The sequence below is a fragment of the Echiichthys vipera genome (assembly GCF_963691815.1).
Source record: "Echiichthys vipera genome assembly, chromosome: 1".
Taxonomy (NCBI): domain Eukaryota; kingdom Metazoa; phylum Chordata; class Actinopteri; order Perciformes; family Trachinidae; genus Echiichthys; species Echiichthys vipera.
This window is the reverse complement of record NC_139826.1, coordinates 38,670,728-38,742,816: the sequence shown is the minus strand read 5'-3', so window position 1 is coordinate 38,742,816 and position 72,089 is coordinate 38,670,728. Positions and strand designations below refer to the sequence as shown.

Below are 72,089 nucleotides of genomic sequence, written 5' to 3'. Positions count from 1 at the left end.
TTCCACGTCTCGGCTGCACACAGATCAGCTGTCACTCACACGTTGTGGGCGGGACTTTGACGTCTTGTCATTAAGTTGTGGTGTAAATGTTTGAGTGTCTTTAGGTGGCGCTCCTTCCTGCGTGTGTTCAGCCACGGAGCCTATCACTGCTCATGGGGATGGAAAAGGAAACGTGTGTGTGCTCTAAATGTCTGATGAATATCTGATTCTATGGATGCATTTGTATGTTGTTGTTTCTTTGTTTGTCACACGTACGAATGAGGCTCTGGGATTGATGCTAAAGTGTAATAATCCAGATTATAATGAGGGAGGAAATCCTGATTCTTCTCTGTTCCACAGCTGAGATTCTGCTCAAACATGTTGATTGTGTGGATGAAGTGTTCCTGAAATCATTGAGTCATTTCACTTTACTGATGGGACGTGTGAACAAACTGAAGCTTTATCAAGAAATAAACGCCAACACACTCTTTTCTCCTCTTTGTTGTTTCAATAACTTATAATCAGATAATGTTGGAATATAAACAGCTGCAAAAGAAACTAATGAAACATACTGTACAGTAATTATGCTCTTTCATTAGATATTTAATAAATAAATATAGACATCATTTAAAAATATGCCTATGAAATAAATAAATATGACTGCAAAATTAATCTTTAATTAAATAAATTAAATCCTGTTTAATTTCCCCTTTTATTCACTGATTATTTATTTTAATTATATTTTAAATTATTTATTAATTCATTTATTTTAATAATGTAGTAGCAGATTAAATTAGATGTTATTGTGCTAATTAATAAACATAATTGTTAAAGCTCATTAAACCAGATGTTCATGAATAAAGTGCTGAAATAAAAACATAAAAATAAAAAAACAACGCCCAGGTTTAATGTTTTGCTATTTCATTAAATATTCATTAAATAAATACAGATATACATAATTTAAAAATATGCCTATGAAATAAATAAAAATAAAAAGATGCAAAACCACCACAAAAAGATGCAAAATGACTAAAAATAGATGCAAAACCACCACAAAAAGATGCAAAATGACTAAAAATAGATGCAAAACCACCACAAAAAGATGCAAAATGACTAAAAATAGATGCAAAATTACCACAAAAAGATGCAAAATGTCTAAAAATAGATGCAAAACCACCACAAAAAGATGCAAAATGACTAAAAATAGATGCAAAACCACCACAAAAGATGCAAAATGTCTAAAAATAGATGCAAAACCATCACAAAAAGATGCAAAATGACTAAAAATAGATGCAAAATCACCACAAAAGATGCAAAATGACTCAAAATAGATGCAAAATTACCACAAAAAGATGCAAAATGTCTAAAAATAGATGCAAAACCACCACAAAAAGATGCAAAATGACTAAAAATAGATGCAAAACCACCACAAAAAGATGCAAAATGACTAAAAATAAATGCAAAACCACAAAAAGATGCAAAATGACTACAAATAGATGCAAAACCACCACAAAAATATGCAAAATGACTAAAAATAGATGCAAAACCACCACAAAAAGATGCAAAATGACTAAAAATAGATGCAAAACCACCACAAAAAGATGCAAAATTACTAAAAATAGATGCAAAACCACCACAAAAAGATGCAAAATGACTAAAAAAAGATGCAAAACCACAACAAGAAGATGCAAAATGACTAAAAATAGATGCAAAACCACCACAAAAAGATGCAAAATGACTAAAAACAAATGCAAAACCACAAAAAGATGCAAAATGACTACAAATAGATGCAAAACCACCACAAAAAGATGCAAAATGACTAAAAATAGATGCAAAACCACCACAAAAAGATGCAAAATGACTAAAAATAGATGCAAAACCACCACAAAAAGATGCAAAATTACTAAAAATAGATGCAAAACCACCACAAAAATATGCAAAATGACTAAAAACAGATGCAAAACCACCACAAAAAGATCCAAAATGACTAAAAATAGATGCAAAACCACCATAAAAAGATGCAAATTGACTAAAAATAGATGCAAATCCACCACAAAAAGATGCAAAATGACTAAAAATAGATGCAAAACCACCACAAAAAGATGTAAAATGACTAAAAATAGATGCAAAACCACCACAAAAAGATGCAAAATGACTGAAAACAGATGTCCAGACCACACAGAGTGCTGCACTTCATTCACTTCCCCAGTGAAGTGTTTGTCATAAACTCACTCTTAGTGACTCATTACAAACTCATGCTGCCTTCAGGTGCTCTGGAAAAGACGGTTCTTTCCTCTTGTGAGCTGGAAATGACCAGTGCGTTGTGTTCAAGTGCGTTTGTTGTGGTAGTGAAATGAAAGATGGCGGAGCCTCAGATCCTGACCTGTTACTTTGGGAAAAGCATTTGAAACTAATTCATCAGCTGCAGCAAAAAGAGGATTGATCCAAACCAAAGCAGTAAATAATGTGCTGTATTTTTATAGATCATGAAGAGTCGACTTCTGAAAGGACCAGAGAGAAAGCTCATGTTCCTGTTTTAGCTGCAGGACCTTGTTCTACACTAATCTGAAGCACATCATCTTCCCTTCCAGCTCCAAAACAGCGCTGTTGTAAAAAAGTAGACTCTTGCGTTGTGCTCCGCCATGTTGAAAAGGTCAAAGGTCATCTCTGCAACTGGTGTATCAAAGTCTTCTACGAGCGTCCCAGTGGAAATGACCACATGAGGGGGTGTTCATGTGCAATTTTCCCTTCAGCTTTTGGTATTTCACATGTTCCCATAGGACGTGAAGGCTCCAGTAGAGTCCAGCTTAAGGAAAAGATCTGGGTACGTCTTCTGTAGGAATGACGTCGCCTCACTTGGCCTGACGCTTGACGCACGCGGTTACATAAGGACCTGTGGGCTGATCGTCTGGAGCGTTTCTCTTCACGCAGGTAATCTGAGCGCGTCACTCAGGAGATGTGCAGAGGACGAGAAGTGTTCAGGAAACATTCCTGTCATATTCCAGCCTGTCGAGCCTGAAACGCAGCATGCTTCAGGCGTGTCTGAAGGAAGGCTGAGAGCACGCCAGCTGCTGTTTGAACACATGGTTTCATTTGCTCTTCTTAGTGACAGGAAGTAGATATGAGTTGGTCCTGGGAAGCTGTGACATTACCTGTGACTTCAACCAATGAAACACACACATGCTGTACGTTCACAACCTTAAAACCACTTTTCTCCCTGAGGTCAGAAAGCCTGAAACACAAAACATGACGGGAGAAAAGAGACTTCTAGATGAAAAATAGATGCAAAACCACCTCAAAAAGATGCAAAATGACTTAAAATAGATGCAAAACCACCACAAAAAGATGCAAAATTACTTAAAATAGATGCAAAACCATCACAAAAAGATGCAAAATTACTTAAAATAGATGCAAAACCATCACAAAAAGATGCAAAATTACTTAAAATAGATGCAAAACCACCTCAAGAAGATGCAAAATGACTAAAAATAGATGCAAAACCAACACAAAAAGATGCAAAATAGCTAAAAATAGATGCAAAACCACCACAAAAAGATGCAAAATTACTAAAAATAGATGCAAAACCATCAGAAAAAGATGCAAAATGAATAAAAATAGATGCATTAACCAGCTCTAACTGGGGGATCCTGAGGCGTTCCCAGGCCAGTGTGGCGATCTAATCTCTCCACCTGGTCCTGGGTCTTCCCCGAGGCCTCCTCCCAGCTGGACGTGCCTGGAACACCTCCCTAGGGAGGCGCCCAGGGTTCATCCTTACCAGATGATCCTGAACCACCTCAACTGGCTCCTTTCAACGCAAAGGAGCAGCGGCTCTACTCCGAGTTCCTCACGGATGCTGAACTTCTCCCCCTCTCTCTAAGGGAGACTCCAGACCCCCTCCTGAGGAAACACATTTCAGACGCTTGGACCTGGACCTGGTTCTTTGGGTCCTGACCCAGCTTTCATGACCACAGCTCTCTGTGTCAATCAGAACTGGTGTAGAGACGTGATGGTCAGGGAGAGTCTTTGTGCCCCGGACCTTGACCTTCTCTCTGTTTAGCTTAGGCCCTTTTGTTTACCAAGGGAATTCACTCAGTTGTTTGCCTGTGAATGTTCTCATTCGTCCAGGTCGTCGTTATCCTCAAAGCAATTTCAGTCAAAAACAACTGGACTGGTTGTTTGTCTAGGAAGACGTTTCACCTCCCATCCAAGAGGCTTCATCAGTTCATGTACGCATCTGACCAGGCTGGGACTGGTCCAACTAACTGGTGTGGAGATCCAGGTATTTAACCTCTCACAAGGCCGATGATGTCACTGAAACCCAAAACCGTTGGGTTAAGAATTTGTCGGACAGAGATCTTTCCCACCCAGAGAAGGAGGTCTTAGCCAAGGGCTTGAACTTTGCCATGACACCAAAAGAGGTACCCGTTGTGGAGTTGATTACGGCCACGGAATCAGCTATAAAGAAAAACAACCTTAATGGAACTGAGGCTGAACAGCTAAGGTTGAAAGTGTCAGCAGCGTTGTCCCAGGCTAAGGTCCCCCCATCCAACCTCACCATTGAGGAGAGAAAAGCAGTAACGGCACTGAGCAAAGACCACAGCATCACTATCCTTCCAGCAGACAAGGGTAGATGCACAGTTGTTCTCAATACAACTGATTATCAGGCAAAGATCTCTGCATTACTCAGTGACTCTAACACTTATGAAACTCTGAAACGAGACCCTACCAGCGGTTACAAAAAGAAGGTGATAGAATGTCTACAGCAACTACAAAAAGAAGGAGTCATTAGCAAACCACAGTATTACAGGCTTTACCCCCAGGACTCAACCCCCTGTTTATATGGACTCCCAAAAATCCATAAAGAAGGGGCCCCGCTCAGGCCCATTGTCAGCAGCATAAACTCGGTCACTTATAACATTGCCAAGCATGTTGCCAATATTCTGGCACCACTGGTGGGAAACACCCCACGCCACATCCAAAACTCCATGGACTTTGTGAACAAAGTCCGAGACCTAAAAATGGATCCAGATGAAACCATGGTGTCCTACGATGTGACTTCCTTGTTCACCTGTATTCCAACCATGGAGGCCTTGGCCACGGTAAGAGAGCGGCTCACACAGGACATTTCCTTACAAAACCGAACAAATCTCAAACCAGACCACATTTGCCAACTTCTGGATTTGTGCCTGAATACCACATATTTCCAGTTTAATGGCATTTTTTACAGACAGAAACACGGCTGTGCCATGGGTTCACCAGTGTCCCCGATTGTGGCAAATCTGTACATGGAGGAGGTAGAGGGCAAGGCATTGAACTCCTTTAAAGGAGTAACCCCAAGCCATTGGTTCAGATATGTGGACGACACATGGGTTAAGATCAAATCCAAAGAGGTGCAAACTTTTACTGAACATATCAACTCAGTGGACAGAAACATCAAGTTCACCAGAGAGGAAGTTAAAGACAACAGCTTGCCCTTCTTGGACTGTGACGTCCATATGGAGAATGACAGGAGCCTCCACATAGGGGTATACAGAAAACCCACTCACACGGATCAATATCTACTTTTCGACTCTCACCACCCTTTGGAACACAAGCTTGGCGTTATCAGAACACTGCAGCACAGAGCTGATAACGTACCCACTAGCTCACAGGCTCAAGGGGAAGAACGCAAGCACCTGAGAGGCGCCCTCACAACTTGTGGCTACCCCAGCTGGACCTTTGTTAAAACGGCAGCTGCCTCCAGAAAGAAAACCAAAGTGGTTGAGAAAGAAAAAGATAACAGGAGAAACAACATAGTCGTCCCGTATGTGGCTGGGGTATCGGAGAAACTCAGGAGGATTTTCAACAAACACTGCATCCCTGTGTATTTCAAACCCAGTAACACACTCAGACAGAGACTAGTACATCCGAAGGACAGAACACCACACCACCACAAAAGCAATCTGGTTTATGCTGTTAATGCAACGAGGAATGCAAAGATCTTTACATTGGAGAAACAAAACAACCACTGCATAAACGCATGGCCCAACACAGGAGAGCTAACTCCTCAGGCCTGGACTCGGCTGTCCACTTACACCTCAAGGAGAAAGCCCACTCCTTTGATGACAGCAATGTCCAAATCTTGGACAGAGAGGACAGATGGTTTGAAAGAGGAGTAAAAGAAGCCATCTATGTTAAAGTGGAGAAACCATCGCTAAACAGAGGAGGGGGTCTGAGACACCACTTATCTCCAATTTACAATGCCGCCCTTTCGTCCCTTCCCAGGAGATTCAACAATCTAACCTCAAAGGACAACTGTTCACACATGGCCCGGGTGACCCCAACGACTGTCGTTCAGACTCAATAGAGCACTAACGACGTCGAAACCAACTGCCCACCACCGACTGTCACTCTAACGACGGGCGTGGGCACTTGGAGCACAAAGGGTGTCAGTGACATCATCGGCCTTGTGAGAGGTTAAATACCTGGATCTCCACACCAGTTAGTTGGACCAGTCCCAGCCTGATCAGATGCGTACATGAACTGATGAAGCCTCTTGGATGAGAGGTGAAACATCTTCCTAGACAAACAACCAAGTCCAGTTGTTTTTGACTGAAATTGCTTTGAGGACACTCATATGTTTGTCACACTGGTAAATATTCACCCCAAAGCTAATATGGATAATGCTGTTGGGGCTATCACTCGCACAGGGCTACAGCTACAAGCTCTATCGCCAGACGCTCCTAGCTTCATTATGGGTGACTTTAATAACTGTAAACCAGGGAAACACCTGGGGAACTTTTACCAGTATGTGACATGTGCCACTAGACTTACTAAGTGCCTGGATCTGTGTTATGGTTCCAGAAAAGGGGCTTATAAGTCCCTCCGGAGAGCTTCACTGGGTGCGTCAGACCACAACACTGTTTATTTGGTCCCGTCCTACAAACCGGTCCTGAAGAGACACAAACCGGAATGAAGATTAGTTCAGTTCAGTTCAGTTCAGTTTATTTTCAGACATTTCAGACAAAGACATTTCAGACAAACACAAAAAATAAATGTATAAGGTCTGAAAAAAGGGAACAGGCAGGAGCTAAAGCTGATAACGCCGACCCTTTAAAACACATAAACGTAGGTCGCTGCTACACACAGGTCAGAAAGAAAATGTCTAATAATGAATTTATTGCTGCTGTCAGCGAAACACAATCAACATATGTTTGAATTATGTTCCTCTTGAGCACAGTTTTAAAGTAAATTAATGTTCTGCAGTCTTTTAAATCTACGGCCAAATCATCCAAACATTCACTCCAACAACAGAAACACATGTTTGCGTTTGTTCTAACACTGGGCTTTTTTAGCACGTCTCGCCCTCTCAGCAGATCGGTACTTTCCCTTTCCTGGAACAGGTTCTGGGTCAAAATGGGGAATTGATTATTCTTTATTTTAAACATAAATTGTGCCGTTCGAAAGTAAACTAAGTCCTTAAATTTCAAGGCTTTTTTTCGGATGAAAGGTGTATTTGTGTGTTCCCTATATCCAGCTTTATTTATCAGTGGCATTGCCCTTTTTCTGATCAAACTGACTGGTTTGGTGCTAGTTTGGTACGTGTGTCCCCACACCTCCAGACCATAGGTCATGTAGATTAGTTCCGGTCTGGACGGAGGAGTGTGAAAGAACTTCTCTGGAGTCCTCAGTGTTTCTCAAATCATGTCTTTACTAAATACTGCATGCATACAGGAGAGACATCATACCAACAGCCGGGTCTCCAACCATCTCTGCCTGTCTTCAAGTCACTTCAACATTTATACAGTTACATCAAAGCTCCTTACAGACACAAGGACATCAAAGTAACCAAAAACACCCTACCCACTGTTTATGACCCCAGTGGATGTTATCAGTGTTTTACGACCACTGAATGTCACCATTTGCAAACCCCCTGTGACTCCTATCCACAACCCCCCCAGCAGTCATTCACAGCTTGACTATTATGGGATTTACATCATAGATAAATAAAGAGTTACAAAAAAAAGTTAGGTCAATCTTTGGTTATTTCTCACAGGAGTCTATCGGACGTCTCCAGGATTGTTACGATTGCACGGACTGGGACTTGTTCAAAAAGTCGTGGATGAAATGACTGAGACGGTCTCTGATTATGTTACATTTTGTGAGGAGCTATGTATCCATAAAAAATCAATCTCCATTTTCCCTAACAATCAGCCATGGGTCTCAAAATCAGTCAAAAACGCTATCAATAAGAGGAACATCAGTGTTAATACAGGTGATATGGATTCATGTGAGGAGCTACAGAAGCACGTCAGGAAATCAATAAAACTTGCCAAGCAGCAAAATAAGGACAGGGTGGAGAACCTGTTCAGCACTGGCAGCGCACGCCCTGCATGGGAGGGGTTGAATTCCTCGCTGGGGACGCAGCCTCATAAGACAAACATCTCCTTAGATATGAAGTCTGATTACCACCTGGCAAATGAACTAAATATGTATTCAAACCGTTTCAGTGACCATGATTTTAACCATGAACATTTTGAGTCAAGAAGATGTTTTAGTGCGATTAAAGAGCTTTAAAGTAAAAGTGCGTCGTTTCAAACATCAGTGCAAATGCAGTCAAAGCAGTCAAAGTGAAGCTTGAATCATTCTGGTCTGATTCATTCACGTCCTTCTGGATTCACAGTCGCAACAAATCACTGATGAAATGATGTTTGTTTAAATGAGGCTTGAAACGCTCGTTTGGCTCCAGATGATGTTGTGAAATTGAATCGTCTTCTCACAAACGCTTCAAAGAAGACGATTGAATTATTATAGAAGAGGTGAAATCATTCAGAGCCGCTGTCAGTCGGCAAGAGTCAGAGAAATACGGAGCCGCCCCCACAGACTGAGCTGCCAACAAGTGTTTTATAACTAAACACCGGCGTGTTTTCAGACGTGGAGCGGGTTTGAACCGAGGCTTTGTTGTCAACGAGGAAACAAAGTGGCGCTCCTCTTCCTGGAGTGAACACAGCTTGATAACCCCTCCCTCCTCCTCCTGCTCTGAAACACAGCCAGCTCCACCCTGAACTCCACTTATTTCCTTGTTCCCTCCCCTTCAGATCTACACTTTGAAAATGGGTGGAACCAACATGGTGGTGACGTGCAGAAGCGGACAGGCCCCGCTCACTGCACACACACATGTTGTTGAGATCAGAGCTCAGACTAGTTTCACTGCTGAGGAAGAGAAACTCACACAGGCGTTGGCACTGAGAGGTGAAATGGCGCAGAAAGGAGTTCAGCTGGACCGGGAAACCTTCTCTTGTTCCATCTGTCTGGATCTACTGAAGGACCCGGTGACTATTCCCTGTGGACACAGCTACTGCATGAACTGTATTAAAAGCTACTGGGATGAAGAGGAGGGGAAGAAAACACACAGCTGCCCTCAGTGCAGGCAGAGCTTCACACCGAGGCCTGCCCTGCTGAAAAGCACCATGTTAGCAGTTTTAGTGGAGGAACTGAAGAAGACTGGACTCCAAGCTGCTCCTGATGATCACTGCTATGCTGGACCTGAGGATGTGGGATGTGATGTCTGCACTGGGAGGAAACTGAAGGCCCACAAGTCCTGTCTCTTCTGTGTGGCCTCTTATTGTGAGAAACACCTGCAGCCTCATTTTGACTCAGCCACTTTCAAGAAACACAAGCTGGTGGAGCCCTCCAAGAAGCTGCAGGAGAACATCTGCTCTCGTCACGATGAGGTGCTGAAGATGTTCTGCCGTACTGATCAGAAGTGTATCTGCCACCTCTGCCTTGATGACGAACACAAAGGCCACAACACAGTCTCAGCTGCAGCAGAAAGGAGCCAGAGGCAGAGAGCGCTGGAGGGGAGTCGACTAAACATCCAGCAGAGGATCCAGGACAGAGAGAAAGATGTGAAGCTGCTTCAGCAGGAGGTGGAGGCCATCAACCGCTCTGCTGATAAAGCAGCGGAGGACAGCGAGAAGAGCTTCAGCCAGCTGATCCGTCTCATGGAGAAAAGACGCTCCGATGTGAAGCAGCAGGTCAGATCCCAGCAGGAAACTGAAGTGAGTCGAGTCAAAGAGCTTCAGCAGGAGCTGGAGCAGGAGATCACTGAGCTGAAGAGGAAAGACGCTGCGCTGGAGCAACTCTCACACACAGAGGATCACAACCAGTTTCTCCACAGCTACACCTCACTGTCTCCACTCACTGAATCTACATCCAGCTTCAAGATCCGTCCTCTGAGACACTTTGAGGACGTGACGGCGGCTGTGTCAGAAGTCACAGAGAAACTACAGGACGTCCTGAGAGAGAAATGGACAAACGTCTCACTGACTGTGACTGAAGTGGATGTTTTACTGTCAGATCCACGAGCAGAGCCCAAGACCAGAGCTGACTTCTTAAGATACTCACGTGAAATCACACTGGACCCAAACACGGCACAGAAACATCTGTTATTATCTGAGGGGAACAGAAAAGCAACATGGATGAGTGAAGTACAGTCTTGTTCTGATCACACAGACAGATTCACTGGATATCCTCAGGTCCTGAGTAGAGAGAGTCTGACTGGACGTTGGTACTGGGAGGTGGAGTGGAGAGGAGATGTTGAAGTAGCAGTCGCATACAAGAATATGAGCAGAGCAGAGAGATTTGGCTTCAATGACAAATCTTGGATGTTATTTTGGTACAAAAACAGTTATTACTTTGATCACAACAAAGTCCACACTCTTGTCTCAGGTCCTCGGTCCTCCAGAGTCGGAGTGTACCTGGATCACAGTGCAGGTGTTCTGTCCTTCTACAGCGTCTCTGAAACCATGACTCTCCTCCACAGAGTCCAGACCACATTCACTCAGCCTCTCTATGCTGGACTTGGTCCTTATGGTGTAAACTCTGCTGCTGAGTTGTGTAAAGTCAAATAGTCAGAAGTCATTTAATGGTTAAATCCTCAAACTTATTTCGTCTCCACGTTTGTCGCTGAGAGCTGATTTTTCTTTCCACGTCTCGGCTGGACACAGATCAGCTGTCACTCACACGTTGTGGGCGGGACTTTGACGTCTTGTCATTAAGTTGTGGTGTAAATGTTTGAGTGTCTTTAGGTGGCGCTCCTTCCTGCGTGTGTTTAGCCACGGAGCCTATCACTGCTCATGGGGATGGAAAAGGAAACGTGTGTGTGCTCTAAATGTCTGATGAATATCTGATTCTATGGATGCATTTGTATGTTGTTGTTTCTTTGTTTGTCACACGTACGAATGAGGCTCTGGGATTGATGCTAAAGTGTAATAATCCAGATTATAATGAGGGAGGAAATCCTGATTCTTCTCTGTTCCACAGCTGAGATTCTGCTCAAACATGTTGATTGTGTGGATGAAGTGTTCCTGAAATCATTGAGTCATTTCACTTTACTGATGGGACGTGTGAACAAACTGAAGCTTTATCAAGAAATAAACGTCAACACACTCTTTTCTCCTCTTTGTTGTTTCAATAACATATAATCAGATAATGTTGGAATATAAACAGCTGCAAAAGAAACTAATGAAACATACTGTACAGTAATTATGCTCTTTCATTAGATATTTAATAAATAAATATAGACATCATTTAAAAATATGCCTATGAAATAAATAAATATGACTGCAAAATTAATATTTAATTAAATAAATAAAATCCTGTTTAATTTCCCCTTTTATTCACTAATTATTAATTTTAATTATATTTTTAAATTATTTATTAATTCATTTATTTTAATAATGTAGTAGCAGATTAAATTAGATGTTATTGTGATAATTAATAAACATAATTGTTAAAGCTCATTAAACCAGATGTTCATGAATAAAGTGCTGAAATAAAAACATAAAAAAACAGGTTTGATTTTTTTCTATTTCATTAAATATTCGATAATTAAATATAGATATAAAAAATTTAAAAATATGCCTATGAAATAAATAAAGATAGTAAAAAGATGCAAAACCACCACAAAAAGATGCAAAATGACATAAAATAGATGCAAAACCACCACAAAAAGATGCAAAATGACTAAAAATAGATGCAAAACCACCACAAAAAGATGCAAAATGACTAAAAATAGATGCAAAACCACCACAAAAAGATGCAAAATGACTAAAAATAGATGCAAAACCACCACAAAAAGATGCAAAATGACTAAAAATAGATGCAAAACCACCACAAAAAGATGCAAAATGACTAAAAATAGGTGCAAAACCACCACAAAAAGATGCAAAACGACTAAAAATAGATGCAAAACCACCATAAAAAGATACAAAATGACAAAAAATAGATGCAAAACCACCATAAAAAGATGCAAAATGAATAAAAATAGATGCAAAACCACCACAAAAGATGCAAAATGATTAAAAATAGATACAAAACCACCACAAAAAGATGTAAAATGACTAAAAAAAGATGCAAAACCACCACAAAAAGATGCAAAATGACTAAAAATAAATGCAAAACCACCACAAAAAGATGCAAAATGACTAAAAATAGATGCAAAACCATCACAAAAAGATGCAAAATGACTAAAAATAGATGCAAAACAACCACAAAAAGATGCAGAATGACTAAAAATAGATGCAAAACCACCACAAAAGATGCAAAATGACTCAAAATAGATGCAAAATTACCACAAAAAGATGCAAAATGACTAAAAATAGATGCAAAACCACCACAAAAAGATGCAAAATGACTAAAAATAGATGCAAAACCATCACAAAAAGATGCAAAATGACTAAAAATAGATGCAAAACAACCACAAAAAGATGCAGAATGACTAAAAATAGATGCAAAATTACCACAAAAGATGCAAAATGACTCAAAATAGATGCAAAATTACCACAAAAAGATGCAAAATGACTAAAAATAGATGCAAAACCACCACAAAAAGATGCAAAATGACTAAAAATAGATGCAAAACCACCACAAGAAGATGTAAAATGACTAAAAATTGATGCAAAACCACCACAAAAAGATGCAAAATGACTAAAAATAGATGCAAAACCACCACAAAAAGATGCAAAATGACTAAAAATAGATGCAAAACCACCACAGAAAGATGCAAAATGACGGAAAATAGATGCAAAACCACCACAAAAAGATGCAAAATGACTGAAAATAGATGCAAAACCACCACAAAAAGATGCAGAATGACTTAAAATAGATGTCCAGACCCCACAGAGTGCTGCACTGCATTCACTTCCCCAGTGAAGTGTTTGTCATAAACTCACTCTTAGTGACTCATTACAAACTCATGCTGCCTTCAGGTGCTCTGGAAAAGACGGTTCTTTCCTCTTGTGAGCTGGAAATGACCAGTGCGTTGTGTTCAAGTGCGTTTGTTGTGGTAGTGAAATGAAAGATGGCGGAGCCTCAGATCCTGACCTGTTACTTGGGGAAAAGCATTTGAAACTAATTCATCAGCTGCAGCAAAAAGAGGATTGATCCAAACCAAAGCAGTAAATAATGTGCTGTATTTTTATAGATCATGAAGAGTCGACTTCTGAAAGGACCAGAGAGAAAGCTCATGTTTCTGTTTTAGCTGCAGGACCTTGTTCTACACTAATCTGAAGCACATCATCTTCCCTTCCAGCTCCAAAACAGCGCTGTTGTATTAAAGTAGACTCTTGCGTTGTGCTCCGCCATGTTGAAAAGGTCAAAGGTCATCTCTGCAACTGGTGTATCAAAGTCTTCTACGAGCGTCCCAGTGGAAATGACCACATGAGGGGGTATTCATGTGCAATTTTCCCTTCAGCTTTTGGTATTTCACATGTTCCCATAGGACGTGAAGGCTCCAGTAGAGTCCAGCTTAAGGAAAAGATCTGGGTACGTCTTCTGTAGGAATGAAGTCGCCTCCCTTGGCCTGACGCTTGACGCACGCGGTTACATAAGGACCTGTGGGCTGATCGTCTGGAGCGTTTCTCTTCACGCAGGTAATCTGAGCGCGTCACTCAGGAGATGTGCAGAGGACGAGAAGTGTTCAGGAAACATTCCTGTCATATTCCAGCCTGTCGAGCCTGAAACGCAGCATGCTTCAGGCGTGTCTGAAGGAAGGCTGAGAGCACGCCAGCTGCTGTTTGAACACATGGTTTCATTTGCTCTTCTTAGTGACAGGAAGTAAATATGAGTTGGTCCTGGGAAGCTGTGACATTACCTGTGACTTCAACCAATGAAACACACACATGCTGTACGTTCACAACCTTAAACCCACTTTTCTCCCTGAGGTCAGAAAGCCTGAAACACAAAACATGACGGGGAGAAAAGAGACGACTGATAGATGAAAAATAGATGCAAAACCAACTCAAAAGATGCAAAATGACTAAAAATAGATGCAAAACCACCACAAAAAGATGCAAAATGACTAAAAATAGATGCAAAATGACTTAAAATAGATGCAAAATGACTAAAAATAGATGCAAAACCACCACACAAAGATGCAAAATGACTAAAAATAGATGCAAAACCACCACAAAAGATGCAAAATGACTAAAAATAGATGCAAAACCACCACAAAAAGATGCAAAATGACTAAAAATAGATGCAAAACCATCAGAAAAAGATGCAAAATGAATAAAAATAGATGCAAAACCAGAACAAAAAGATGCAAAATGACTAAAAATAGATGCAAAACCACTACAAAAAGATGCTAAATGACTAAAAATAGATGCAAAACCACCACAGAAGATGCAAAATGAATAAAAATAGATGCAAAACCTGAACAAAAAGATGCAAAATGACTGAAAATAGATGCAAAACCACCACAAAGATACAAAATGACTAAAAATAGATGCAAAACCATCACAAAAAGATGCAAAATGACTAAAAATAGATGCAAAACCACCACAAAAGATGCAAAATGACTCAAAATAGATGCAAAATTACCACAAAAAGATGCAAAATGTCTAAAAATAGATGCAAAACCACCACAAAAAGATGCAAAATGACTAAAAATAGATGCAAAACCACCACAAAAAGATGCAAAATGACTAAAAATAGATGCAAAACCACCACAAAAAGATGCAAAATGACTAAAAATAAATGCAAAACCACAAAAAGATGCAAAATGACTACAAATAGATGCAAAACCACCACAAAAATATGCAAAATGACTAAAAATAGATGCAAAACCACCACAAAAAGATGCAAAATGACTAAAAATAGATGCAAAACCACCACAAAAAGATGCAAAATTACTAAAAATAGATGCAAAACCACCACAAAAAGATGCAAAATGACTAAAAAAAGATGCAAAACCACAACAAGAAGATGCAAAATGACTAAAAATAGATGCAAAACCACCACAAAAAGATGCAAAATGACTAAAAACAAATGCAAAACCACAAAAAGATGCAAAATGACTACAAATAGATGCAAAACCACCACAAAAAGATGCAAAATGACTAAAAATAGATGCAAAACCACCACAAAAAGATGCAAAATTACTAAAAATAGATGCAAAACCACCACAAAAATATGCAAAATGACTAAAAACAGATGCAAAACCACCACAAAAAGATCCAAAATGACTAAAAATAGATGCAAAACCACCATAAAAAGATGCAAATTGACTAAAAATAGATGCAAATCCACCACAAAAAGATGCAAAATGAATAAAAATAGATGCAAAACCTGAACAAAAAGATGCAAAATGACTAAAAATAGATGCAAAACCACCACAAAAAGATGCATTAACCAGCTCTAACTGGGGGATCCTGAGGCGTTCCCAGGCCAGTGTGGAGTTCTAATCTCTCCACCTGGTCCTGGGTCTTCCCCGAGGCCTCCTCCCAGCTGGACGTGCCTGGAACACCTCCCTAGGGAGGCGCCCAGGGTTCATCCTTACCAGATGATCCTGAACCACCTCAACTGGCTCCTTTCAACACAAAGGAGCAGCGGCTCTACTCCGAGTTCCTCACGGATGCTGAACTTCTCCCCCTCTCTCTAAGGGAGACTCCAGACCCCCTCCTGAGGAAACACATTTCAGACGCTTGGACCTGGACCTGGTTCTTTGGGTCCTGACCCAGCTTTCATGACCACAGCTCTCTATGTCAATCAGAACTGGTGTAGAGACGTGATGGTCAGGGAGAGTCTTTGTGCCCCGGACCTTGAACTTCTCTCTGTTTAGCTTAGGCCCTTTTGTTTACCAAGGGAATTCACTCAGTTGTTTGTCACACTGGTAAATATTCACCCCAAAGCTAATATGGATAATGCTGTTGGGGCTATCACTCGCACAGGGCTACAGCTACAAGCTCTATCGCCAGACGCTCCTAGCTTCATTATGGGTGACTTTAATAACTGTAAACCAGGGAAACACCTGGGGAACTTTTACCAGTATGTGACGTGTGCGACTAGACTCACTAAGTGCCTGGATCTGTGTTATGGTTTCAGAAAAGGGGCTTATAAGTCCCTCCGGAGAGCTTCACTGGGTACGTCAGAGCACAACACTGTTTATTTGGTCCCGTCCTACAAACCGGTCCTGAAGAGACACAAACCGGAATGAAGATTAGTTCAGTTCAGTTCAGTTCAGTTTATTTTCAGACATTTCAGACAAAGACATTTCATGACAAACACAAAAAATAAATGTATAAGGTCTGAAAAAAGGGAACAGGCAGAAGCTAAAGCTGATAACGCCGACCCTTTAAAACACATAAACGTAGGTCGCTGCTACACACAGGTCAGAAAGAAAATGTCTAATAATGAATTTATTGCTGCTGTCAGCGAAACACAATCAACATATGTTTGAATCATGTTCCTCTTGAGCACAGTTTTAAAGTCAATTAATGTTCTGCAGTCTTTTAAATCTACGGCCAAATCATCCAAACATTCACTCCAACAACAGAAACACATGTTTGCGTTTGTTCTAACACTGGGCTTTTTTAGCACGTCTCGCCCTCTCAGCAGATCGGTACTTTCCCTTTCCTGGAACAGGTTCTGGATCAAAATGGGGAATTGATTATTCTTTATTTTAAACATAAATTGTGCCGTTTGAAAGTAAACTAAGTCCTTAAATTTCAAGGCTTTTTTTCGGATGAAAAGTGTATTTGTGTGTTCCCTATATCCAGCTTTATTTATAAGTGGCATTGCCCTTTTTTGGATCAAACTGACTGGTTTGGTGTTAGTTAGACTTAGACTTAGACTAACTTTATTGTCATTCACACACATTTTCATGTATACAAACGAAATTCCGTTGCAAGGCTCCAGAAACCACCAAAAAATATACAATATAAAAGGTAAATATAAAATATAAAAGGAGGCAAGATATAGACATATCTACAACAAATAAAATATAAAATAAAATATAAAATAAAATAAAAAATAATATAGCATCTAAGTTGACAGAGTTGACAGCTGTTTGAAGTGAGTATTAGCAGCAGAATATTAAGTATAAATAATAAATAAACAGTGAACAGTGAATATAAACAGAGAGTAACAGAATGGAATGAGGTAGTGCATAGTGTCCAGTAAAGTGACGAGTGTGTGTGTGTGTGTGTGTGTGTGGGGGGGGGGTTATTTGGAGTTTAAAAGTCTTATTGCGTGGGGGATGAAGCTGTTGTGGAGTCTGGATGTTCTGCTCTTGAAGCTGCTGAACCTCTTACCAGAGGGCAGCAGGGAGAACAGAACATGATGGGGGTGAGAGGGGTCCTTGATGATGGACTCTGCCCTGGTCAGGCAGCGTCTGCGTGCAGTCTCGTGGATAGCAGGAAGAGCTGTACAGATGATACCCTCCGCTGTTCTCACCACTCTTTCTACACGTTTCCAGTCTGAGGCGTTGCAGGCCCCAGACCAGACAGAGATGCAGCTGGTTAAAATGCTCTCTATTGTCCCTTTGTAGAAGGTGGTGAGAATGGGAGGGGGAAGGAATGCTCTTCTCATCCGACGCAGAAAGTGCAGACGCTGCTGTGCTCTCTTCACGAGAGCAGAGGTGTGAAGGGACCAGGTCAAAGTGTCGGTGATCTGCACCCCCAGGAATCTGGTGCTACTGACCATACATAGTTTAGTGTGTGTGTCCCCACACCTCCAGACCATAGGTCATGTAGATCAGTTCCGGTCTGGACGGAGGAGTGTGAAAGAACTTCTCTGGAGTCCTCAGTGTTTCTCAAATCATGTCTTTACTAAATACTGCATGCATACAGGAGAGACATCATACCAACAGCCGGGTCTCCAACCATCTCTGCCTGTCTTCAAGTCACTTCAACATTTATACAGTTACATCAAAGCTCCTTACAGACACAAGGACATCAAAGTAACCAAAAACACCCTACCCAATGTTTATGACCCCAGTGGATGTTATCAGTGTTTTACGACCACCGAATGTCACCATTTGCAAACCCCCTGTGACTCCTATCCACAACCCCCCCAGCAGTCATTCACAGCTTGACTATTATGGGATTTACATCATAGATAAATAAAGAGTTACAAAAAAAAGTTAGGTCAATCTTTGGTTATTTCTCACAGGGGTCTATCGGACGTCTCCAGGATTGTTACGATTGCACGGACTGGGACTTGTTCAAAAAGTCGTGGATGAAATGACTGAGACCGTCTCTGATTATGTTACATTTTGTGAGGAGCTATGTATCCATAAAAAATCAATCTCCATTTCCCCTAACAATCAGCCATGGGTCTCAAAATCAGTCAAAAACGCTATCAACAAGAGAAACATCAGTGTTAATACAGGTGATATGGATTCATGTGAGGAGCTACAGAAGCACGTCAGGAAATCAATAAAACTTGCCAAGCAGCAAAATAAGGACAGGGTGGAGAACCTGTTCAGCACTGGCAGCGCACGCCCTGCATGGGAGGGGTTGAATTCCTGGCTGGGGACGCAGCCTCATAAGACAAACATCTCCTTAGATATGAAGTCTGATTACCACCTGGCAAATGAACTAAATATGTATTCAAACCGTTTGAATGACCATGATTTTAAGCCATGAACATTTTGAGTCAAGAAGATGTTTTAGTGTGATTAAAGAGCTTTAAAGTAAAAGTGCGTCGTTTCAAACATCAGTGCAAATGCAGTCAAAGCAGTAAAAGTGAAGCTTGAATCATTCTGGTCTGATTCATTCACGTCCTTCTGGATTCAGGGTCACAACAAATCACTGATGAAATGATGTTTGTTTAAATGAGGCTTGAAACGCTCGTTTGGCTCCAGATGATGTTGTGAAATTGAATCGTCTTCTCACAAACGCTTCAAAGAAGACGATTGAATTATTATAGAAGAGGTGAAATCATTCAGAGCCGCTGTCAGTCGGCAAGAGTCAGAGAAATACGGAGCCGCCCCCAAAGACTGAGCTGCCAACAAGTGTTTTATAACTAAACACCGACGTGTTTTCAGACGTGGAGCGGGTTTGAACCGAGGCTTTGTTGTCAACGAGGAAACAAAGTGGCGCTCCTCTTCCTGGAGTGAACACAGCTTGATAACCCCTCCCTCCTCCTCCTGCTCTGAAACACAGCCAGCTCCACCCTGAACTCCACTTATTTCCTTGTTCCCTCCCCTTCAGATCTACACTTTGAAAATGGGTGGAACCAACATGGTGGTGACGTGCAGGAGCTGACAGGCCCCACCCACTGCACACACACCTGTTGTTGAGATCAGAGCTCAGACTAGTTTCACTGCTGAGGTTGAGAAACTCACACAGGCGTTGGCACTGAGAGGTGAAATGGCGCAGAAAGGAGTTCAGCTGGACCGGGAAACCTTCTCTTGTTCCATCTGTCTGGATCTACTGAAGGACCCGGTGGCTATTCCCTGTGGACACAGCTACTGCATGAACTGTATTAAAAGCCACTGGGATGAAGAGGAGGGGAAGAAAACACACAGCTGCCCTCAGTGCAGGCAGAGCTTCACACCGAGGCCTGCCCTGCTGAAAAACACCATGTTAGCAGTTTTAGTGGACGAACTGAAGAAGACTGGACTCCAAGCTGCTCCTGATGATCACTGCTATGCTGGACCTGAGGATGTGGGATGTGATTTCTGCACTGGGAGGAAACTGAAGGCCATCAAGTCCTGTCTCGTCTGTCTGGTCTCTTATTGTGAGGAACACCTGCAGCCTCATTACAACGTAGCTGCTTTAAAGAAACACAAGCTGGTGGAGCCCTCCAAGAAGCTGCAGGAGAACATCTGCTCTCGTCACAATGAGGTGCTGAAGCTGTTCTGCCGTACTGATCAGCAGTGTATCTGTCTTGTGTGCGTTATGGACGAACACAAAGGCCACGACACAGTCTCAGCTGCAGCAGAAAGGAGCCAGAGGCAGAGAGAGCTGGAGGGGAGTCGACTAAACATCCAGCAGAGGATCCAGGACAGAGAGAAAGATGTGAAGCTGCTTCAGCAGGAGGTGGAGGCCATCAACCGCTCTGCTGATAAAGCAGCGGAGGACAGCGAGAAGAGCTTCAGCCAGCTGATCCGTCTCATGGAGAAGAGACGCTCCGATGTGAAGCAGCAGGTCAGATCCCAGCAGGAAACTGAAGTGAGTCGAGTCAAAGAGCTTCAGGAGGAGCTGGAGCAGGAGATCACTGAGCTGAAGAGGAAAGACGCTGCGCTGGAACAACTCTCACACACAGAGGATCACAACCAGTTTCTCCACAGCTACACCTCACTGTCTCCACTCACTGAATCTACATCCAGCTTCAAGATCCGTCCTCTGAGACACTTTAAGGACGTGACGGCGGCTGTGTCAGAAGTCACAGAGAAACTACAGGACGTCCTGAGAGAGAAATGGACAAACGTCTCACTGACTGGGACTGAAGTGGATGTTTTACTGTCAGATCCACGAGCAGAGCCCAAGACCAGAGCTGACTTCTTAAGATACTCACGTGAAATCACACTGGATCCAAACACAGCAGAGAAACGTCTGTTATTATCTGAGGGGAACAGAAAAGCAACATGGATGAGTGAAGTACAGTCTTATTCTGATCACACAGACAGATTCATTCATCATTATCCTCAGGTCCTGAGTAGAGAGAGTCTGACTGGACGTTGGTACTGGGAGGTGGAGTGGAGAGAAGAAGTTGATGTAGCAGTCGCATACAAGAATATGAGCAGAGCAGAGTTATTTGGATTCAATGACAAATCTTGGATGTTATATTGTAACAACAACAGTTATAACTTTTATCACAACAAAGTCAAAACTCCCGTCTCAGGTCCTCGGTCCTCCAGAGTCGGAGTGTACCTGGATCACAGTGCAGGTGTTCTGTCCTTCTACAGCGTCTCTGAAACCATGACTCTCCTCCACAGAGTCCAGACCACATTCACTCAGCCTCTCTATGCTGGACTTGGTCTAAATGGTTTTAACTCTGCTGCTGAGTTGTGTAAAGTCAAATAGTCAGAAGTCATTTAATGGTTAAATCCTCAAACTTATTTCGTCTCCACGTTTGTCGCTGAGAGCTGATTTTTCTTTCCACGTCTCGGCTGCACACAGATCAGCTGTCAATCACACGTTGTGGGCGGGACTTTGACGTCTTGTCATTAAGTTGTGGTGTAAATGTTTGAGTGTCTTTAGGTGGCGCTCCTTCCTGCGTGTGTTTAGCCACGGAGCCTATCACTGCTCATGGGGATGGAAAAGGAAACGTGTGTGTGCTCTAAATGTCTGATGAATATCTGATTCTATGGATGCATTTGTATGTTGTTGTTTCTTTGTTTGTCACACGTACGAATGAGGCTCTGGGATTGATGCTAAAGTGTAATAATCCAGATTATAATGAGGGAGGAAATCCTGATTCTTCTCTGTTCCACAGCTGAGATTCTGCTCAAACATGTTGATTGTGTGGATGAAGTGTTCCTGAAATCATTGAGTCATTTCACTTTACTGATGGGACGTGTGAACAAACTGAAGCTTTATCAAGAAATAAACATCAACACACTCTTTTCTCCTCTTTGTTGTTTCAATAACATATAATCAGATAATGTTGGAATATAAACAGCTGCAAAAGAAACTAATGAAACATACTGTACAGTAATTATGCTCTTTCATTAGATATTTAATAAATAAATATAGACATCATTTAAAAATATGCCTATGAAATAAATAAAGATAATAAATAGATGCATAACCACCACAAAAAGATGCAAAATGACTAAATAAAGATGCAAAACCACCACAAAAAGATGCAAAATGACTAAAAACAGATGCAAAACCACCACAAAAAATGCAAAATGACAAAAAATAGATGCAAAACCACCACAAAAAGATGCAAAATGACTAAAAATAGATGCAAAACCACCACAAAAAGATGCAAAATGACTAAAAATAGATGCATAACCACCACAAAAAGATGCAAAATGACTAAATAAAGATGCAAAACCACCACAAAAAGATGCAAAATCACTAAAAATGGATGCAAAACCACCACAAAAAATGCTAAATGACTAAAAATAGATGCAAAACCACAACAAAAAGATGCAAAATGACTAAAAATAGATGCAAACCACCACAAAAAGATGCAAAATGACTAAAAATAGATGCAAAACCACCACAAAAAGATGCAAAATGACTAAAAATAGATGCAAAACCACCATAAAAAGATGCAAAACCACCACAAAAAGATGCAAAACCACCACAAAAAGATGCAAAATGACTAAAAATAGATGCAAAACAACCACAAAAAGATGCAAAATGACTAAAAATAGATGCAAAACCACCACAAAAAGATGCAAAACCACCACAAAAAGATGCAAAATGACTAAAAATAGATGCAAAAGAACCACAAAAAGATGCAAAATGACTTAAAATAGATGCAAAACCACCACAAAAAGTTGCAAAACCACCACAAAAAGATGCATAATGACTAAAAATAGATGCAAAACAACCACAAAAAGATGCAAAATGACTAAAAATAGATGCAAAACCACAACAAAAAGATGCAAAATGACTAAAAATAGATGCAAACCACCACAAAAAGATGCAAAATGACTAAAAATAGATGCAAAACAACCACAAAAAGATGCAAAATGACTAAAAATAGATGCAAAACCACCACAAAAAGATGCAAAATGACTAAAAATAGATGCAAAACCACCATAAAAAGATGCAAAACCACCACAAAAAGATGCAAAACCACCACAAAAAGATGCAGAATGACTAAAAATAGATGCAAAACCACCACAAAAAGATGCAAAATGACTAAAAATAGATGCAAAACCACCACAATAAGATGCAAAATGATTAAAAACAGATGTCCAGACCACACAGAGTGCTGCACTTCATTCACTTCCCCAGTGAAGTGTTTGTCATAAACTCACTCTTAGTGACTCATTACAAACTCATGCTGCCTTCAGGTGCTCTGGAAAAGACGGTTCTTTCCTCTTGTGAGCTGGAAATGACCAGTGCGTTGTGTTCAAGTGCGTTTGTTGTGGTAGTGAAATGAAAGATGGCGGAGCCACAGATCCTGACCTGTTACTTGGGGAAAAGCATTTGAAACTAATTCATCAGCTGCAGCAAAAAGAGGATTGATCCAAACCAAAGCAGTAAATAATGTGCTGTATTTTTATAGATCATGAAGAGTCGACTTCTGAAAGGACCAGAGAGAAAGCTCATGTTTCAGTTTTAGCTGCAGGACCTTGTTCTCAGCGGCGAACCGTGAGCACTACAGCTGGGCCTTCACCTCACCGCCGAGAAGAAAAAAAATCATCGCGGAAAAAAGCAACAGTACAACGAATTAAAAGGGTTTAACAAGTGCAAATTTAATTAACGATGACAAGGATGTAAACAAATAGACCATAACGTCAATAACATTCTCCGCAACAAGAAACATTCTCAACATTAACTTCGGAAAATCTGGAAATATAAAAGGTCACCCAGAATGTCACCCCGTGACGCTGCGGACACAGAGGCTAATTTCATCACCTTGGACAGCGCTATGAAATCACGGCGCATGACAAATCATTCACACATAAATTCATTAGCATTATCAATCTACAATACAATTTCAAAAGTTACACAAAGCTTGTAATACAAAGACTATTTTTTAAAGTTGCAATGAAGTGCAAATGCCTCTCCATGCGCAATTACGCATAGCGCAATGAATACCAATGTCAAATAAATTGAAGTCACAATTTTTACTACTATACCTCCTTAATTCTCCACAGGGAAAGGGACAGACAAGTGAACATGAAGAGAATAAAAACCCTCTGAAAAATCCAACCACACACTTATGATACGTTTGATACATTGATTGATTGATTGATCACCTACTGAATTCAAGGCAATTTGCGCTGGGACAACCTCCGCAATAAATACAAATTCCCAAATGTCCACTTGGCCAGTAATCTTAATCCCTTGAAATAATAATCAAGGTGTATTATAACAGAGGCCTACCTTAAATAAACACGAAGTCCATTCGTCGGTCTCTCTTTGTGAAGTGGGCGATGGCGGCGTCATAAAGTTTGTCCTTTGATTTGAGCTCCAAAAGAAGTCCTTTCTCTATGGACATCAGTGCCAAAGCTCCCAGGCGGTCCTGTCCAGTACTGTTCCTAGCGTGCGTCTTGATGCGCTTCAGAGCCGAGAAAGACCGCTCCACGGAGGAGGTGGACACGGGGATGGTCAGCACCAGGCAGGTGAGGTGATACAGCTGCGGCATGCTCTCAGTCAGCTCTTTGAGAGTCAGAAAGTGCAGCAGGTCTGCTGGGCTCCTTGCCTCAAAGTTTGCCATGTTGTACATGACCGTCAGTTCAGTCTTGAGCCTGGGGAGGTCAAAATGCAGCCCGTAGCTTTCCGTGAGGCTCTGGAACTCAGAGATGGGGAAGTTTTCTCTGTGTGAGGTAAACTTCTTGGGGTCCAGAAGGGCAAGGAACATGAGTTTTTCATGATCCTTGAACCTGTTCCTCAGCTGAGTGAGGATGTTGTCCAGGATTTCACTGTGCAGCCGCTGGTACGCTGCGCGCACATCTCCGACTCTCCGTGCCCTGCGCCCGCTGGGAACCCCGACTTCGCGCACAGTGTCCTCATAGATGGAGTCAAATTTTGCCTTTTCTCTCTCTGTGGTGCTGCAAAAGTCCTTGATGCTGGACAAACAGAACTGCATGTCACACTCCTTATTCTGCAAGATCCCAAAGAGCACGTCGGAGTAGGCAAACACGGAGTTGAATGTGGCGAGGAGAAAGCAGAACTCGAAGTCCGTCAGCAGTGCAGTGTATCCATCAGCGCTGTGTACAGCATCAGCATCAAAATCATTGTGGTTGTCAACAATGAATTCAAAGAGCTCCAAGAGTTCTTCTCTCCGCTCATACACAGTGCAAACCAAACGTGATGAGAAGTTCCACCGTGTTGGAGTCACTCTGGGCAGTCTTCGCTGGCATATTTCATCCAGGAGTTTCGTGCGTTTGGCTGACCTTGTAAAGAAGGCTGCGAGGCCACTTAGGTGGGAGAAAATTTTTTTGCACTCTTTGATTTTGGCAGCACTTTGAGACATGACGAGGTTCAGAGAGTGCGCATAACAGTTAACGAGAGCTTGTGGAATTTTTTCCTTTATTTTAGCTTGCACCCCATTCAGTCCAGAGGCCATGACTGCAGCTCCATCGTAACACTGGGCAATTACTTTATTGGTGCAGGCACAGTCCTCCAGAAACTCTAAAACTTGACGAGCTATGGCCTCTGCACGCTTATCACCACTGACATCACCAAACTGGAAAAAGCGCTCCTTGACACCACCGTCAGTGGTGTAACGCAAGACATATGACATCTGAGCAGAGTTACTTACGTCAGTTGTCTCGTCTACCATAACAGAGACAAAAGGCGTGTTCCTCACCTCCTCCCTCATTGCTTCGGTCATTACATCTGCCACCGATTGAATCAGGTCATTCTGAATTTTGCTGGAGGTGCCGATGAAAACAGTGGCCGAATCCAGATGACAGCGCAGAGGGCTGTCATACCCCGCCAAAAACTCCAGAAGCTCCAAGTAGTTCCCCTTGTTTTCAGAATCTTTACTCTCATCATGTCCTCGAAATGCCAGCTCTTGCTTTCCAAGAAATGTGACGACATTGATGAGACGTTTCAGGATTTCTCTGTTCTGCCTGACCTTGTTGTTGTGGGCCGTTGTATGATTCCGGCGCTGCTCATCTAGCTGAAGATCAATTCTTGTGTCCCCAAAAGTTTTCAAATTGACCATCGCTTGCAGGTGTGCCGCAGAATCTTGATGTCGATGGGCTGACTTTGTCAGATTTGTAAGGCTGACAAATCCGCCGCTGACCCAGGTGGATGACTTGTCCGTTGTAAAAAGTAAACAACTCCAGCAGTACAGCCTGTTTGTTTCCTTACAGTCAGTCATCCATGGATACCGCTGATAATTTTCGGTCTTGAAATGCCTTTCCACTTTCTTAACCTTTTCTTTTAATTCCAGCTCTGGAGTTGGTCTTCCGTTTTTTTATTATTTCAAGTTTTTCTGTGAAGGCCCGCCTTGAAAAAGGCGATGCTATCAAGCTAGCCACAACGTCACTCTCGTCTTCCGCCATTTAAATCAACCGCTCTCACCCCTCTGCATAGATCGCTGCTTGGACTTCATGAAGGCCTTCGATCTTTTGTTTAATTTCCCGCCCTCTTGAAATCAAACCGTGATTGGTCGATTTGCCCCTCACTCACCACACCAAAACATATAGCTTGGCCTTCCCCGGGATTCGTGAAGTCCTAACCAATGAATGAGCCAGCTAACCTGGCCTTAATAGAGACAGACGATTATGATTGGATAACAGGTTTTCAGGACATGAACTTGACAGAAAGCTTAATTTTAGAACAAAGATGAGAGAAAATGTATTAATATATTGTATTAAATTAAATGCGATAGAAATAAAAAAATATATATATATTTTTATTGAATACTTCATTATTATTATTATTAAATTTATTATTATTTCTTATTTATTTAGGCCTTCTCTGAAGGCGTAGAAGGCCCTGAAGGTTCCCCACTGCTTGTTCTACACTAATCTGAAGCACATCATCTTCCCTTCCAGCTCCAAAACAGCGCTGTGGTAATAAAGTAGACTCTTGCGTTGTGCTCCGCCATGTTGAAAAGGTCAAAGGTCATCTCTGCAACTGGTGTATCAAAGTCTTCTACGAGCGTCCCAGTGGAAATGACCACATGAGGGGGTATTCATGTGCAATTTTCCCTTCAGCTTTTGGTATTTCACATGTTCCCATAGGACGTGAAGGCTCCAGTAGAGTCCAGCTTAAGGAAAAGATCTGGGTACGTCTTCTGTAGGAATGACGTCGCCTCACTTGGCCTGACGCTTGACGCACGCGGTTACATAAGGACCTGTGGGCTGATCGTCTGGAGCGTTTCTCTTCACGCAGGTAATCTGAGCGCGTCACTCAGGAGATGTGCAGAGGACGAGAAGTGTTCAGGAAACATTCCTGTCATATTCCAGCCTGTCGAGCCTGAAACGCAGCATGCTTCAGGCGTGTCTGAAGGAAGGCTGAGAGCACGCCAGCTGCTGTTTGAACACATGGTTTAATTTGCTCTTCTTAGTGACAGGAAGTAAATATGAGTTGGTCCTGGGAAGCTGTGACATTACCTGTGACTTCAACCAATGAAACACACACATGCTGTACGTTCACAACCTTAAACCCACTTTTCTCCCTGAGGTCAGAAAGCCTGAAACACAAAACATGACGGGGAGAAAAGAGAGGTCTGATAGATGAAAAATAGATGCAAAACCACCTCAAAAGATGCAAAATGACTAAAAATAGATGCAAAACCACCACAGAAGATGCAAAATTACTATAAACAGATGCAAAACCACCTCAAGAAGATGCAAAATGACTAAAATTAGATGCAAAACCACCACAAAAAGATGCATTAACCAGCTCTAACTGGGGGATCCTGAGGCGTTCTCAGGCCAGTGTGGAGATCTAATCTCTCCACCTGGTCCTGGGTCTTCCCCGAGGCCTCCTCCCAGCTGGACGTGCCTGGAACACCTCCCTAGGGAGGCGCCCAGGGTTCATCCTTACCAGATGATCCTGAACCACCTCAACTGGCTCCTTTCAACGCAAAGGAGCAGCGGCTCTACTCCGAGTTCCTCACGGATGCTGAACTTCTCCCCCTCTCTCTAAGGGAGACTCCAGACCCCCTCCTGAGGAAACACATTTCAGACGCTTGGAACTAGACCTGGTTCTTTGGGTCCTGACCCAGCTTTCATGACCACAGCTCTCTGTGTCAATCAGAACTGGTGTAGAGACGTGATGTTCAGGGAGAGTCTTTGTGCCCCGGACCTTGAACTTCTCTCTGTTTAGCTTAGGCCCTTTTGTTTACCAAGGGAATTCACTCAGTTGTTTGTCACACTGGTAAATATTCCCCCCAAAGCTAATATGGATAATGCTTTTGGGGCTATCACTCGCACAGGGCTACAGCTACAAGCTCTATCGCCAGACCCTCCTAGCTTCATTATGGGTGACTTTAATAACTGTAAACCAGGGAAACACCTGGGGAACTTTTACCAGTATGTGACATGTGCGACTAGACTTACTAAGTGCCTGGATCTGTGTTATGGTTCCAGAAAAGGGGCTTATAAGTCCCTCCGGAGAGCTTCACTGGGTGCGTCAGACCACAACACTGTTTATTTGGTCCCGTCCTACAAACCGGTCCTGAAGAGACACAAACCGGAATGAAGATTAGTTCAGTTCAGTTCAGTTCAGTTTATTTTCAGACATTTCAGACAAAGACATTTCATGACAAACACAAAAAATAAATGTATAAGGTCTGAAAAAAGGGAACAGGCAGAAGCTAAAGCTGATAACGCCGACCCTTTAAAACACATAAACGTAGGTCGCTGCTACACACAGGTCAGAAAGAAAATGTCTAATAATGAATTTATTGCTGCTGTCAGCGAAACACAATCAACATATGTTTGAATCATGTTCCTCTTGAGCACAGTTTTAAAGTCAATTAATGTTCTGCAGTCTTTTAAATCTACGGCCAAATCATCCAAACATTCACTCCAACAACAGAAACACATGTTTGCGTTTGTTCTAACACTGGGCTTTTTTAGCACGTCTCGCCCTCTCAGCAGATCGGTACTTTCCCTTTCCTGGAACAGGCTCTGGATCAAAATGGGGAATTGATTATTCTTTATTTTAAACATAAATTGTGCCGTTCGAAAGTAAACTAAGTCCTTAAATTTCAAGGCTTTTTTTCGGATGAAAAGTGTATTTGTGTGTTCCCTTTATCCAGCTTTATTTATAAGTGGCATTGCCCTTTTTTGGATCAAACTGACTGGTTTGGTGTTAGTTAGACTTAGACTTAGACTAACTTTATTGTCATTCACACACATTTTCATGTATACAAACGAAATTCCGTTGCAAGGCTCCAGAAACCACCAAAAAATATACAATATAAAAAGTAAATATAAAATATAAAAGGAGGCAAGATATAGACATATCTACAACAAATAAAATATAAAATAAAATATAAAATAAAATAAAAAATAATATAGCATCTAAGTTGACAGAGTTGACAGCTGTTTGAAGTGAGTATTAGCAGCAGAATATTAAGTATAAATAATAAATAAACAGTGAACAGTGAATATAAACAGAGAGTAACAGAATGGAATGAGGTAGTGCATAGTGTCCAAGTAAAGTGACGCAGTGTCCAGTAAAGTGACGAGTGTGTGTGTGTGTGTGTGTGTGTGTGTGGGGGGGGGGGTTATTTGGAGTTTAAACGTCTTATTGCGTGGGGGATGAAGCTGTTGTGGAGTCTGGATGTTCTGCTCTTGAAGCTGCTGAACCTCTTACCAGAGGGCAGCAGGGAGAACAGAACATGATGGGGGTGAGAGGGGTCCTCGATGATGGACTCTGCCCTGGTCAGGCAGCGTCTGCGTGCAGTCTCGTGGATAGCAGGAAGAGCTGTACAGATGATACCCTCCGCTGTTCTCACCACTCTTTCTACACGTTTCCAGTCTGAGGCGTTGCAGGCCCCAGACCAGACAGAGATGCAGCTGGTTAAAATGCTCTCTATTGTCCCTTTGTAGAAGGTGGTGAGAATGGGAGGGGGAAGGAATGCTCTTCTCATCCGACGCAGAAAGTGCAGACGCTGCTGTGCTCTCTTCACGAGAGCAGAGGTGTGAAGGGACCAGGTCAAAGTGTCGGTGATCTGCACCCCCAGGAATCTGGTGCTACTGACCATACATAGTTTAGTGTGTGTGTCCCCACACCTCCAGACCATAGGTCATGTAGATTAGTTCCGGTCTGGACGGAGGAGTGTGAAAGAACTTCTCTGGAGTCCTCAGTGTTTCTCAAATCATGTCTTTACTAAATACTGCATGCATACAGGAGAGACATCATACCAACAGCCGGGTCTCCAACCATCTCTGCCTGTCTTCAAGTCACTTCAACATTTATACAGTTACATCAAAGCTCCTTACAGACACAAGGACATCAAAGTAACCAAAAACACCCTACCCAATGTTTATGACCCCAGTGGATGTTATCAGTGTTTTACGACCACCCAATGTCACCATTTGCAAACCCCCTGTGACACCTATCCACAATCCCCCAGCAGTCATTCACAGCTTGACTATTATGGGATTTACATCATAGATAAATAAAGAGTTACAAAAAAAAGTTAGGTCCATCTTTGGTTATTTCTCACAGGAGTCTATCGGACGTCTCCAGGATTGTTACGATTGCACGGACTGGGACTTGTTCAAAAAGTCGTGGATGAAATGACTGAGACCGTCTCTGATTATGTTACATTTTGTGAGGAGCTATGTATCCATAAAAAATCAATCTCCATTTTCCCTAACAATCAGCCATGGGTCTCAAAATCAGTCAAAAACGCTATCAACAAGAGGAACATCAGTGTTAATACAGGTGATATGGATTCATGTGAGGAGCTACAGAAGCAGGTCAGGAAATCAATAAAACTTGCCAAGCAGCAAAATAAGGACAGGGTGGAGAACCTGTTCAGCACTGGCAGCGCACGCCCTGCATGGGAGGGGTTGAATTCCTCGCTGGGGACGCAGCCTCATAAGACAAACATCTCCTTAGATATGAAGTCTGATTACCACCTGGCAAATGAACTAAATATGTATTCAAACCGTTTGAATGACCATGATTTTAGCCAGGAACATTTTGAGTCAAGAAGATGTTTTAGTGCGATTAAAGAGCTTTAAAGTAAAAGTGCGTCGTTTCAAACATCAGTGCAAATGCAGTCAAAGCAGTAAAAGTGAAGCTTGAATCATTCTGGTCTGATTCATTCACGTCCTTCTGGATTCACAGTCGCAACAAATCACTGATGAAATGATGTTTGTTTAAATGAGGCTTGAAACGCTCGTTTGGCTCCAGATGATGTTGTGAAATTGAATCGTCTTCTCACAAACGCTTCAAAGAAGACGATTGAATTATTATAGAAGAGGTGAAATCATTCAGAGCCGCTGTCAGTCGGCAAGAGTCAGAGAAATACGGAGCCGCCCCCAAAGACTGAGCTGCCAACAAGTGTTTTATAACTAAACGCCGACGTGTTTTCAGACGTGGAGCGGGTTTGAACCGAGGCTTTGTTGTCAACGAAGGAAACAAAGTGGCGCTCCTCTTCCTGGAGTGAACACAGCTTGATAACCCCTCCCTCCTCCTCCTCCTGCTCTGAAACACAGCCAGCTCCACCCTGAACTCCACTTATTTCCTTGTTCCCTCCCCTTCAGATCTACACTTTGAAAATGGGTGGAACCAACATGGTGGTGACGTGCAGGAGCTGACAGGCCCCACTCACTGCACACACACCTGTTGTTGAGATCAGAGCTCAGACTAGTTTCACTTCTGAGGAAGAGAAACTCACACAGGCGTTGGCACTGAGAGGTGAAATGGCGCAGAAAGGAGTTCAGCTGGACCGGGAAACCTTCTCTTGTTCCATCTGTCTGGATCTACTGAAGGACCCGGTGACTATTCCCTGTGGACACAGCTACTGCATGAACTGTATTAAAAGCTACTGGGATGAAGAGGAGGGGAAGAAAACACACAGCTGCCCTCAGTGCAGGCACAGCTTCACACCGAGGCCTGCCCTGCTGAAAAACACCATGTTAGCAGTTTTAGTGGAGGAACTGAAGAAGAGTGGACTCCAAGCTGCTCCTGATGATCACTGCTATGCTGGACCTGAGGATGTGGGATGTGATGTCTGCACTGGGAGGAAACTGAAGGCCCTCAAGTCCTGTCTCGTCTGTCTGGTCTCTTATTGTGAGGAACACCTGCAGCCTCATTACAACGTAGCTGCTTTAAAGAAACACAAGCTGGTGGAGCCCTCCAAGAAGCTGCAGGAGAACATCTGCTCTCGTCACGATGAGGTGATGAAGATGTTCTGCCGTACTGATCAGCAGTGTATCTGCTACCTCTGCTCTGTGGACGAACACAAAGGCCACGACACAGTCTCAGCTGCAGCAGAGAGGAGCGAGAGGCAGAGAGAGCTGGAGGGGAGTCGACTAAACATCCAGCAGAGGATCCAGGACAGAGAGAAAGATGTGAAGCTGCTTCAGCAGGAGGTGGAGGCCATCAACCGCTCTGCTGATAAAGCAGCGGAGGACAGCGAGAAGAGCTTCAGCCAGCTGATCCGTCTCATGGAGAAAAGACGCTCGGATGTGAAGCAGCAGGTCAGATCCCAGCAGGAAACTGAAGTGAGTCGAGTCAAAGAGCTTCAGGAGGAGCTGGAGCAGGAGATCACTGAGCTGAAGAGGAAAGACGCTGCGCTGGAACAACTCTCACACACAGAGGATCACAACCAGTTTCTCCACAGCTACACCTCACTGTCTCCACTCACTGAATCTACATCCAGCTTCAAGATCCGTCCTCTGAGACACTTTGAGGACGTGACGGCGGCTGTGTCAGAAGTCACAGAGAAACTACAGGACGTCCTGAGAGAGAAATGGACAAACGTCTCACTGACTGGGACTGAAGTGGATGTTTTACTGTCAGATCCACGAGCAGAGCCCGAGACCAGAGCTGACTTCTTAAGATACTCACGTGAAATCACACTGGATCCAAACACAGCACACAAACGTCTGTTATTATCTGAGGGGAACAGAAAAGCAACATGGATGAGTGAAGAACAGTCTTATTCTGATCACACAGACAGATTCATTGATCTTCCTCAGGTCCTGAGTAGAGAGAGTCTGACTGGACGTTGGTACTGGGAGGTGGAGCGGAGAGGAGGAGTTTATGTAGCAGTCGCATACAAGAATATGAGCAGAGCAGATTTATTTGGCTTCAATGACAAATCTTGGATGTTAGAGTGTAACAACAACAGTTATTACTTTTATCACAACAACGTCCGAACTCCCGTCTCAGGTCCTCGGTCCTCCAGAGTCGGAGTGTACCTGGATCACAGTGCAGGTGTTCTGTCCTTCTACAGCATCTCTGAAACCATGACTCTCCTCCACAGAGTCCAGACCACATTCACTCAGCCTCTCTATGCTGGACTTTGTCTTTATTATGTAAACTCTGCTGCTGAGTTGTGTAAAGTCAAATAGTCAGAAGTCATTTAATGGTTAAATCCTCAAACTTATTTCGTCTCCACGTTTGTCGCTGAGAGCTGATTTTTCTTTCCACGTCTCGGCTGCACACAGATAAGCTGTCACTCACACGTTGTGGGCGGGACTTTGACGTCTTGTCATTAAGTTGTCGTGTAAATGTTTGAGTGTCTTTAGGTGGCGCTCCTTCCTGCGTGTGTTTAGCCACGGAGCCTATCACTGCTCATGGGGATGGAAAAGGAAACGTGTGTGTGCTCTAAATGTCTGATGAATATCTGATTCTATGGATGCATTTGTATGTTGTTGTTTCTTTGTTTGTCACACGTACGAATGAGGCTCTGGGATTGATGCTAAAGTGTAATAATCCAGATTATAATGAGGGAGGAAATCCTGATTCTTCTCTGTTCCACAGCTGAGATTCTGCTCAAACATGTTGATTGTGTGGATGAAGTGTTCCTGAAATCATTGAGTCATTTCACTTTACTGATGGGACGTGTGAACAAACTGAAGCTTTATCAAGAAATAAACGTCAACACACTCTTTTCTCCTCTTTGTTGTTTCAATAACATATAATCAGATAATGTTGGAATATAAACAGCTGCAAAAGAAACTAATGAAACATACTGTACAGTAATTATGCTCTTTCATTAGATATTTATAAAATAAATATAGACATCATTTAAAAATATGCCTATGAAATAATAAAGATAAAAAAAAGATGCACAACCACCACAAAAAGATGCAAAATGACTAAAAACAGATGCAAAACCACCACAAAAAGATGCAAAATGACTAAAAACAGATGCAAAACCACCACAAAAAGATGCAAAATGACTAAAAACAGATGCAAAACCACCACAAAAAGATGCAAAATGACTAAAAATAGATGCAAAACCACCACAAAAAGATGCAAAATGACTAAAAACAGATGCAAAACCACCACAAAAAGATGCAAAATGACTAAAAACAGATGCAAAACCACCACAAAAAGATGCAAAATGACTAAAAACAGATGCAAAACCACCACAAAAAGATGCAAAATGACTAAAAACAGATGCAAAACCACCACAAAAAGATGCAAAATGACTAAAAATAGATGCAAAACCACAACAAAAAGATGCAAAATGACTAAAAATAGATGCAAAACCACCACAAAAAGATGCAAAATCACTAAAAATAGATGCAAAACCACCACAAAAAGATGCAAAATCACTAAAAATAGATGCAAAACCACCACAAAAAGATGCAAAATGATTAAAAATAGTTGCAAAACCACCACAAAAAGATGCAAAATGATTCAAAATAGATGCAAAACCACCACAAAAAGATGCAAAATGACTAAAAACAGATGCAAAACCACCACAAAAAGATGCAAAATGACTAAAAATAGATGCAAAACCACCACAAAAAGATGCAAAATGACTAAAAAAGATGCAAAACCACCACAAAACGATGCAAAATGACTAAAAACAGATGCAAAACCACCACCAAAAGAAGCAAAATGACTAAAAAAAGATGCAAAACCACCACAAAAAGATGCAAAATGACTAAAAAAGATGCAAAACCACCACAAAAAGATGCAAAATGACTAAAAATAGACGCAAAACCACCACAAAAAGATGCAAAATGTCTAAAAATAGATGCAAAACCACCACAAAAAGACGCAAAATGACTAAAAATAGATGCAAAACCACCACAAAAAGATGCGAAAAGACAAATAGTTGCAAAACCACCACAAAAAGATGCAAAATGACTAAAAATAGATGCAAAACCATCACAAAAAGATGCAAAATATCTAAAAATAGATGCAAAACCACCACAAAAAGATGCAAAATGACTAAAAATAGATGCAAAACCACCACAAAAAGATGCAAAATGACGAAAATAGATGCAAAACCACCACAAAAAGATGCTAAATGACTAAAAATAGATGCAAAACCACCACAAAAAGATGCAAAATGATGAAAATAGATGCAAAACCACCACAAAAAGATGCAAAATGTCTAAAAATAGATGCAAAACCACCACAAAAAGATGCAAAATGACTAAAAATAGATGCAAAAAAAACACAAAAAGATGCAAAATGACTAAAAATAGATGCAAAACCACCACAAAAAGATGCAAAATGTCTAAAAATAAATGCAAAACCACCACAAAAAGATGCAAAATGACTAAAAAAAGATGCAATAAGAGAAACATCAGTGTTAATACAGGTGATATGGATTCATGTGAGGAGCTACAGAAGCAGGTCAGCAAATCAATAAAACTTGCCAAGCAGCAAAATAAGGACAGGGTGGAGAACCTGTTCAGCACTGGCAGCGCACGCCCTGCATTGGAGGGGTTGAATTCCTGGCTGGGGACGCAGCCTCATAAGACAAACATCTCCTTAGATATGAAGTCTGATTACCACCTGGCAAATGAACTAAATATGTATTCAAACCGTTTGAATGACCATGATTTTAGCCATGAACATTTTGAGTCAAGAAGATGTTTTAGTGTGATTAAAGAGCTTTAAAGTAAAAGTGCGTCGTTTCAAACATCAGTGCAAATGCAGTCAAAGCAGTAAAAGTGAAGCTTGAATCATTCTGGTCTGATTCATTCACGTCCTTCTGGATTCACAGTCGCAACATTTCACTGATGAAATGATGTTTGTTTAAATGAGGCTTGAAACGCTCGTTTGGCTCCAGATGATGTTGTGAAATTGAATCGTCTTCTCACAAACGCTTCAAAGAAGACGATTGAATTATTATAGAAGAGGTGAAATCATTCAGAGCCGCTGTCAGTCGGCAAGAGTCAGAGAAATACGGAGCCGTCCCCAAAGACTGAGCTGCCAACAAGTGTTTTATAACTAAACACCGACGTGTTTTCAGACGGGGAGCGGGTTTGAACCGAGGCTTTGTTGTCAACGAGGAAACAAAGTGGCGCTCCTCTTCCTGGAGTGAACACAGCTTGATAACCCCTCCCTCCTCCTCCTGCTCTGAAATACAGCCAGCTCCACCCTGAACTCCACTTATTTCCTTGTTCCCTCCCCTTCAGATCTACACTTTGAAAATGGGTGGAACCAACATGGTGGTGACGTGCAGGAGCTGACAGGCCCCACTCACTGCACACACACATGTTGTTGAGATCAGAGCTCAGACTAGTTTCACTGCTGAGGAAGAGAAACTCACACAGGCGTTGGCACTGAGAGGTGAAATGGCGCAGAAAGGAGTTCAGCTGGACCGGGAAACCTTCTCTTGTTCCATCTGTCTGGATCTACTGAAGGACCCGGTGACTATTCCCTGTGGACACAGCTACTGCATGAACTGTATTAAAAGCCACTGGGATGAAGAGGAGGGGAAGAAAACACACAGCTGCCCTCAGTGCAGGCAGAGCTTCACACCGAGGCCTGCCCTGCTGAAAAGCACCATGTTAGCAGTTTTAGTGGAGGAACTGAAGAAGACTGGACTCCAAGCTGCTCCTGATGATCACTGCTATGCTGGACCTGAGGATGTGGGATGTGATGTCTGCACTGGGAGGAAACTGAAGGCCCTCAAGTCCTGTCTCTTCTGTCTGGCCTCTTATTGTGAGAAACACCTGCAGCCTCATTTTGACTCAGCCACATTCAAGAAACACAAGCTGGTGGAGCCCTCCAAGAAGCTGCAGGAGAACATCTGCTCTCGTCACGATGAGGTGATGAAGATGTTCTGCCGTACTGATCAGCAGTGTATCTGCTACCTCTGCCTTGATGACGAACACAAAGGTCACGACACAGTCTCAGCTGCAGCAGAAAGGAGCCAGAGGCAGAGAGAGCTGGAGGGGAGTCGACTAAACATCCAGCAGAGGATCCAGGACAGAGAGAAAGATGTGAAGCTGCTTCAGCAGGAGGTGGAGGCCATCAACCGCTCTGCTAATAAAGCAGCGGACGACAGCGAGAAGAGCTTCAGCGAGCTGATCAGTCTCATGGAGAAAAGACGCTCCGATGTGAAGCAGCAGGTCCGATCCCAGCAGGAAACTGAAGTGAGTCGAGTCAAAGAGCTTCAGGAGGAGCTGGAGCAGGAGATCACTGAGCTGAAGAGGAAAGACGCTGAGCTGGAACAACTCTCACACACAGAGGATCACAACCAGTTTCTCCACAGCTACACCTCACTGTCTCCACTCACTGAATCTACATCCAGCTTCAAGATCCGTCCTCTGAGACACTTTGAGGACGTGACGGCGGCTGTGTCAGAAGTCACAGAGAAACTACAGGACGTCCTGAGAGAGAAATGGACAAACGTCTCACTGACTGTGACTGAAGTGGATGTTTTACTGTCAGATCCACGAGCAGAGCCCAAGACCAGAGCTGACTTCTTAAGATACTCACGTGAAATCACACTGGATCCAAACACAGCACACAAACATCTGTTATTATCTGAGGGGAACAGAAAAGCAACATACATGAGAGAAGAACAGTCTTATTCTGATCACACAGACAGATTCATTAATCCTCAGGTCCTGAGTAGAGAGAGTCTGACTGGACGTTGGTACTGGGAGGTGGAGTGGAGAGGAACAGTTTCTGTAGCAGTCGCATACAAGAATATGAGCAGAGCAGAGAGATTTGGAATCAATGACAAATCTTGGATGTTAGATTGTAACAACAACAGTTATTACTTTTATCACAACAAAGTCGACACTCCCGTCTCAGGTCCTGGGTCCTCCAGAGTCGGAGTGTACCTGGATCACAGTGCAGGTGTTCTGTCCTTCTACAGCGTCTCTGAAACCATGACTCTCTTGCACAGAGTCCAGACCACATTCACTCAGCCTCTCTATGCTGGACTTGGTATTTATGTAAACTGTGCTGCTGAGTTGTGTAAAGTCAAATAGTCAGAAGTCATTTAATGGTTAAATCCTCAAACTTATTTCGTCTCCACGTTTGTCGCTGAGAGCTGATTTTTCTTTCCACGTCTCGGCTGCACACAGATCAGCTGTCACTCACACGTTGTGGGCGGGACTTTGACGTCTTGTCATTAAGTTGTGGTGTAAATGTTTGAGTGTCTTTAGGTGGCGCTCCTTCCTGCGTGTGTTTAGCCACGGAGCCTATCACTGCTCATGGGGATGGAAAAGGAAACGTGTGTGTGCTCTAAATGTCTGATGAATATCTGATTCTATGGATGCATTTGTATGTTGTTGTTTCTTTGTTTGTCACACGTACGAATGAGGCTCTGGGATTGATGCTAAAGTGTAATAATCCAGATTATAATGAGGGAGGAAATCCTGATTCTTCTCTGTTCCACAGCTGAGATTCTGCTCAAACATGTTGATTGTGTGGATGAAGTGTTCCTGAAATCATTGAGTCATTTCACTTTACTGATGGGACGTGTGAACAAACTGAAGCTTTATCAAGAAATAAACGTCAACACACTCTTTTCTCCTCTTTGTTGTTTCAATAACATATAATCAGATAATGTTGGAATATAAACAGCTGCAAAAGACACTAATGAAACATACTGTACAGTAATTATGCTCTTTCATTAGATATTTAATAAATAAATATGGACATCATTTAAAAATATGCCTATGAAATAAATAAATATGACTGCAAAATTAATCTTTAATTAAATAAATAAAATCCTGTTTAATTTCCCCTTTTATTCACTAATTATTCATTTTAATTATATTTTTAAATTATTTATTAATTCATTTATTTTAATAATGTAGTAGCAGATTAAATTAGATGTTATTGTGATAATTAATAAACATAATTGTTAAAGCTCATTAAACCAGATGTTCATGAATAAAGTGCTGAAATAAAAACATTAAAATAAAAAAACAACGCCCAGGTTTAAATTTTGCTATTTCATTAAATATTTAGTAAATAAATATAGATATAAATAATTAAAAAATATGCCTATGAAATAAAAAAGATAATAAAAAGATGCAAAACCACCACAAAAAGATGCAAAATGACTAAAAATAGTTGCAAAATGACTAAAAAAGATGCAAAATGACTAAAAATAGATGCAAAAACCACGACAAGAAGATGCAAAATGACTAAAAATTGATGCAAAACCACCCCAAAAAGATGCATTAACCAGCTCTAACTGGGGGATCCTGAGGCGTTCCCAGGCCAGTGTGGAGATCTAATCTCTCCACCTGGTCCTGGGTCTTCCCCGAGGCCTCCTCCCAGCTGGACGTGCCTGGAACACCTCCCTAGGGAGGCGCCCAGGGTTCATCCTTACCAGATGATCCTGAACCACCTCAACTGGCTCCTTTCAACGCAAAGGAGCAGCGGCTCTACTCCGAGTTCCTCACGGATGCTGAACTTCTCCCCCTCTCTCTAAGGGAGACTCCAGCCCCCCTCCTGAGGAAACACATTTCACACGCTTGTACCCGCGACCTGGTTCTTTGGGTCCTGACCCAGCTTTCATGACCACAGCTCTCTATGTCAATCAGAACTGGTGTAGAGACGTGATGGTCAGGGAGAGTCTTTGTGCCCCGGACCTTGACCTTCTCTCTGTTTAGCTTAGGCCCTTTTGTTTACCAAGGGAATTCACTCAGTTGTTTGTCACACTGGTAAATATTCACCCCAAAGCTAATATGGATAATGCTGTTGGGGCTATCACTCGCACAGGGCTACAGCTACAAGCTCTATCGCCAGACGCTCCTAGCTTCATTATGGGTGACTTTAATAACTGTAAACCAGGGAAACACCTGGGGAACTTTTACCAGTATGTGACATGTGCGACTAGACTTACTAAGTGCCTGGATCTGTGTTATGGTTCCAGAAAAGGGGCTTATAAGTCCCTCCGGAGAGCTTCACTGGGTGCGTCAGACCACAACACTGTTTATTTGGTCCCGTCCTACAAACCGGTCCTGAAGAGACACAAACCGGAATGAAGATTAGTTCAGTTCAGTTCAGTTCAGTTTATTTTCAGACATTTCAGACAAAGACATTTCATGACAAACACAAAAAATAAATGAATAAGGTCTGAAAAAAGGGAACAGGCAGGAGCTAAAGCTGATAACGCCGACCCTTTAAAACACATAAACGTAGGTCGCTGCTACACACAGGTCAGAAAGAAAATGTCTAATAATGAATTTACTGCTGCTGTCAGCGAAACACAATCAACATATGTTTGAATCATGTTCCTCTTGAGCACAGTTTTAAAGTCAATTAATGTTCTGCAGTCTTTTAAATCTACGGCCAAATCATCCAAACATTCACTCCAACAACAGAAACACATGTTAGCATTTGTTCTAACACTGGGCTTTTTTAGCACGTCTCGCCCTCTCAGCAGATCGGTACTTTCCCTTTCCTGGAACAGGTTCTGGATCAAAATGGGGAATTGATTATTCTTTATTTTAAACATAAATTGTGCCGTTCGAAAGTAAACTAAGTCCTTAAATTTCAAGGCTTTTTTTCGGATGAAAAGTGTATTTGTGTGTTCCCTATATCCAGCTTTATTTATAAGTGGCATTGCCCTTTTTTGGATCAAACTGACTGGTTTGGTGTTAGTTAGACTTAGACTTAGACTAACTTTATTGTCATTCACACACATTTTCATGTATACAAACGAAATTCCGTTGCAAGGCTCCAGAAACCACCAAAAAATATACAATATAAAAAGTAAATATAAAATATAAAAGGAGGCAAGATATAGACATATCTACAACAAATAAAATATAAAATAAAATATAAAATAAAATAAAAAATAATATAGCATCTAAGTTGACAGAGTTGACAGCTGTTTGAAGTGAGTATTAGCAGCAGAATATTAAGTATAAATAATAAATAAACAGTGAACAGTGAATATAAACAGAGAGTAACAGAATGGAATGAGGTAGTGCATAGTGTCCAAGTGAAGTGACGCAGTGTCCAAGTAAAGTGACGAGTGTGTGTGTGTGTGTGTGTGTGTGGGGGGGGGGTTATTTGGAGTTTAAAAGTCTTATTGCGTGGGGGATGAAGCTGTTGTGGAGTCTGGATGTTCTGCTCTTGAAGCTGCTGAACCTCTTACCAGAGGGCAGCAGGGAGAACAGAACATGATGGGGGTGAGAGGGGTCCTTGATGATGGACTCTGCACGCAGACGCTGCCTAACCAGGGCAGTCTCGTGGATAGCAGGAAGAGCTGTACAGATGATACCCTCCGCTGTTCTCACCACTCTTTCTACACGTTTCCAGTCTGAGGCGTTGCAGGCCCCAGACCAGACAGAGATGCAGCTGGTTAAAATGCTCTCCATTGTCCCTTTGTAGAAGGTGGTGAGAATGGGAGGGGGAAGGAATGCTCTTCTCATCCGACGCAGAAAGTGCAGACGCTGCTGTGCTCTCTTCACGAGAGCAGAGGTGTGAAGGGACCAGGTCAAAGTGTCGGTGATCTGCACCCCCAGGAATCTGGTGCTACTGACCATACATAGTTTGGTATGTGTGTCCCCACACCTCCAGACCATAGGTCATGTAGATTAGTTCCGGTCTGGACGGAGGAGTGTGAAAGAACTTCTCTGGAGTCCTCAGTGTTTCTCAAATCATGTCTTTACTAAATACTGCATGCATACAGGAGAGACATCATACCAACAGCCGGGTCTCCAACCATCTCTGCCTGTCTTCAAGTCACTTCAACATTTATACAGTTACATCAAAGCTCCTTACAGACACAAGGACATCAAAGTAACCCAAAACACCCTACCCACTGTTTATGACCCCAGTGGATGTTATCAGTGTTTTACGACCACCCAATGTCACCATTTGCAAACCCCCTGTGACTCCTATCCACAACCCCCCAGCAGTCATTCACAGCTTGACTATTATGGGATTTACATCATAGATAAATAAAGAGTTACAAAAAAAAGTTAGGTCAATCTTTGGTTATTTCTCACAGGAGTCTATCGGACGTCTCCAGGATTGTTACGATTGCACGGACTGGGACTTGTTCAAAAAGTCGTGGATGAAATGACTGAGACCGTCTCTGATTATGTTACATTTTGTGAGGAGCTATGTATCCATAAAAAATCAATCTCCATTTCCCCTAACAATCAGCCATGGGTCTCAAAATCAGTCAAAAACGCTATCAACAAGAGAAACATCAGTGTTAATACAGGTGATATGGAAACATGTGAGGAGCTACAGAAGCAGGTCAGGAAATCAATAAAACTTGCCAAGCAGCAAAATAAGGACAGGGTGGAGAACCTGTTCAGCACTGGCAGCGCACGCCCTGCATGGGAGGGGTTGAATTCCTGGCTGGGGACGCAGCCTCATAAGACAAACATGTCCTTAGATATGAAGTCTGATTACCACCTGGCAAATGAACTAAATATGTATTCAAACCGTTTGAATGACCATGATTTTAGCCATGAACATTTTGAGTCAAGAAGATGTTTTAGTGTGATTAAAGAGCTTTAAAGTAAAAGTGCGTCGTTTCAAACATCAGTGCAAATGCAGTCAAAGCAGTAAAAGTGAAGCTTGAATCATTCTGGTCTGATTCATTCACGTCCTTCTGGATTCACAGTCGCAACAAATCACTGATGAAATGATGTTTGTTTAAATGAGGCTTGAAACGCTCGTTTGGCTCCAGATGATGTTGTGAAATTGAATCGTCTTCTCACAAACGCTTCAAAGAAGACGATTGAATTATTATAGAAGAGGTGAAATCATTCAGAGCCGCTGTCAGTCGGCAAGAGTCAGAGAAATACGGAGCCGTCCCCAAAGACTGAGCTGCCAACAAGTGTTTTATAACTAAACACCGACGTGTTTTCAGACGTGGAGCGGGTTTGAACCGAGGCTTTGTTGTAAACGAGGAAACAAAGTGGCGCTCCTCTTCCTGGAGTGAACACAGCTTGATAACCCCTCCCTCCTCCTCCTGCTCTGAAACACAGCCAGCTCCACTCTGAACTCCACTTATTTCCTTGTTCCCTCCCCTTCAGATCTACACTTTGAAAATGGGTGGAACCAACATGGTGGTGACGTGCAGGAGCTGACAGGCCCCACTCACTGCACACACACCTGTTGTTGAGATCAGAGCTCAGACTAGTTTCACTGCTGAGGAAGAGAAACTCACACAGGCGTTGGCACTGAGAGGTGAAATGGCGCAGAAAGGAGTTCAGCTGGACCGGGAAACCTTCTCTTGTTCCATCTGTCTGGATCTACTGAAGGACCCGGTGGCTATTCCCTGTGGACACAGCTACTGCATGAACTGTATTAAAAGCTACTGGGATGAAGAGGAGGGGAAGAAAACACACAGCTGCCCTCAGTGCAGGCAGAGCTTCACACCGAGGCCTGCCCTGCTGAAAAACACCATGTTAGCAGTTTTAGTGGAGGAACTGAAGAAGACTGGACTCCAAGCTGCTCCTGATGATCACTGCTATGCTGGACCTGAGGATGTGGGATGTGATTTCTGCACTGGGAGGAAACTGAAGGCCCTCAAGTCCTGTCTCGTCTGTCTGGCCTCTTATTGTGAGAAACACCTGCAGCCTCATTTTGACTCAGCCACATTCAAGAAACACAAGCTGGTGGAGCCCTCCAAGAAGCTGCAGGAGAACATCTGCTCTCGTCACGATGAGGTGATGAAGCTGTTCTGCCGTACTGATCAGCAGTGTATCTGCTACCTCTGCCTTGATGACGAACACAAAGGCCACGACACAGTCTCAGCTGCAGCAGAGAGGAGCCAGAGGCAGAGAGAGCTGGAGGGGAGTCGACTAAACATCCAGCAGAGGATCCAGGACAGAGAGAAAGATGTGAAGCTGCTTCAGCAGGAGGTGGAGGCCATCAACCGCTCTGCTGATAAAGCAGCGGACGACAGCGAGAAGAGCTTCAGCGAGCTGATCCGTCTCATGGAGAAAAGACGCTCCGATGTGAAGCAGCAGGTCAGATCCCAGCAGGAAACTGAAGTGAGTCGAGTCAAAGAGCTTCAGGAGGAGCTGGAGCAGGAGATCACTGAGCTGAAGAGAAAAGACGCTGCGCTGGAACAACTCTCGCACACAGAGGATCACAACCAGTTTCTCCACAGCTACACCTCACTGTCTCCACTCACTGAATCTACATCCAGCTTCAAGATCCGTCCTCTGAGACACTTTGAGGACGTGACGGCGGCTGTGTCAGAAGTCACAGAGAAACTACAGGACGTCCTGAGAGAGAAATGGACAAACGTCTCACTGACTGGGACTGAAGTGGATGTTTTACTGTCAGATCCACGAGCAGAGCCCAAGACCAGAGCTGACTTCTTAAGATACTCACGTGAAATCACACTGGATCCAAACACAGCACACAAACATCTGTTATTATCTGAGGGGAACAGAAAAGCAACACGGATGAGTGAAGTACAGTCTTATTCTGATCACACAGACAGATTCAGTCATTATCATCCTCAGGTCCTGAGTAGAGAGAGTCTGACTGGACGTTGGTACTTGGAGGTGGAGTGGAGAGGATCAGTTTATGTAGCAGTCGCATACAAGAATATGAGCAGAGCAGATGGATTTGGATTCAATGACAAATCTTGGAGGTTAGAGTGTAACAACAACAGTTATAACTTTTATCACAACAACGTCAAAACTCCCGTCTCAGGTCCTCGGTCCTCCAGAGTCGGAGTGTACCTGGATCACAGTGCAGGTGTTCTGTCCTTCTACAGCGTCTCTGAAACCATGACTCTTCTCCACAGAGTCCAGACCACATTCACTCAGCCTCTCTATGCTGGACTTGGTCTTTATGGTGTAAACTCTGCTGCTGAGTTGTGTAAAGTCAAATAGTCAGAAGTCATTTAATGGTTAAATCCTCAAACTTATTTCGTCTCCACGTTTGTCGCTGAGAGCTGATTTTTCTTTCCACGTCTCGGCTGCACACAGATCAGCTGTCACTCACACGTTGTGGGCGGGACTTTGACGTCTTGTCATTAAGTTGTGGTGTAAATGTTTGAGTGTCTTTAGGTGGCGCTCCTTCCTGCGTGTGTTTAGCCACGGAGCCTATCACTGCTCATGGGGATGGAAAAGGAAACGTGTGTGTGCTCTAAATGTCTGATGAATATCTGATTCTATGGATGCATTTGTATGTTGTTGTTTCTTTGTTTGTCACACGTACGAATGAGGCTCTGGGATTGATGCTAAAGTGTAATAATCCAGATTATAATGAGGGAGGAAATCCTGATTCTTCTCTGTTCCACAGCTGAGATTCTGCTCAAACATGTTGATTGTGTGGATGAAGTGTTCCTGAAATCATTGAGTCACTTCACTTTACTGATGGGACGTGTGAACAAACTGAAGCTTTATCAAGAAATAAACGTCAACACACTCTTTTCTCCTCTTTGTTGTTTCAATAACATATAATCAGATAATGTTGGAATATAAACAGCTGCAAAAGAAACTAATGAAACATACTGTACAGTAATTATGCTCTTTCATTAGATATTTAATAAATAAATATAGACATCATTTAAAAATATGCCTATGAAATAAATAAATATGACTGCAAAATGAATCTTTAATTAAATAAATAAAATCCTGTTTAATTCCCCCTTTTATTCACTAATGATTCATTTTAATTATATTTTTAAATTACTTATTAATTCATTTATTTTAATAATGTAGTAGCAGATTAAATTAGATGTTATTGTGATAATTAATAAACATAATTGTTAAAGCTCATTAAACCAGATGTTCATGAATAAAGTGCTGAAATAAAAATAATGAAAAAACAGGTTTAATTTTTTGCTATTAAACATTTAATAAATAAATATAGATATACATAATTTAAAAATATGCCTATGAAATAAAAAAAGATACTAAAAGGTGCAAAACCACCACAAAAAGATGCAAAATGACTAAAAATAGTTGCAAAACCACCACAAAAATATGCAAAATGACTAAAAACAGATGCAAAACCACCACAAAAAGATGCAAAATGACTAAAAATAGATGCAAAACCACCACAAAAAGATGCAAAATGACTTAAAAAAGATGCAAAACCACCACAAAAATATGCAAAATGACTAAAAATAGATGCAAAACCACCACAAAGATGCAAAATGACTAAAAAAAGATGCAAAACCACCACAAAAAGATGCAAAATGACTAAAAATAGATGCAAAACCACCACAAAAAGATGCAAAATGACTAAAAATAGATGCAAAACCACCACAAAAAGATGCAAAATGACTAAAAATAGATGCATAACCACCACAAAAAGATGCAAAATGACTAAAAATAGATGCAAAACCACCACAAGAAGATGTAAAATGACTAAAAATAGATGCAAAACCACCACAAAAAGATGCAAAATGACTAAAAATAGATGCAAAACCACCACAGAAAGATGCAAAATGACGGAAAATAGATGCAAAACCACCACAAAAAGATGCAAAATGACTGAAAATAGATGCAAAACCACCACAAAAAGATGCAGAATGACTAAAAATAGATGTCCAGACCCCACAGAGTGCTGCACTGCATTCACTTCCCCAGTGAAGTGTTTGTCATAAACTCACTCTTAGTGACTCATTACAAACTCATGCTGCCTTCAGGTGCTCTGGAAAAGACGGTTCTTTCCTCTTGTGACCTGGAAATGACCAGTGCGTTGTGTTCAAGTGCGTTTGTTGTGGTAGTGAAATGAAAGATGGCGGAGCCACAGATCCTGACCTGTTACTTGGGGAAAAGCATTTGAAACTAATTCATCAGCTGCAGCAAAAAGAGGATTGATCCAAACCAAAGCAGTAAATAATGTGCTGTATTTTTATAGATCATGAAGAGTCGACTTCTGAAAGGACCAAAGAGAAAGCTCATGTTTCTGTTTTAGCTGCAGGACCTTGTTCTACACTAATCTGAAGCACATCATCTTCCCTTCCAGCTCCAAAACAGCGCTGTTGTAATAAAGTAGACTCTTGCGTTGTGCTCCGCCATGTTGAAAAGGTCAAAGGTCATCTCTGCAACTGGTGTATCAAAGTCTTCTACGAGCGTCCCAGTGGAAATTACCACATGAGGGGGTATTCATGTGCAATTTTCCCTTCAGCTTTTGGTATTTCACATGTTCCCATAGGACGTGAAGGCTCCAGTAGAGTCCAGCTTAAGGAAAAGATCCGCGTACGTCTTCTGTAGGAATGACGTCGCCTCACTTGGCCTGACGCTTGACGCACGCGGTTACATAAGGACCTGTGGGCTGATCGTCTGGAGCGTTTCTCTTCACGCAGGTAATCTGAGCGCGTCACTCAGGAGATGTGCAGAGGACGAGAAGTGTTCAGGAAACATTCCTGTCATATTCCAGCCTGTCGAGCCTGAAACGCAGCATGCTTCAGGCGTGTCTGAAGGAAGGCTGAGAGCACGCCAGCTGCTGTTTGAACACATGGTTTAATTTGCTCTTCTTAGTGACAGGAAGTAAATATGAGTTGGTCCTGGGAAGCTGTGACATTACCTGTGACTTCAACCAATGAAACACACACATGCTGTACGTTCACAACCTTAAACACACTTTTCTCCCTGAGGTCAGAAAGCCTGAAACACAAAACATGACGGGGAGAAAAGAGACGTCTGATAGATGAAAAATAGATGCAAAACCACCTCAGAAGATGCAAAATGACTAAAAATAGATGAAAAACCACCACAAAAAGATGCAAATGACTTAAAATAGATGCAAAACCACCACAAAAAGATGCAAATGACTTAAAATAGATGCAAAACCACCAAAGAAGATGATAAATGACTAAAAATAGATGAAAAACCACCTCAAAAAGATGCAAAAGGACTAAAAATAGATGCAAAACCACCACAAAAAGATGCAAAATGACTAAAAATAGATGCAAAACGACCTCAAAAAGATGCAAAATGACTAAAGACAGATGCAAAACCACCACAAGAAGATGAAAAATGACTCAAAATAGATGCAAAACCACCACAAGAAGATGCAAAATGACTAAAAAAATATGCAAAACCACCACAAAAAGATGCAAAATGTCTAAAAATAGATGCAAAACCACCACAAGAAGATGCAAAATGACTAAAAATAGATGCAAAACCACCTCAAAAGATGCAAAATGACTAAAAATAGATGCAAAACCACCACAAAAAGATGCATTAACCAGCTCTAACTGGGGGATCCTGAGGCGTTCCCAGGCCAGTGTGGAGATCTAATCTCTCCACCTGGTCCTGGGTCTTCCCCGAGGCCTCCTCCCAGCTGGACGTGCCTGGAACACCTCCCTAGGGAGGCGCCCAGGGTTCATCCTTACCAGATGATCCTGAACCACCTCAACTGGCTCCTTTCAACGCAAAGGAGCAGCGGCTCTACTCCGAGTTCCTCACGGATGCTGAACTTCTCCCCCTCTCTCTAAGGGAGACTCCAGCCCCCCTCCTGAGGAAACACATTTCAGATGCTTGGACCTGGACCTGGTTCTTTGGGTCCTGACCCAGCTTTCATGACCACAGCTCTCTATGTCAATCAGAACTGGTGTAGAGACGTGATGGTCAGGGAGAGTCTTTGTGCCCCGGACCTTGAACTTCTCTCTGTTTAGCTTAGGCCCTTTTGTTTACCAAGGGAATTCACTCAGTTGTTTGTCACACTGGTAAATATTCACCCCAAAGCTAATATGGATAATGCTGTTGGGGCTATCACTCGCACAGGGCTACAGCTACAAGCTCTATCGCCAGACGCTCCTAGCTTCATTATGGGTGACTTTAATAACTGTAAACCAGGGAAACACCTGGGGAACTTTTACCAGTATGTGACGTGTGCGACTAGACTTACTAAGTGCCTGGATCTGTGTTATGGTTCCAGAAAAGGGGCTTATACGTCCCTCCGGAGAGCTTCACTGGGTGCGTCAGACCACAACACTGTTTATTTGGTCCCGTCCTACAAACCGGTCCTGAAGAGACACAAACCGGAATGAAGATTAGTTCAGTTCAGTTCAGTTCAGTTTATTTTCAGACATTTCAGACAAAGACATTTCATGACAAACACAAAAAATAAATGTATAAGGTCTGAAAAAAGGGAACAGGCAGAAGCTAAAGCTGATAACGCCGACCCTTTAAAACACATAAACGTAGGTCGCTGCTGCACACAGGTCAGAAAGAAAATGTCTAATAATGAATTTATTGCTGCTGTCAGCGAAACACAATCAACATATGTTTGAATCATGTTCCTCTTGAGCACAGTTTTAAAGTAAATTAATGTTCTGCAGTCTTTTAAATCTACGGCCAAATCATCCAAACATTCACTCCAACAACAGAAACACATGTTTGCGTTTGTTCTAACACTGGGCTTTTTTAGCACGTCTCGCCCTCTCAGCAGATCGGTACTTTCCCTTTCCTGGAACAGGTTCTGGATCAAAATGGGGATTTGATTATTCTTTCTTTTAAACACAAATTGTGCCGTTCGAAAGTAAACTAAGTCCTTAAATTTCAAGGCTTTTTTTCGGATGAAAAGTGTATTTGTGTGTTCCCTATATCCAGCTTTATTTATAAGTGGCATTGCCCTTTTTTGGATCAAACTGACTGGTTTGGTGTTAGTTAGACTTAGACTTAGACTAACTTTATTGTCATTCACACACATTTTCATGTATACAAACGAAATTCCGTTGCAAGGCTCCAGAAACCACCAAAAAATATACAATATAAAAAGTAAATATAAAATATAAAAGGAGGCAAGATATAGACATATCTACAACAAATAAAATATAAAATAAAATATAAAATAAAATAAAAAATAATATAGCATCTAAGTTGACAGAGTTGACAGCTGTTTGAAGTGAGTATTAGCAGCAGAATATTAAGTATAAATAATAAATAAACAGTGAACAGTGAATATAAACAGAGAGTAACAGAATGGAATGAGGTAGTGCATAGTGTCCAGTAAAGTGACGAGTGTGTGTGTGTGTGTGTGTGTGTGGGGGGGGGTTATTTGGAGATTAAAAGTCTTATTGCGTGGGGGATGAAGCTGTTGTGGAGTCTGGATGTTCTGCTCTTGAAGCTGCTGAACCTCTTACCAGAGGGCAGCAGGGAGAACAGAACATGATGGGGGTGAGAGGGGTCCTTGATGATGGACTCTGCCCTGGTCAGGCAGCGTCTGCGTGCAGTCTCGTGGATAGCAGGAAGAGCTGTACAGATGATACCCTCCGCTGTTCTCACCACTCTTTCTACACGTTTCCAGTCTGAGGCGTTGCAGGCCCCAGACCAGACAGAGATGCAGCTGGTTAAAATGCTCTCTATTGTCCCTTTGTAGAAGGTGGTGAGAATGGGAGGGGGAAGGAATGCTCTTCTCATCCGACGCAGAAAGTGCAGACGCTGCTGTGCTCTCTTCACGAGAGCAGAGGTGTGAAGGGACCAGGTCAAAGTGTCGGTGATCTGCACCCCCAGGAATCTGGTGCTACTGACCATACATAGTTTGGTATGTGTGTCCCCACACCTCCAGACCATAGGTCATGTAGATTAGATCCGGTCTGGACGGAGGAGTGTGAAAGAACTTCTCTGGAGTCCTCAGTGTTTCTCAAATCATGTCTTTACTAAATACTGCATGCATACAGGAGAGACATCATACCAACAGCCGGGTCTCCAACCATCTCTGCCTGTCTTCAAGTCACTTCAACATTTATACAGTTACATCAAAGCTCCTTACAGACACAAGGACATCAAAGTAACCAAAAACACCCTACCCAATGTTTATGACCCCAGTGGATGTTATCAGTGTTTTACGACCACCCAATGTCACCATTTGCAAACCCCCTGTGACTCCTATCCACAACCCCCCCAGCAGTCATTCACAGCTTGACTATTATGGGATTTACATCATAGATAAATAAAGAGTTACAAAAAAAAGTTAGGTCAATCTTTGGTTATTTCTCACAGGAGTCTATCGGACGTCTCCAGGATTGTTACGATTGCACGGACTGGGACTTGTTCAAAAAGTCGTGGATGAAATGACTGAGACGGTCTCTGATTATGTTACATTTTGTGAGGAGCTATGTATCCATAAAAAATCAATCTCCATTTCCCCTAACAATCAGCCATGGGTCTCAAAATCAGTCAAAAACGCTATCAACAAGAGAAACATCAGTGTTAATACAGGTGATATGGATTCATGTGAGGAGCTACAGAAGCAGGTCAGGAAATCAATAAAACTTACCAAGCAGCAAAATAAGGACAGGGTGGAGAACCTGTTCAGCACTGGCAGCGCACGCCCTGCATGGGAGGGGTTGAATTCCTCGCTGGGGACGCAGCCTCATAAGACAAACATCTCCTTAGATATGAAGTCTGATTACCACCTGGCAAATGAACTAAATATGTATTCAAACCGTTTGAATGACCATGATTTTAGCCATGAACATTTTGAGTCAAGAAGATGTTTTAGTGTGATTAAAGAGCTTTAAAGTAAAAGTGCGTCGTTTCAAACATCAGTGCAAATGCAGTCAAAGCAGTAAAAGTGAAGCTTGAATCATTCTGGTCTGATTCATTCACGTCCTTCTGGATTCACAGTCGCAACAAATCACTGATGAAATGATGTTTGTTTAAATGAGGCTTGAAACGCTCGTTTGGCTCCAGATGATGTTGTGAAATTGAATCGTCTTCTCACAAACGCTTCAAAGAAGACGATTGAATTATTATAGAAGAGGTGAAATCATTCAGAGCCGCTGTCAGTCGGCAAGAGTCAGAGAAATACGGAGCCGCCCCCAAAGACTGAGCTGCCAACAAGTGTTTTATAACTAAACACCGACGTGTTTTCAGACGTGGAGCGGGTTTGAACCGAGGCTTTGTTGTCAACGAGGAAACAAAGTGGCGCTCCTCTTCCTGGAGTGAACACAGCTTGATAACCCCTCCCTCCTCCTCCTGCTCTGAAACACAGCCAGCTCCACCCTGAACTCCACTTATTTCCTTGTTCCCTCCCCTTCAGATCTACACTTTGAAAATGGGTGGAACCAACATGGTGGTGACGTGCAGGAGCTGACAGGCCCCACTCACTGCACACACACCTGTTGTTGAGATCAGAGCTCAGACTAGTTTCACTGCTGAGGAAGAGAAACTCACACAGGCGTTGGCACTGAGAGGTGAAATGGCGCAGAAAGGAGTTCAGCTGGACCGGGAAACCTTCTCTTGTTCCATCTGTCTGGATCTACTGAAGGACCCGGTGGCTATTCCCTGTGGACACAGCTACTGCATGAACTGTATTAAAAGCCACTGGGATGAAGAGGAGGGTAAGAAAACACACAGCTGCCCTCAGTGCAGGCAGAGCTTCACACCGAGGCCTGCCCTGCTGAAAAACACCATGTTAGCAGTTTTAGTGGAGGAACTGAAGAAGACCGGACTCCAAGCTGCTCCTGATGATCACTGCTATGCTGGACCTGAGGATGTGGGATGTGATGTCTGCACTGGGAGGAAACTGAAGGCCCTCAAGTCCTGTCTCGTCTGTCTGGCCTCTTATTGTGAGAAACACCTGCAGCCTCATTTTGACTCAGCCACATTCAAGAAACACAAGCTGGTGGAGCCCTCCAAGAAGCTGCAGGAGAACATCTGCTCTCGTCACGATGAGGTGCTGAAGCTGTTCTGCCGTACTGATCAGCAGTGTATCTGCTACCTCTGCCTTGATGACGAACACAAAGGCCACGACACAGTCTCAGCTGCAGCAGAAAGGAGCCAGAGGCAGAGAGAGCTGGAGGGGAGTCGACTAAACCTCCAGCAGAGGATCCAGGACAGAGAGAAAGATGTGAAGCTGCTTCAGCAGGAGGTGGAGGCCATCAACCGCTCTGCTGATAAAGCAGCGGACGACAGCGAGAAGAGCTTCAGCGAGCTGATCCGTCTCATGGAGAAAAGACGCTCCGATGTGAAGCAGCAGGTCAGATCCCAGCAGGAAACTGAAGTGAGTCGAGTCAAAGAGCTTCAGCAGGAGCTGGAGCAGGAGATCACTGAGCTGAAGAGGAAAGACGCTGAGCTGGAACAACTCTCACACACAGAGGATCACAACCAGTTTCTCCACAGCTACACCTCACTGTCTCCACTCACTGAATCTACATCCAGCTTCAAGATCCGTCCTCTGAGACACTTTGAGGACGTGGCGGCGGCTGTGTCAGAAGTCACAGAGAAACTACAGGACGTCCTGAGAGAGAAATGGACAAACGTCTCACTGACTGGGACTGAAGTGGATGTTTTACTGTCAGATCCACGAGCAGAGCCCAAGACCAGAGCTGACTTCTTAAGATACTCACGTGAAATCACACTGGATCCAAACACAGCACACAAACGTCTGTTATTATCTGAGGGGAACAGAAAAGCAACATGGATGAGTGAAGTACATTCTTATTCTGATCACACAGACAGATTCATTCATCATCTTCAGGTCCTGAGTAGAGAGAGTCTGACTGGACGTTGGTACTGGGAGGTGGAGAGGAGAGGAAGAGTTTCTGTAGCAGTCGCATACAAGAATATGAGCAGAACAAAGAGATTTGGAAACAATGACAAATCTTGGATGTTATTTTGTAAGAACATCAGTTATAACTTTTATCACAACAAAGTCGACACTCCCGTCTCAGGTCCTCGGTCCTCCAGAGTCGGAGTGTACCTGGATCACAGTGCAGGTGTTCTGTCCTTCTACAGCGTCTCTGAAACCATGACTCTCCTCCACAGAGTCCAGACCACATTCACTCAGCCTCTCTATGCTGGACTTGGTATTTATTATGTAAACTCTGCTGCTGAGTTGTGTAAAGTCAAATAGTCAGAAGTCAGTTAATGGTTAAATCCTCAAACTTATTTCGTCTCCACGTTTGTCGCTGAGAGCTGATTTTTCTTTCCACGTCTCGGCTGCACACAGATCAGCTGTCACTCACACGTTGTGGGCGGGACTTTGACGTCTTGTCATTAAGTTGTCGTGTAAATGTTTGAGTGTCTTTAGGTGGCGCTCCTTCCTGCGTGTGTTTAGCCACGGAGCCTATCACTGCTCATGGGGATGGAAAAGGAAACGTGTGTGTGCTCTAAATGTCTGATGAATATCTGATTCTATGGATGCATTTGTATGTTGTTGTTTCTTTGTTTGTCACACGTACGAATGAGGCTCTGGGATTGATGCTAAAGTGTAATAATCCAGATTATAATGAGGGAGGAAATCCTGATTCTTCTCTGTTCCACAGCTGAGATTCTGCTCAAACATGTTGATTGTGTGGATGAAGTGTTCCTGAAATCATTGAGTCATTTCACTTTACTGATGGGACGTGTGAACAAACTGAAGCTTTATCAAGAAATAAACGTCAACACACTCTTTTCTCCTCTTTGTTGTTTCAATAACATATAATCAGATAATGTTGGAATATAAACAGCTGCAAAAGACACTAATGAAACATACTGTACAGTAATTATGCTCTTTCATTAGATATTTAATAAATAAATATAGACATCATTTAAAAATATGCCTATGAAATAAATAAATATGACTGCAAAATTAATCTTTAATTAAATAAATAAAATCCTGTTTAATTTCCCCTTTTATTCACTAATTATTTATTTTAATTATATTTTTAAATTACTTATTAAATTATTTATTTTAATAATGTAGTAGCAGATTAAATTAGATGTTATTGTGCTAATTAATAAACATAATTGTTAAAGCTCAATAAACCAGATGATCAAGAATAAAGTGCTGAAATAAAAACATTAAAATAAAAAAACAACGCCCAGGTTTAATTTTTTTCTATTTCATTAAATATTCAATAAATAAATATAGATATAAATAATTTAAAAATATGCCTATAAAATAAATAAAGATAATAAATAGGTGCAAAACCACCACAAAAAGATGCAAAATGACTAAAAATAGATGCAAAACCACCACAAAAAGATGCAAAATTACTAAAAATAGATGCAAAACCACCACAAAAAGATGCAAAATGACTAAAAATAGATGCAAAACTACCAAAAAAGATGCAAAATGACTAAAAATAGATGCAAAACCACCACAAAAAGATGCAAAATGACTAAAAATAGATGCAAAACAACCACAAAAAGATGCAAATTGACTAAAAATAGATGCAAAACCACCACAAAACGATGCAAAATGACTAAAAACAGATGCAAAATCTCCACAAAAAGATGCTAAATGACTAAAAATAGATGCAAAACCACCACAAAAAGATGCAAAATGACTAAAAAAAGATGCAAAACCACCACAAAAAGATGCAAAATGACTAAAAATAGTTGCAAAACCATCATAAAAAGATACAAAATGACTAAAAATAGATGCAAAACCACCACAAAAAGATGCAAAATGATTAAAAATAGATGCAAAACCACCACAAAAAGATGCAAAATGATTAAAAATAGATGCAAAACCACCACAAAAAGATGCAAAATGACTAAAAAAAGATGCAAAACCACCACAAAAAGATGCAAAATGACTAAAAATAGTTGCAAAACCATCATAAAAAGATACAAAATGACTAAAAATAGATGCAAAACCACCACAAAAAGATGCAAAATGACTAAAAATAGATGCAAAACCACCACAAAAAGATGTAAAATGACTAAAAATAGATGCAAAACCACCAAAAAAAGATGCAAAATGACTAAAAATAGATGCAAAACCACCACAAAAAGATGCAAAATGACTAAAAATAGATGCAAAACAACCACAAAAAGATGCAAATTGACTAAAAATAGATGCAAAATCTCCACAAAAAGATGCTAAATGACTAAAAATAGATGCGAAACCACCACAAAAAGATGCAAATTGACTAAAAATAGATGCAAAACCACCACAGAAAGATGCAAAATGACGGAAAATAGATGCAAAACCACCACAAAAAGATGCAAAATGACTGAAAACAGATGTCCAGACCACACAGAGTGCTGCACTTCATTCACTTCCCCAGTGAAGTGTTTGTCATAAACTCACTCTTAGTGACTCATTACAAACTCATGCTGCCTTCAGGTGCTCTGGAAAAGACGGTTCTTTCCTCTTGTGAGCTGGAAATGACCAGTGCGTTGTGTTCAAGTGCGTTTCTTGTGGTAGTGAAATGAAAGATGGCGGAGCCACAGATCCTGACCTGTTACTTGGGGAAAAGCTTTTGAAACTAATTCATCAGCTGCAGCAAAAAGAGGATTGATCCAAACCAAAGCAGTAAATAATGTGCTGTATTTTTATAGATCATGAAGAGTCGACTTCTGAAAGGACCAGAGAGAAAGCTCATGTTTCTGTTTTAGCTGCAGGACCTTGTTCTACACTAATCTGCAGCACATCATCTTCCCTTCCAGCTCCAAAACAGCGCTGTTGTAATAAAGTAGACTCTTGCATTGTGCTCCGCCATGTTGAAAAGGTCAAAGGTCATCTCTGCAACTGGTGCATCAAAGTCTTCTACGAGCGTCCCAGTGGAAATGACCACATGAGGGGGTGTTCATGTGCAATTTTCCCTTCAGCTTTTGGTATTTCACATGTTCCCATAGGACGTGAAGGCTCCAGTAGAGTCCAGCTTCAGGAAAAGATCTGGGTACGTCTCCTGTAGGTGCAACCGGCACCCAAAGCTGATTGTTCATTTCTTGATTAACTCAAACTTTCAGTTTGATTAAGACTAGGCCCAAAGCCTGGTTGCCTTTGTCTCTGAAACAAAGGCCTGCCATGCCCAGGTGTGATTCTCCAAGGGACCCCCAAACTGTTCATTGGCTGGCTTTACCTCTGATGATGACATCATCAGGGCCTATATAAAGTGTAGCACACAACCTGCACTTCCTCTTCCTCCCGATCTTCCTCCCTCTTTCTTCCGGATCTCACACTCAACTCGACGCGCTCCTGCGGATCCAGGAGACCAGCTGCCCGCTGTCCCCTCGGCCCTGGACCTGGCCTATGGCGTAGGATCACCAACCGGTTATCCTCAACTCGACGCGCTCCTGCGGATCCAGGAGACCAGCTGCCCGCTGTCCCCTCGGCCCTGGACCTGGCCTATGGCGTAGGATCACCAACCGGTTATCCTCAACTCGACGCGCTCCTGCGGATCCAGGAGACCAGCTGCCTGCTGACCCCTCGGCCCTGGACCTGGCCTATGGCGTAGGATCACCAACCGGTTATCCTCAACTCGACGCGCTCCTGCGGATCCAGGAGACCAGCTGCCTGCTGACCCCTCGGCCCTGGACCTGGCCTATGGCGTAGGATCACCAACCGGTTATCCTCAACTCGACGCGCTCCTGCGGATCCAGGAGACCAGCTGCCCGCTGTCCCCTCGGCCCTGGACCTGGCCTATGGCGTAGGATCACCAACCGGTTATCCTCAACTCGACGCGCTCCTGCGGATCCAGGAGACCAGCTGCCTGCTGACCCCTCGGCCCTGGACCTGGCCTATGGCGTAGGATCACCAACCGGTTATCCTCAACTCGACGCGCTCCTGCGGATCCAGGAGACCAGCTGCCTGCTGTCCCCTCGGCCCTGGACCTGGCCTATGGCGTAGGATCACCAACCGGTTATCCTCAACTGAGCACAGCAAAGAGCGATCAGTTTCCTCTTTTGCCTAAGAGCAACCACCAAGACAAGAACCTTTCTACGACGGAGCTTCCTTTCTGAAACCAGCCGCTGGCATCAAGCAACGCAAAACATCTCCCATCTCATGGACTGGTAACTAATCACCAACTGGGCGTTACTACGCGTTATAGGACTTTATGAACGGCTTGATCCCATTGTAACTTTGTCAGAAGATCTGAGAACTGAGATTTCACGCTGCTGGTGCTTTGTGTAACTTCAATGTTCACACCTTCTCTGCAGGGGTCCAAGCCCCCACCTCTTCTCTTTCACACACACACACACACACACACACACACACACACACACACACACACACACACACACACACACACACACACACACACACACACACACACACACACACACACACACACACACACACACACACACACACACACACACACACACACACACCTGATTATTTAATGTTACACAAAGATGAATGAGCTTCTACTAAGAAAATAACTTTTAAATCCTTTTAAACTAATTAAACTATTACATTTATCGGTGTTTAACCCTTAATTAGTAGTTTAATGTATTTTATGAGACTTTGATATTAGTTATCACTCCGTCTATGACGGTGGTGCCCCGAGGAACTCTGGTTTGACTAGAGTCGTTTTTATTATTATCTTTGATAATTATTGGTGATAACTAATATTTACTTGATTAACGGTAAATTTATTGAGAATACTCAGTCTCATAATCTGAACGTGAGTCACGGCCCTACATTTGATTGGTTCTCCGTGTGAAGTTTTAATAAATTAAAGTTATTAATTTTTATTAATTTTTATTCATTTTCTTTATCAAATATTTCATTTGATAGTCACACTATTGATCCAATTAAGCCTAAAGTGCCTACAGTCTTCTGTAGGAATGACGTCGCCCCACTTGGCCTGACGCTTGACGCACGCGGTTACATAAGGACCTGTGGGCTGATCGTCTGGAGCGTTTCTCTTCACGCAGGTAATCTGAGCGCGTCACTCAGGAGATGTGCAGAGGACGAGAAGTGTTCAGGAAACATTCCTGTCATATTCCAGCCTGTCGAGCCTGAAACGCAGCATGCTTCAGGCGTGTCTGAAGGAAGGCTGAGAGCACGCCAGCTGCTGTTTGAACACATGGTTTAATTTGCTCTTCTTAGTGACAGGAAGTAAATATGAGTTGGTCCTGGGAAGCTGTGACATTACCTGTGACTTCAACCAATGAAACACACACATGCTGTACGTTCACAACCTTAAACACACTTTTCTCCCTGAGGTCAGAAAGCCTGAAACACAAAACATGACGGGGAGAAAAGAGACGTCTGATAGATGAAAAATAGATGCAAAACCACCTCAAAAGATGCAAAATGGCTAAAAATAGATGCAAAACCACAACAAAAGATGCAAAATGACTAAAAATAGATGCAAAACCACCTCAAAAAGATGCAAAATGACTAAAAATAGATGCAAAACCACCACAAAAAGATGCAAAATGACTAAAATTGATGCAAAACCACCAAAGATGATAAATGACCACAAAAAGATGCAAAATGACTAAAAATAGATGCAAAAACACCACAAGATGCAAAATAACTTAAAATAGATGCAAAACCACCAAAGAAGAGGAAAAATGACCAAAAATAGATGCAAAATGAGTTAAAATAGATACAAAACCACCACAAGAAGATGCAAAATGACTAAAAATAGATGCAAAACCACCACAGAAGATGCAAAATGACTTAAAATAGATGAAAACCACCACACGAAGATGCAAAATGACTAAAAATAGATGCAAAACCAACACAAAAAGATGCAAAATGACTGAAAATAGATGCAAAACCACCACAAAAAGATGCAAAATGACTGAAAATAGATGCAAAACCACCACAAAAAGATGCATTAACCAGCTCTAACTGGGGGATCCTGAGGCGTTCCCAGGCCAGTGTGGAGATCTAATCTCTCCACCTGGTCCTGGGTCTTCCCCGAGGCCTCCTCCCAGCTGGACGTGCCTGGAACACCTCCCTAGGGAGGCGCCCAGGGTTCATCCAGACCAGATGATCCTGAACCACCTCAACTGGCTCCTTTCAACGCAAAGGAGCAGCGGCTCTACTCCGAGTTCCTCACGGATGCTGAACTTCTCCCCCTCTCTCTAAGGGAGACTCCAGACCCCCTCCTGAGGAAACACATTTCAGACGCTTGGACCTGGACCTGGTTCTTTGGGTCCTGACCCAGCTTTCATGACCACAGCTCTCTGTGTCAATCAGAACCGGTGTAGAGACGTGATGGTCAGGGAGAGTCTTTGTGCCCCGGACCTTGAACTTCTCTCTGTTTAGCTTAGGCCCTTTTGTTTACCAAGGGAATTCACTCAGTTGTTTGTCACACTGGTAAATATTCACCCCAAAGCTAATATGGATAATGCTGTTGGGGCTATCACTCGCACAGGGCTACAGCTACAAGCTCTATCGCCAGACGCTCCTAGCTTCATTATGGGTGACTTTAATAACTGTAAACCAGGGAAACACCTGGGGAACTTTTACCAGTATGTGACATGTGCGACTAGACTCACTAAGTGCCTGGATCTGTGTTATGGTTCCAGAAAAGGGGCTTATAAGTCCCTCCGGAGAGCTTCACTGGGTGCGTCAGACCACAACACTGTTTATTTGGTCCCGTCCTACAAACCGGTCCTGAAGAGACACAAACCGGAATGAAGATTAGTTCAGTTCAGTTCAGTTCAGTTTATTTTCAGACATTTCAGACAAAGACATTTCATGACAAACACAAAAAATAAATGTATAAGGTCCGAAAAAAGGGAACAGGCAGAAGCTAAAGCTGATAACGCCGACCCTTTAAAACACATAAACGTAGGTCGCTGCTACACACAGGTCAAAAAGAAAATGTCTAATAATGAATTTATTGCTGCTGTCAGCGAAACACAATCAACATATGTTTGAATCATGTTCCTCTTGAGCACAGTTTTAAAGTCAATTAATGTTCTGCAGTCTTTTAAATCTACGGCCAAATCATCCAAACATTCACTCCAACAACAGAAACACATGTTTGCATTTGTTCTAACACTGGGCTTTTTTAGCACGTCTCGCCCTCTCAGCAGATCGGTACTTTCCCTTTCCTGGAACAGGTTCTGGATCAAAATGGGGAATTGATTATTCTTTATTTTAAACATAAATTGTGCCGTTCGAAAGTAAACTAAGTCCTTAAATTTCAAGGCTTTTTTTCGGATGAAAAGTGTATTTGTGTGTTCCCTATATCCAGCTTTATTTATAAGTGGCATTGCCCTTTTTTGGATCAAACTGACTGGTTTGGTGTTAGTTTGGTATGTGTGTCCCAACACCTCCAGACCATAGGTCATGTAGATTAGTTCCGGTCTGGACGGAGGAGTGTGAAAGAACTTCTCTGGAGTCCTCAGTGTTTCTCAAATCATGTCTTTACTAAATACTGCATGCAGACAGGAGAGACATCATACCAACAGCCGGGTCTCCAACCATCTCTGCCTGTCTTCAAGTCACTTCAACATTTATACAGTTACATCAAAGCTCCTTACAGACACAAGGACATCAAAGTAACCAAAAACACCCTACCCAATGTTTATGACCCCAGTGGATGTTATCAGTGTTTTACGACCACCCAATGTCACCATTTGCAAACCCCCTGTGACTCCTATCCACAACCCCCCCAGCAGTCATTCACAGCTTGACTATTATGGGATTTACATCATAGATAAATAAACAGTTACAAAAACAGTTAGGTCAATCTTTGGTTATTTCTCACAGGGGTCTATCGGACGTCTCCAGGATTGTTACGATTGCACGGACTGGGACTTGTTCAAAAAGTCGTGGATGAAATGACTGAGACCGTCTCTGATTATGTTACATTTTGTGAGGAGCTATGTATCCATAAAAAAATCAATCTCCATTTCCCCTAACAATCAGCCATGGGTCTCAAAATCAGTCAAAAACGCGATCAACAAGAGGAACCTCAGTGTTAATACAGGTGATATGGATTCATGTGAGGAGCTACAGAAGCAGGTCAGGAAATCAATAAAACTTGCCAAGCAGCAAAATAAGGACAGGGTGGAGAACCTGTTCAGCACTGGCAGCGCACGCCCTGCATGGGAGGGGTTGAATTCCTCGCTGGGGACGCAGCCTCATAAGACAAATATCTCCTTAGATATGAAGTCTGATTACCACCTGGCAAATGAACTAAATATGTATTCAAACCGTTTCAGTGACCATGATTTTAGCCATGAACATTTTGAGTCAAGAAGATGTTTTAGTGTGATTAAAGAGCTTTAAAGTAAAAGTGCGTCGTTTCAAACATCAGTGCAAATGCAGTCAAAGCAGTAAAAGTGAAGCTTGAATCATTCTGGTCTGATTCATTCACGTCCTTCTGGATTCACAGTCGCAACAAATCACTGATGAAATGATGTTTGTTTAAATGAGGCTTGAAACGCTCGTTTGGCTCCAGATGATGTTGTGAAATTGAATCGTCTTCTCACAAACGCTTCAAAGAAGACGATTGAATTATTATAGAAGAGGTGAAATCATTCAGAGCCGCTGTCAGTCGGCAAGAGTCAGAGAAATACGGAGCCGCCCCCAAAGACTGAGCTGCCAACAAGTGTTTTATAACTAAACACCGACGTGTTTTCAGACGTGGAGCGGGTTTGAACCGAGGCTTTGTTGTCAACGAGGAAACAAAGTGGCGCTCCTCTTCCTGGAGTGAACACAGCTTGATAACCCCTCCCTCCTCCTCCTGCTCTGAAACACAGCCAGCTCCACCCTGAACTCCACTTATTTCCTTGTTCCCTCCCCTTCAGATCTACACTTTGAAAATGGGTGGAACCAACATGGTGGTGACGTGCAGGAGCTGACAGGCCCCACTCACTGCACACACACCTGTTGTTGAGATCAGAGCTCAGACTAGTTTCACTGCGGAGGAAGAGAAACTCACACAGGCGTTGGCACTGAGAGGTGAAATGGCACAGAAAGGAGTTCAGCTGGACCGGGAAACCTTCTCTTGTTCCATCTGTCTGGATCTACTGAAGGACCCGGTGACTACTTCCTGTGGACACAGCTACTGCATGAACTGTATTAAAAGCCACTGGGATGAAGAGGAGGGGAAGAAAACACACAGCTGCCCTCAGTGCAGGCAGAGCTTCACACCGAGGCCTGCCCTGCTGAAAAACACCATGTTAGCAGTTTTAGTGGAGGAACTGAAGAAGACTGGACTCCAAGCTGCTCCTGATGATCACTGCTATGCTGGACCTGAGGATGTGGGATGTGATGTCTGCACTGGGAGGACCCTGAAGGCCCTCAAGTCCTGTCTCGTCTGTCTGGCCTCTTATTGTGAGAAACACCTGCAGCCTCATTTTGACTCAGCCACATTCAAGAAACACAAGCTGGTGGAGCCCTCCAAGAAGCTGCAGGAGAACATCTGCTCTCGTCACGATGAGGTGATGAAGATGTTCTGCCGTACCGATCAGCAGTGTATCTGCTACCTCTGCCTTGATGACGAACACAAAGGCCACGACACAGTCTCAGCTGCAGCAGAAAGGAGCCAGAGGCAGAGCGAGCTGGAGGGGAGTCGACTAAACATCCAGCAGAGGATCCAGGACAGAGAGAAAGATGTGAAGCTGCTTCAGCAGCAGGTGGAGGCCATCAACCGCTCTGCTGATAAAGCAGCGGAGGACAGCGAGAAGAGCTTCAGCGAGAAAAGGAGAAAAGACGCTCCGATGTGAAGCAGCAGGTCAGATCCCAGCAGGAAACTGAAGTGAGTCGAGTCAAAGAGCTTCAGGAGGAGCTGGAGCAGGAGATCACTGAGCTGAAGAGGAAAGACGCTGAGCTGGAGCAACTCTCACACACAGAGGATCACACCCAGTTTTTCAACAGCTACACCTCACTGTCTCCACTCACTGAATCTACATCCAGCTTCGAGATCCGTCCTCTGAGACACTTTGAGGACGTGACGGCGGCTGTGTCAGAAGTCACAGAGAAACTACAGGACGTCCTGAGAGAGAAATGGACAAACGTCTCACTGACTGTGACTGAAGTGGATGTTTTACTGTCAGATCCACGAGCAGAGCCCAAGACCAGAGCTGACTTCTTAAGATACTCACGTGAAATCACACTGGATCCAAACACAGCAAACAAATATCTGTTATTATCTGAGGGGAACAGAAAAGCAACATGCATGAGTGAAGTACAGTCTTATTCTGATCACACAGACAGATTCATTCATCATTATCCTCAGGTCCTGAGTAGAGAGAGTCTGACTGGACGTTGGTACTGGGAGGTGGAGTGGAGAGGAGTAGTTTATGTAGCAGTCGCATACAAGAATATGAGCAGAGCAGAGAGATTTGGAAACAATGACAAATCTTGGAAGTTATTTTGGTACAAAAACAGTTATTACTTTAATCACAACAACGTCCAAACTCCCGTCTCAGGTCCTCGGTCCTCCAGAGTCGGAGTGTACCTGGATCACAGTGCAGGTGTTCTGTCCTTCTACAGCGTCTCTGAAACCATGACTCTCCTCCACAGAGTCCAGACCACATTCACTCAGCCTCTCTATGCTGGACTTTGTATTTATGATGTAAACTGTGCTGCTGAGTTGTGTAAAGTCAAATAGTCAGAAGTCATTTAATGGTTAAATCCTCAAACTTATTTCGTCTCCACGTTTGTCGCTGAGAGCTGATTTTTCTTTCCACGTCTCGGCTGCACACAGATCAGCTGTCACTCACACGTTGTGGGCGGGACTTTGACGTCTTGTCATTAAGTTGTGGTGTAAATGTTTGAGTGTCTTTAGGTGGCGCTCCTTCCTGCGTGTGTTTAGCCACGGAGCCTATCACTGCTCATGGGGATGGAAAAGGAAACGTGTGTGTGCTCTAAATGTCTGATGAATATCTGATTCTATGGATGCATTTGTATGTTGTTGTTTCTTTGTTTGTCACACGTACGAATGAGGCTCTGGGATTGATGCTAAAGTGTAATAATCCAGATTATAATGAGGGAGGAAATCCTGATTCTTCTCTGTTCCACAGCTGAGATTCTGCTCAAACATGTTGATTGTGTGGATGAAGTGTTCCTGAAATCATTGAGTCATTTCACTTTACTGATGGGACGTGTGAACAAACTGAAGCTTTATCAAGAAATAAACGTCAACACACTCTTTTCTCCTCTTTGTTGTTTCAATAACATATAATCAGATAATGTTGGAATATAAACAGCTGCAAAAGAAACTAATGAAACATACTGTACAGTAATTATGCTCTTTCATTAGATATTTAATAAATAAATATAGACATCATTTAAAAATATGCCTATGAAATAAATAAACATGACTGCAAAATTAATCTTTAATTAAATAAATAAAATCCTGTTTAATTTCCCCTTTTATTCACTAATTATTAATTTTAACTATATTTTTAATTATTTATTAATTCATTTATTTTAATAATGTAGCAGATTAAATTAGATGTTATTGTGCTAATTAATAAACATAATTGTTAAAGCTCATTAAACCAGATGTTCATGAATAAAGTGCTGAAATAAAAACATTAAAATAAAAAAACAACGCACAGGTTTAATTTTTTGCTATTTCATTAAATATTCAATAAATAAATAAAGATAGTAAAAAGATGCAAAATGATTAAAAATAGATGCAAAACCACCACAAAAAGATGCAAAATGACTAAAAATAGATGCAAAACCACCACAAAAAGATGCAAAATTACTAAAAATAGATGCAAAACCACAACAAAAAGATGCAAAATGACTAAAAATAGATGCAAAACCACCACAAAAATATGCAAAATGACTGAAAATAGATGCAAAACGACCACAAAAAGATACAAAATGACTTAAAATAGATGCAAAACCACCACAAAAAGATGCAAAATAACTAAAAACAGATGCAAAACCACCACAAAAAGAAGCAAAATGACTAAAAATAGATGCAAAATGACTAAAAATAGATGCAAAACCAGCACAAAAAGATGCAAAATGACTAAAAATAGATGCAAAACCACCACAAGAAGATGCAAAATGACTAAAATTAGATGCAAAACCACCACAAAAAGGTGCAAAATGACTAAAAATAGATGCAAAAACCACCACAAAAAGATGCAAAATGACTAAAATAGATGCAAAACCACCACAAAAAGATGCAAAATGACTAAAAATAGATGCAAAACCACCACAAAAAGAAGCAAAATGACTAAAAATAGATGAAAAACCACCACAAAAAGATGCAAAACCACCATAAAAAGATGCAAAATGACTTAAAATAGATGCAAAACCTCCACAAAAAGATGCAAAGCCACCACAAAAAGATGCAAAATGACTAAAAATAGATGCAAAACCACCACAAAAAGATGCTAAATGACTAAAAATAGATGCAAAACCACCACAAAAAGATGCAAAATGGCTCAAAATAGATGCAAAACCACCACAAAAAGATGCAAAATGACTTAAAAAAAGATGCAAAATGACTAAAAATAGATGGAAAAACCTTTGAACGGCCGTCACTCCCTGACCGGCGCGCGCTCTCTCTCTCAGAGAGTGCCGGTGCTGGGAGCGCATGCGACGCTTTCATTGTTCTGGTGGAGCCAAGCTCCATCCAAACTGTCCGCTCACAGACCGAGGTAGAGGTCTGTCTCGTGTTCACGGGCCGGACCGAGGCAGTTCCGGGTCCTGATTGAAATAGCGCTGGTTGGCGCGCTTTAATGGGTCAGCTGACCTCGGACTAAACTAAAATTATGATTAATGATGATTTTATGGGGAATTGAGGTGTTCTGAGTGAACCATGACACAGCCATATGGAGGGTTGTTAGTGCAACAGTGTGAAGTGAAAGTTAACGGTTAGTTAGTTTCCCTGTTCATGTGTTCAAACCCCTGTGCTGTGATAAGTGGTTTGCCCGGGGGAGGGGCCACGGGGGTATATAAAGGAAGCTCAGCTCACTTGAGGGGAGCATTGGCTGAGAGGCTAGTGGGTCCTAACTGCTGCTGTGAAATCCTGTTGTCAATATTTTTTCTGTCTGTCCTGTTGTAAATATTCCTGCTACTTTTGTTTCGGCACCTGTGGATATTTTTCCTTGGTTTTTAGTGTCAATACAAAAAATTACCACACTGAAGTTTGCCGACTGAGCCATCATCTATCAATCTCAAAGTCCGAACCCCGACACACCACAAAAAGATGCAAAATGACTAAAAATAGATGCAAAACCATCACAAAAAGATGCAAAATGACTAAAAATAGATGCAAAACCATCACAAAAAGATGCAAAATGTCTAAAAATAGATGCAAAACCACCACAAAAAGATGCAAAATGACTAAAAATAGATGCAAAACCACCACAAAAAGATGCAAAATGTCTAAAAATAGATGCAATAAGAGGAACATCAGTGTTAATACAGGTGATATGGATTCATGTGAGGAGCTAAAGAAGCACGTCAGCAAATCAATAAAACTTGCCAAGCAGCAAAATAAGGACAGGGTGGAGAACCTGTTCAGCACTGGCAGCGCACGCCCTGCATGGGAGGGGTTGAATTCCTGGCTGGGGACGCAGCCTCATAAGACAAACATCTCCTTAGATATGAAGTCTGATCACCACCTGGCAAATGAACTAAATATGTATTCAAACCGTTTGAATGACCATGATTTTAGCCATGAACATTTTGAGTCAAGAAGATGTTTTAGTGTGATTAAAGAGCTTTAAAGTAAAAGTGCGTCGTTTCAAACATCAGTGCAAATGCAGTCAAAGCAGTAAAAGTGAAGCTTGAATCATTCTGGTCTGATTCATTCACGTCCTTCTGGATTCACAGTCGCAACATTTCACTGATGAAATGATGTTTGTTTAAATGAGGCTTGAAACGCTCGTTTGGCTCCAGATGATGTTGTGAAATTGAATCGTCTTCTCACAAACGCTTCAAAGAAGACGATTGAATTATTATAGAAGAGGTGAAATCATTCAGAGCCGCTGTCAGTCGGCAAGAGTCAGAGAAATACGGAGCCGCCCCCAAAGACTGAGCTGCCAACAAGTGTTTTATAACTAAACACCGACGTGTTTTCAGACGTGGAGCGGGTTTGAACCGAGGCTTTGTTGTCAACGAGGAAACAAAGTGGCGCTCCTCTTCCTGGAGTGAACACAGCTTGATAACCCCTCCCTCCTCCTCCTGCTCTGAAACACAGCCAGCTCCACCCTGAACTCCACTTATTTCCTTGTTCCCTCCCCTTCAGATCTACACTTTGAAAATGGGTGGAACCAACATGGTGGTGACGTGCAGGAGCTGACAGGCCCCACCCACTGCTCACACACCTGTTGTTGAGATCAGAGCTCAGACTAGTTTCACTGCTGAGGAAGAGAAACGCACACAGGCGTTGGCACTGAGAGGTGAAATGGCGCAGAAAGGAGTTCAGCTGGACCGGGAAACCTTCTCTTGTTCCATCTGTCTGGATCTACTGAAGGACCCGGTGACTACTTCCTGTGGACACAGCTACTGCATGAACTGTATTAAAAGCCACTGGGATGAAGAGGAGGGGAAGAAAACACACAGCTGCCCTCAGTGCAGGCAGAGCTTCACACCGAGGCCTGCCCTGCTGAAAAACACCATGTTAGCAGTTTTAGTGGAGGAACTGAAGAAGACTGGACTCCAAGCTGCTCCTGATGATCACTGCTATGCTGGACCTGAGGATGTGGGATGTGATGTCTGCACTGGGAGGAAACTGAAGGCCCTTAAGTCCTGTCTCGTCTGTCTGGCCTCTTATTGTGAGAAACACCTGCAGCCTCATTTTGACTCAGCCACATTCAAGAAACACAAGCTGGTGGAGCCCTCCAAGAAGCTGCAGGAGAACATCTGCTCTCGTCACGATGAGGTGATGAAGATGTTCTGCCGTACTGATCAGCAGTGTATCTGCTACCTCTGCTCTGTGGATGAACACAAAGGCCACGACACAGTCTCAGCTGCAGCAGAAAGGAGCCAGAGGCAGACCGAGCTGGAGGGGAGTCGACTAAACCTCCAGCAGAGGATCCAGGATAGAGAGAAAGATGTGAAGCTGCTTCAGCAGGAGGTGGAGGCCATCAACCGCTCTGCTGATAAAGCAGCGGAGGACAGCGAGAAGAGCTTCAGCGAGCTGATCCGTCTCATGGAGAAGAGACGCTCCGATGTGAAGCAGCAGGTCAGATCCCAGCAGGAAACTGAAGTGAGTCGAGTCAAAGAGCTTCAGGAGGAGCTGGAGCAGGAGATCACTGAGCTGAAGAGGAAAGACGCTGAGCTGGAACAACTCTCACACACAGAGGATCACAACCAGTTTCTCCACAGCTACACCTCACTGTCTCCACTCATTGAATCTACATCCAGCATCAAGATCCGTCCTCTGAGACACTTTGAGGACGTGACGGCGGCTGTGTCAGAAGTCACAGAGAAACTACAGGACGTCCTGAGAGAGAAATGGACAAACGTCTCACTGACTGGGACTGAAGTGGATGTTTTACTGTCAGATCCACGAGCAGAGCCCGAGACCAGAGCTGACTTCTTAAGATACTCACGTGAAATCACACTGGATCCAAACACAGCAGACAAACTTCTGTTATTATCTGAGGGGAACAGAAAAGCAACATGGATGAGTGAAGAACAGTCTTATTCTGATCACACAGACAGATTCAGTGATTATTATCATCAGGTCCTGAGTAGAGAGAGTCTGACTGGACGTTGGTACTGGGAGGTGGAGTGTAGAGGAGAAGTTGATGTAGCAGTCGCATACAAGAATATGAGCAGAGCAGATGAATTTGGATTCAATGACAAATCTTGGATGTTATATTGTAACAACAACAGTTTTGACTTTTATCACAACAAAGTCCAAACTCCCGTCTCAGGTCCTCGGTCCTCCAGAGTCGGAGTGTACCTGGATCACAGTGCAGGTGTTCTGTCCTTCTACAGCGTCTCTGAAACCATGACTCTCCTCCACAGAGTCCAGACCACATTCACTCAGCCTCTCTATGCTGGACTTGGTCTTTATTGTGTAAACTCTGCTGCTGAGTTGTGTAAAGTCAAATAGTCAGAAGTCATTTAATGGTTAAATCCTCAAACTTATTTCGTCTCCACGTTTGTCGCTGAGAGCTGATTTTTCTTTCCACGTCTCGGCTGCACACAGATCAGCTGTCAATCACACGTTGTGGGCGGGACTTTGACGTCTTGTCATTAAGTTGTGGTGTAAATGTTTGAGTGTCTTTAGGTGGCGCTCCTTCCTGCGTGTGTTTAGCCACAGAGCCTATCACTGCTCATGGGGATGGAAAAGGAAGCGTGTGTGTGCTCTAAATGTCTGATGAATATCTGATTCTATGGATGCATTTGTATGTTGTTGTTTCTTTGTTTGTCACACGTACGAATGAGGCTCTGGGATTGATGCTAAAGTGTAATAATCCAGATTATAATGAGGGAGGAAATCCTGATTCTTCTCTGTTCCACAGCTGAGATTCTGCTCAAACATGTTGATTGTGTGGATGAAGTGTTCCTGAAATCATTGAGTCATTTCACTTTACTGATGGGACGTGTGAACAAACTGAAGCTTTATCAAGAAATAAACGTCAACACACTCTTTTCTCCTCTTTGTTGTTTCAATAACATATAATCAGATAATGTTGGAATATAAACAGCTGCAAAAGAAACTAATGAAACATACTGTACAGTAATTATGCTCTTTCATTAGATATGTAATAAATAAATATAGACATCATTTAAAAATATGCCTATGAAATAAATAAACATGACTGCAAAATTAATCTTGAATTAAATAAATAAAATCCTGTTTAATTTCCCCTTTTATTCACTAATTATTTATTTTAATTATATTTTTAAATTATTTATTAATTCATTTATTTTAATAATGTAGTAGCAGATTAAATAAGATGTTATTGTGATAATTAATAAACATAATTGTTAAAGTTCATTAAACCAGATGTTCATGAATAAAGTGCTGAAATAAAAACATAAAAATAAAAAAACAACGCCCAGGTTTAATTTTTTGCTATTTCATTAAATATTTAATAAATAAATATAGATATAAATAATTTAAAAATATGCCTATGAAATAAAAAAGATAATAAAAAGATGCAAAACCACCACAAAAAGATGCAAAATGACATAAAATAGATGCAAAACCAGCACAAAAAGATGCAAAATGACTAAAAAAAGGTGCAAAACCAGCACAAAAAGATGCAAAATGACTAAAAATAGATGCTAAACCACCACAAGAAGATGCAAAATGACTAAAAATAGATGCAAAACCACCACAAAAAGATGCAAAATGACTTAAAATAGATGCAAAACCACCACAAAAAGATTCAAAATGACTAAAAATAGATGCAAAACCACCACAAAAAGATGCAAAATGACTCAAAACATATGCAAAACCACCACAAAAAGATGTAAAATGACTAAAAATAGATGCAAAACCACCACAAAAAGATGCAAAATGACTAAAAACAGATGCAAAACCACCACAAAAAGATGCAAAATGACTAAAAATAGATGCAAAACCATGATGATTAACATCTTGGTATGGTTCTAGGTGACAAAGGTTATCCTCTAATGGAATACCTAATAACCCCGCTGGCAAACCCCGCTACAGAGCAAGAGCGCCGGTGTTTTGCCGTATTCAGCCCCCCTGCCGTGAAATGCACCCCCTCGCATTACAGGTGATATTCTGGATCAGAAGGCTGCTGTTTCCACCTATAGGAGTAGTTTATATACAGGTAACCATGGTAACGGTCAGAACATGTGTTACTTACAGTCTTTAAACTATTTTAAAGAATTTAAAATCACAAAGTTGGATAATAGCGAACACAAAACAACACTTTTTATATGTTCTGTGGAAATAAACTGCAGCAGAATTACAACATGAATGAAATGGATCTTTTGAGCAAGTTGAATGTGTTTGACTCAGCGTTTCCTAAATATGATCCCAGCTTTTCTTGCAGTTCACAGGTTCAAACGTGTGCTTTTAATTGGGTTACACCTGTCCAACAGTGCGCACAGGCGCACTCGGGTCACAGTGGAGCGCTGCCGTTATTCTTTTCCATACAGCGTTTTTATGGGGCCCTTTTATTCCACTCTTAAGACAAAAAACATCTTTATTTTGCTCCATCTCGGATGTCAGGATGCCGATCTGTGTGTCGGAAAAGTTTATTTTCTAACCTGCGTTCTTCCTCTCCGTGTTTGACCTCAGTGGGCGAGGCCTCGAACCAGGAATATTTAAGGGAGTAACATGTTAAAGACGATCGAATTCAGCCGCCGCATTTATCACGGCCCACT

The 72,089-nt window shown here is 42.3% G+C and overlaps 6 protein-coding genes across 6 annotated transcripts; all 6 read left to right on the top strand.

Moving 5' to 3' along the window:
* Positions 1–9,031: 9,031 nt before the first annotated feature.
* Positions 9,032–10,871, top strand: LOC310947391 (tripartite motif-containing protein 16-like; the record flags this gene model as incomplete). Its single annotated transcript, XM_083914181.1, has 1 exon — positions 9,032–10,871. The coding sequence occupies exon 1, from the start codon at positions 9,072–9,074 to the stop codon at positions 10,869–10,871; it is 1,800 nt and encodes a 599-aa protein (XP_083770307.1). The 5' UTR covers positions 9,032–9,071.
* An 8,742-nt stretch (positions 10,872–19,613) lies between these two features.
* On the top strand, positions 19,614–33,385 carry LOC310952225 (uncharacterized protein; the record flags this gene model as incomplete). The annotated part of the gene is made up of 5 exons (XM_083920777.1): positions 19,614–21,271; positions 24,382–24,502; positions 24,775–24,883; positions 24,992–25,190; positions 31,666–33,385. The coding sequence occupies 5 exons, from the start codon at positions 19,614–19,616 to the stop codon at positions 33,383–33,385; spliced, it is 3,807 nt and encodes a 1,268-aa protein (XP_083776903.1).
* Positions 33,386–36,565: 3,180 nt separating this feature from the next.
* Positions 36,566–38,773, top strand: LOC310947435 (tripartite motif-containing protein 16-like). The gene has a single exon (XM_083914223.1). It carries the CDS (start codon positions 36,581–36,583, stop codon positions 38,228–38,230), a length of 1,650 nt encoding a protein of 549 aa, XP_083770349.1. The 5' UTR covers positions 36,566–36,580; the 3' UTR covers positions 38,231–38,773.
* A 4,632-nt stretch (positions 38,774–43,405) lies between these two features.
* LOC310947413 (tripartite motif-containing protein 16-like) lies at positions 43,406–45,175 on the top strand. Its single transcript, XM_083914202.1, has one exon. It carries the CDS (start codon positions 43,421–43,423, stop codon positions 45,077–45,079), a length of 1,659 nt encoding a protein of 552 aa, XP_083770328.1. The 5' UTR covers positions 43,406–43,420; the 3' UTR covers positions 45,080–45,175.
* Positions 45,176–52,337: 7,162 nt separating this feature from the next.
* Positions 52,338–54,008, top strand: LOC310947402 (tripartite motif-containing protein 16-like; the record flags this gene model as incomplete). Its single annotated transcript, XM_083914192.1, has 1 exon — positions 52,338–54,008. Exon 1 carries the CDS (start codon positions 52,353–52,355, stop codon positions 54,006–54,008), a length of 1,656 nt encoding a protein of 551 aa, XP_083770318.1. The 5' UTR covers positions 52,338–52,352.
* Positions 54,009–62,758: 8,750 nt separating this feature from the next.
* LOC310952221 (uncharacterized protein) lies at positions 62,759–69,834 on the top strand (the record flags this gene model as incomplete). Its single annotated transcript, XM_083920763.1, is given in 3 exon segments — positions 62,759–63,494; positions 63,497–64,388; positions 68,112–69,834. Coding segments are annotated over 3 exon segments (3,351 nt in total).
* Between the last annotated feature and the right edge of the window lie 2,255 nt (positions 69,835–72,089).

Excerpts from the sequence above, each read along its gene's own strand:
- LOC310947435 (XM_083914223.1), top strand. The coding sequence starts at position 36,581 with ATGGCGCAGAAAGGAGTTCAGCTGGACCGGGAAACCTTCTCTTGTTCC.
- LOC310947413 (XM_083914202.1), top strand. The coding sequence starts at position 43,421 with ATGGCGCAGAAAGGAGTTCAGCTGGACCGGGAAACCTTCTCTTGTTCC.